Source organism: Bidens hawaiensis, unplaced genomic scaffold (genome assembly GCF_021521415.1).
Source record: "Bidens hawaiensis isolate Kalapana, Puna unplaced genomic scaffold, B.hawaiensis_p1.1 tig00046105_1, whole genome shotgun sequence".
Taxonomy (NCBI): Eukaryota; Viridiplantae; Streptophyta; class Magnoliopsida; order Asterales; family Asteraceae; genus Bidens; species Bidens hawaiensis.
This window is the reverse complement of record NW_027498209.1, coordinates 79,373-148,109: the sequence shown is the minus strand read 5'-3', so window position 1 is coordinate 148,109 and position 68,737 is coordinate 79,373. Positions and strand designations below refer to the sequence as shown.

Genomic DNA, 68,737 nt, shown 5'->3' with positions numbered 1-68,737 from the left:
GGTAACTTGGTGATAAAGTCTATTGCTATACTTTCCCATTTCCACGTAGGAATTTCAGGTGTTCGAGCAAACCAGATGGGCGTTGATGTTCAGCTTTTACCTTAGAACAAGTTAGGCATTTAGCTACGAACACAGCAATATCCTTTTTCATACCAGGCCACCAATAAGAAAGGCGCAAATCTTTGTACATTTTGTCAGCACCAGGATGAACGGAATACCGAGTTTTGTGTGCTTCACTCAGTATGACAGAGCGAAGATTCTCATCATTGGGGATCCAGATGCGATTGAGATAACAGAGAATTCCATTCAGGTTAGGGACTAGATGCGCTTCTGCACCACACGCTAACTCGGCGCGTAGGTTGCCTTTGCTGATCGATGCGCGCTGCGCGTCGCGAATGCGCGATTCAAGATCGTTTTGGATCGGCGCGAAGTGAAGCTGCGTGCGCGGCAAGATACAGTTAAGTTGACTGGGTTTTCGGCTGAGCGCATCGGCTACCACATTAGCCTTTCCAGGGTGATATCGGATCTCACAATCGTAATCGCTGATGAGTTCGTTCCATCGGCGTTGTCTCATGTTAAGTTCCTTTTGATCAAAAATGTGCTGAGGCTTTTATGGTCTGTGTAAATGATGCACTTAGTACCATAGAGGTAGTGTATCCAGATTTTTAAGGCAAATACAACTGCACCAAGTTCGAGGTCGTGAGTCGTATAATTCTTTTCATGAATTTTGAGTTGCCTAGACGCGTAAGCGATAACCTTGCCTCGTTGCATAAGTACACAACCGAGACCTTGGTTGGAGGCATCGCAATAAACGACAAAGTCGTTAGTACCCTCAGGTAACGTTAGAACAGGAGCTTCGCACAACTTTCGCTTGAGCGTTTGAAAAGCTTCTTCTTGCTTAGAGCCCCAAATATACGGTTTGCCTTTGTGCGTTAATGCTGTTAAAGGCAAGGCGATTTTTGAGAAGTTCGAAATGAATCGCCGGGTAGTAACCAGCTAAGCCCAAAAAGGAACGGATTTCGGTAGGAGTGGACGGTGCAATCCAGTTCTTGATCGCTTCAATTTTGGATGGGTCGACATGAATACCCATCTTGTTTACAACATGACCAAGAAACTGTACTTCATCCGACCAAAACTCACACTTGGAGAGTTTGGCATAGAGTTGTTCGGTTCGAAGCTTTTGCAACACCAACAGAAGATGTTGCTCATGCTCGGCCTTGGTTTTGGAATACACCAGAACGTCATCGATAAACACGATCACGAATCGGTCCAAGAAAGATCTACACACCCGGTTCATTAGATCCATGAAAACAGCGGGTGCGTTGGTTAAACCGAAGGGCATGACCAAGAATTCAAAATGACCGTAGCGGGTTCGAAAAGCAGTCTTGGGAATATCTTCTTCGCGGATACGCAACTGGTGATAGCCAGAACGGAGATCGATTTTGGAGAAACAAGAGGCACCTTGGAGTTGGTCAAAGAGGTCGTCAATACGCGGTAAGGGGTACCGGTTCTTAATGGTGAGCTTGTTCAGCTCGCGGTAATCGATACACATGCGAAACGAACCGTCTTTCTTTTTAACGAACAACACTGGAGCACCCCATGGCGAAGAGCTAGGGCGAATGAATCCTTTATCGGTCAACTCTTGAAGTTGACTTGCTAATTCTTGCATTTCAGCGGGTGCAAGTCGATAAGGAGATTTGGCTACGGGGGATGCACCAGGGACAAGATCAACACGAAACTCGACTTTCCGAGCGGGAGGTAAACCAGAAAGATCATCGGGAAAGACTTCAGGAAAGTCACGCACGATGGGGATTTCAGAAAGTTTCTTCCTTCCTTCACCGGGTTTGACCACATGAGCTAAGAACGCGACACAATTCTTCCGCAAAAGTCTTCGGGCTTCAGAGCATGACATAAGTTTAAGACCGTTAGATGGTTTCTCGCCGTAGATATAAAGATCTTGACCATTTTTCCGAGGAATGCGAATCAACTTCTTGGCGCAGATTACTTCGGCGCGATTTTGCGAGAGCCAGTCCATACCGATAATCACATCAAAACTTCCAAGAGGCATGGGAATGAGGTCGATTAGAAAATCATGTTCATTAAGGTTAAGCATGCAATCTTTGATCACGGAGTTTATTAAAATAGTTTCACCATTAGCCAATTCAACTGAAAAGTTTTCGTTTAAGTTTACTCGCGGTCGCGCAAGTTTTTGTTCAAATGCGTGAGAAATAAAACTTCTATCGGCGCCAGTATCAAAAAGTATAGATGCATATTGTCCGTTAAGTAAAAATGTACCATTAACCACGTCATTATTCGCTTGCGCTTGGTGCGCGGTTATATTAAAAGCTCGTCCGCGCGTCACTTGGTTTGAAATTTGGTTAACCGGATTAGCTTGCGTAATTTGTACTTGCAGTCTCGGGCACGCGTTCCGGAAATGACTGGGGTCACCGCAGTTATAGCACGACCTGGGTCGTGGATTAGGGTATGTTGGTTGTGGGTTTAGCGGGTAAGTTGGTGGTGTTTGCGCGATTGGGTTGGCGGGAAGGACTCCACGTATTGTTTCATTACTCGTGACACTATTTGGGTGTCAATATTTAATAAATACATTTTCATTGCGCACGCACAGAACATGAATCGTAAAGTAACATAAATCATATCATAACTTAAAATATTCAAATAACATAATTTGTCTTGTTACATTTTAATCTAGGTCCAAAGAAAAAGAAAACATCCTACGTGTCCTTGAGATTCCCAAAAGCAGCTACAGCAAACCTGAACATGTGTTAAAATAAAACGTCAACACTTGCGTGTCGGTGAGAAATCAAGTTTAATAGATATAAATAGATAACAACAAACACTGCGCGCAACATGTGCTTAACTGGGGTTTAACATAGGGTGTAATCAGATTGTGATCAAGCCTAAATAGATCATAGCTCATAGTTCAATCCGTGCTCCCAATCGAGCACAAAAACAATTAATCATACGTGCATGTGTAAACAAAACAAGGAAAACCGGTAAACGATTGGTCTCCCGTGTTCATCTAATGGATCCATGAAAACTTCGGAATAGGCCGAACAAAGCGGTTAATGATTCACACATACAAATAAACAGCCAAGTAAACGTCCATAACACATGGGGTTTTGCGCACATAAGTTTCATAAACAAGTTTAAGACTCAAGTTGTACGAACACATGAACATCCCAAAACGTTAAAAATAAAAGGGGATTAAGTACGAGATTACTCACCTGTAAAAAGGTGTGTTGAAAGATAATGCAAGAACCAACTTTTAAACAAGCACAAGTTAACCTATAAATAAGAGGTCATTGGTTTAAACAAATTAAAACAAAATATATATATTCATATTTACCGAGATTCTGGGCAGAACAGAAGAGAAGACGGAGGCAAAGAGAGGAGTGAGGATCTTCGGCAGAGAGCAAAGGGAGAGAGATTTGGGGAGTGTTTAAGTGTAGCGTGTGTAGTGTTAATAAACAAGAAATTAGCTTAATTTATAGGAAAACCCAAGGGAACACAATCCCTTGAAAGGGGAAAAGATCTTATCAAATCAAGCAAAAGATATTAAAAAGATATGCCGGCAGCTGCAGGGGATGGGGAAAAGCTGACAGGTTACAGATCAAAGCATGGGAGGTGTCAGATAAAGCACTGTTCAAGACATGCAAAAGAAGATTTCAAAAGATTATGTCAGTCACTTTTTCTGTCAACCAATAGGATTGGTGCGCATGCTGCGCCGAAAGTGGCTTTTCGGACAGATGTCGGAACTGACCTACAGTGCTCAAACAAAAGATAAGATATTTCAAAAGAATACAGGCTGACCTAAACTGGAGAAAAGACTTAAGGCCTAGCGCGAGAAGACTCGAGCGCGCGCGAGGGCGAAGGCAGACAGAGAACAATCCTTAGCGCGCCGCGGGAAGAACTATAATCCTTAGCGCGTCGCAGGAAGAACTACAATTCTTAGCGCGCCGCGGGAAGAACTATAATCCTTAGCGCGCCGCGGGAAGAACTATAATCCTTAGCGCGTCGTGGGAACAGTTCGCCTCGCGTATCGCAGGAACAACTGGTCTTCACGCAGGCTTCCTTGTAAGGAGTTTGGCGCGTGGAGCTGCTCAGACATCCTTAGGCGGGAAGAACCAAAGGACAAGCAAAGAGTTAAGAGAAAAAGGGGTTTCAGGCTTAAGGGTTAAGCAGAGGGGCGGGACGGCGACAAGAGAGAAAAAGGGAGGCGGGACGGCGGAGAGAAGGAAGAAAGGGACGGGTCGGCGGAAAAGAAATTATTATTATTAGTAATAAATATATAAAGATTATAATCAAATTTTAAATCATAAAAAGAATCGGATTCGAAAACGGGTACCTGGGTCGGGTCGGATTTGGGCAGTTGCTACAACATTCGCTTTCCCGGGGTGGGTAGCGAATTTCGCAATCATAATCGCTTAACAATTCGGCCCATCGTCTTTGTCTAATATTGAGGTCCTTTCGGTCGAAAATGTGTTGTAAACTTTTATGGTCGGTGAAGACCAAACATTTCATGCCGTTAAGGTAGTGTCTTCATATTTTCAAGGCAAACACGACCGCACTAAGTTCTAGGTCGTGCGTCGTGTAATTTTTCTCGTGTACCTTGAGTTGACGCGGAGCGTAATCATTGACCTTGTTACGTTGCATGAGAACACAACCAAGACCTTGAATAGAAGCGTCACAATAGACAACAAAATCGTCTTTGCCCTCGGGAAGAGCAAGGATTGGAGCATTGCAAAGCATGTCCTTAAGAGTTTGAAACGCTTTCTCTTGATCAGAACCCCATTCATAAACTTTCCCTTTGTGGGTTAGTGCGGGTAAGGGGTGAAGCAATCTTCGAAAAGTTGCGGATAAAACGACGGTAATACCCCGCTAAACCTAGAAATGAACGAACCTCCGTTGGAGAGGACGGAGTCGCCCAATTTTTAACGGCCTCAATTTTTGCGGGATCAACGTGAATACCCTTGTCGTTAACGATGTGGCCCAAGAATTGAACTTGCTTTAGCCAAAATTCGCATTTGGAGAACTTAGCATAAAGTTGTTACTTACGTAACAAGTCGAGAATGGAGCGCAAATGGTCTTTGTGCTCGGTCTCGGATTTAGAATATATCAAGATGTCGTCGATGAAAACAATCATGAACTTGTCGCGTTAGGGTTTACAAACACGATTCATAAGATCTATAAAATTGGCGGGATCATTTGTCAACCCAAAAGGCATAACTTGGAACTCAAAGTGGCCATAACGAGTACGGAAGGCGGTCTTGGGTATGTCATCTTCGTGGACACGGAGTTGGTGATAACCCGAACGGAGATCAATCTTAGAGAAACATACGGCTCCTTGGAGTTGATTGAAAAAATCGTCAATACGCGGAAGAGGATAACGGTTCTTGATAGAAAGCTTGTTGAGCTCACGATAATCGATTCACATACTAAGAGTACCGTCTTTCTTCTTAACAAACAAGATGGGTGCGCCCCATGAAGACGAACTCGGGCGAATAAAACCCTTTTCCGTGAGTTCTTGGATTTGGTTGGAGAGTTCTTGCATTTCGGAAGGTGCAAGTCGATAGGGTGCTTTGGCTACGGGGTTTGCTCCGGGTACAAGATTAATACGGAACTCCACTTAACGAATTGGAGGGAGTCCGGAAACGTCATCAGGAAAGACTTCGGGGAAGTCGCGGACAATCGGGATGTCGTAAAGCTTCTTTTCTTCATCGGATTTTGTGGGTGACATGGGCTAAAAAGGCGACATACTTCTTGCGTAAGTAGCGTTGGGCTTCAAGACACGACATGAGGTTTAGCTTTGAGAAGGGTCCTTCACCGCGGACGTTTAGAATCACGCCTCCATCGATAGGGATTCGAATGAGTTTCTCGAAACACAAAATTTCGGCACGGTGGAGAGAGAGCCTATCCATACCAATGATAACGACGAAGCTACCCATTTGCATAGGGATAAGGTCGATGGAGAAATTTTTCCCATTGAGAGTAATCGTGCAATTTCGAATGACGGAGTCAATAGTGATCGAACTACCGTTTGCTATCTCTACCGTGAAGGGCTTATATAATTTACTACGGGGCACATCAAGTATGTATTCAAAATCAAAGGAAATAAAGCTTCTATTGGCTCACGAATCAAATAATACCGAAGCATGGTGCTTATTAACTAGGAACGTTCCGTTCACCACATCATTCGAGTTTCGGGCTTGATGAGCATTGATGGTGAAAGCTTGGCCTTGAGTTCTTTGAGGTGCTTGGATTTGAGAAGTTGAAGCTTGAGAGGTTGGAGCTTGATAGGCTTGCATGACCATGGGTTGAGCTTGAAGAGTTGGAGGAGCCATGAGTTGGTGTGCTTGGGGTTGATAAGCTTGCACTTGATAGGCTTGGGAGGTGTAGTAAGGTTGTGGTACAACATAGGCTTGGTGAACTTGGGCGAGTCGAGGACATGCGTTGTGAAGGTGATTTGGGTCACCACAATTGTAGCAAGCCCTGGCGGTGTTAATGGTTAGAGCACGAGGGATGGCTCGGTTGGGTTGGTTTGATGATGCGAACCGCGGTGGAGCGGCTTGCACACGAGGTGCTTCTCGACAATATTGGGTAATGTGGTCGAATCGGTGGCAATTGGTGCTTACCCGACAAGTGGCTTGGGCTGGGTGGTGGCTTTGGCAAGTGTTGCAGTACGGGTGTGGGCCGGTGTAGGGTTTCTTGTTAGGAGGGGCTTGTGGGCTTGTGGTTGAGCTAAGACATAATTTTGGGAGTTGGGCTTTCTCTTGTTGTTGCGGTAGTGAGATTGTAAGGCCCCGTTACCGGTAGCCCTACTTTAGTGTTGGATTTACTCATAAACGCAGTTCTAAATATCAGAGTTAATTAAAACTTTCGCGGAATAATAAAACTTCAACCATAACATTTTACATAACCATCAAATCTTGTCTTATAAAACATTCATAGTCATTTAAAGCAAAACATAGTCTTTAAAACATCACAACATTTCTTCGAGATGCCAGTATCTTCGATTTCATGCCAAGTGCCTTTAATCACGCGAGCTGCCTCAACCTAGTTGCCTGCGTGCATACTAAAAGTCAGCTACGCTGAGTGAGTTCTAGTTAATCACATAACTTACTTTACATACACATATATGTGCCCGAAGGTACGCATTACATACTTAACCTGTCCATCATTCTTTCATATACATTCATAGCTATCCTTACGTTATAAAAAGCATTCGCCCTACATACCTCAGATATTATTAGGGTCCGGTCACCCTTCATCCTCGGATATTATTAGGGTCCGGTCACCCTTCATCCTCGGATATTATTAGGGTCCGATACCCCGCATCCTCGGATATTATTGGGGTCTGGTACCCTGCATCCTCGGATATTATTAGGGTCCGGTTACCCTCCATCCTCGGATATTATTAGGGTCCGGTCACCCTTTCTTCCATACCTTCATTCCATACCTTTCTATATACATAATTGTATGTTTTCATACATACATACATCATTCATTCTTCATATATAATAATTTATCATCAAACTTTTACCTGGCAGTACATGCAATATCCGAAGATCGTTCATGTACTATTTACATACCATACATATATAACTCATACATCATACATACTTCATTTAACATCAATAATACACCATATATAACATTCATATCTTTAGCTACCACCTGACGGTCCATGCCATATCCGAAGATCATTCATGCACCATCAAGCAATCATCTTACATAATTCATATAAGGCATACACTTACCACTTAAGGTAAGTGTATTAACTATCACATCGAGTATGCACATAGCCCCGAAAACATAACAAGGAAGTGGGGCTAGAAACTCACCTGAAGTCGATTACGTTCAACGTTAATTGTTATTCCTTTCTTCAGTTGGGCACGACTAACTGTATAATAATTACACGCATCAATTAACTATCACTACTCATCTCGCGTTTCTAGTCTAATTATAACCCTCAACGAACGGGGGTCCGGGGGCAGCGCCCCTGGAAGCGGGGGTCTAGAGGCGGCGGGCCCCTAGCAGGGTCCAAGGGGCAGAGCCCCTGGCTCGGGTATTTCCATTAACTGTCTTATCACATTTTCCATTATGTAACATCCCGAAATTTCCAAAATGATATTAATTCATCATCATCATCGTACTCAGTATATCCCACCAATAGCAATGCTATGGTAGGGTCTGAGGAGGGTAAGATGTAGACAACCTTACCTCTACCCCATAGGGATAGAGAGGCTGCTTCCGATGAGACCCCCGGCTCGATAGTAGTTTTGCATCAAGCCTTGGACATAAGGCACATAGCACTCAATCATCGGGACACCGGCTGATTGGTGCATGTGCCCTTGTCTTTCGGCTATCAACGCCACCACATGATGCCTGAATAACCTTCCCCCACTTTTAACGTTATTTTCACGAGATTAGTAAAATAACGTCAAAATTAGTGCAATTTTACTTTTGCCCACCCGAGAGTTCACATATATATACATTATATGCGTGCACCGCCAGCAGGGCATAAAATGATATTAATTATATTACTTAATAATAGAGGGAAAGTTTACTCAGGTTATCGGAAAATAAATAAATAGAGTAGGAGTTGGTATGGGTCGGGCTAGTGTTGGGTAATGGATATGGGTTATGGACTTGGGTTATGAAAGAAGGAAGGAGAGTCCATGGGCTTAAGCCCATGATCCCTAATATAAATACCCTTAACCACCATTTCTCACATATTCCATACACACACCCAAAACACACACGACCCGAACCAAGATCCGAAGGCGAAAACCCGAGCTCGTCGGTGCTGGAACGTCGTGACGGACCAAAACAACATCAAGGCTTAACCGTGTTCGTAGTTCGACTCGTTCAAGGTACGTTTATAGTTAGAAATCGTTCGTATAGGTTCGGTTTGATTTGAGAAATGATAGATCTGAGTTTGTATGGTAAAAAACGAATCCAACAAAGCTAATCTTACTGAAAATGGTTATGATTTGATGGGTTAATCGATTGATAAAAAGAACCCGTACCTTTATGTCTAAATCGCACCCTTTAAACATCGATGTTAGGTCGATTTGATGGTTGGGGTTTGTAGGCGCTGGTCAGACGATTCCGTGGGTACCTAAATCGAGTTATTTGGTTAAGAAACGAAGGAGATTAAGGGATTTAAGAACGAACAGTAGCTGCAGACGACAACTTCTCCTGCAAGCTAAGTTCGCCTGATGAACTTCGCCTGCAAGCTAAGTTCGCCTGATGACAACTTCGCCTAAAGCCAAGTTCGCCTGATGGCAACTTCGCTGTAAAGCTAAGTTCGCCTAGCTGGTAACTTCGCCTAAAGCTAAGTTCGTCTAGCTGGTAACTTCGCCTAAAGCTAAGTTCGCCTAAGGTTTAACTTCGCCTAAAGCTAAGTTCGCCTAAGGTTTAACTTCGCCTAAAGTCAAGTTCGATTAGAAAATAAGTTAAAAACGATAAGTAAAAGTAAGCTAATACTAGGCCACCAGATTAGATCAGGCGAGTATTGATACGTGTAACTTATACAGTCAGCCGAGCTCAGTTAAAGAAGGGATTTACAACTATCAGAGGAAGAAGCAGAGTTCAGGTGAGTTTCTAGCCCCATTCCTTGTTATGTTTTCGGGGCTGTGTGCATACTCGATGTGTTGTTAATACATTTATCCTAAGTGATAAGTGTATGTCATATGTGATATGTGTGATAGATATGAATGATTGCTTGTCGGTACGCGAACGATCTTCGGATATTGCGCGTACTGTCAGGTTAAAAATAAATGTACGAATATTATATATCGAAGATGTATGAATATTTCAAATGAATACTTGTCGGGGCGTGAACGATCTTCGGATATTGCACGTATCGACAAGTGGTATGGTTGTTAAATGAATGATGTGAAGAACGCCTAGAGTGTTCTTATGTTATAATGTAATTATTGTATATGTGAAGTATGTGTATATAGGTACACGAATGGCATGTGAGTTCTACGTTCGTCATAGTAAGTTAGGATGGCAAATCCCTCTAGCTTCTGTCGGACATAGATTTGGCTGGTGATGGCGTAGTTAAGGACTGCGAGCCTTATACGTGATGTAGATGATAGATGTAAGCGTAGATAAGGACTGGGACCTTATACGTAATGTAGATAGGCGTCAGCATAGGGAAGGACTGTGAACCTTATACGTGCTGTATTTGTAGCATAGGGGAGGACTGCGGACCTCGTACGTGCTATGAATTAGGTTGCAACATAGGGAAGGACTGTGGACCTTGTACGTGTTGTGGATGTATTTCAGCATAGGAAAGGACTATGAACCTTATACGTGCTGTAATTGTAGCATAGGGGAGGACTGCGGAACTCGTACGTGCTATGAATTAGGTTGCAACATAGGGAAGGACTGTGGACCTTGTACGTGTTATGGATGTATGATGGTATAGGGAAGGACCGCGGACCTTGTACGTACCATAAATGGTGAACATAGGTAAGGACTGCGGACCTTGTACGTGTTCACGACCCTGAGTACAGGTATAGACGGCGGACTATGAACGTACTCTCGGTAGACTGAGGTTAGTGATTGTAGATATGTATGTATGTATGGTAGCAAGTATGTACGTAGAACAGAAGGGTAACTAGTGAAGTATGGATATGTATCTACGGATATGTATGTATGTGTATGTATTGTATGGCGTTCGATTAACTAGAACTCACTCAGCGTAGCTGACTTTTAGTATGCACGCAGGTGAGTAGGATGAGGCAGCTCGCTTGAGGAGACACGTGGCACTGAATAAGAGGCTGGCATCGGAAGACTCAAGACGTTTAAGTTTAATGTTTCGTTAATTTTGAAAGACAAAATGATGTTTTAAGACAAGACGTGTTTTGTTATGAAATGTTTTATGAAAGTTTTTATATTCCGCAAAAGTTTTAATGAACTCTGATTTGTAAGAACTGTGTTTATGAGTAAATCCAACACGAAAGTAGGGCTACCGGTAACGGGGCCTTACACATTAGCATTTTAAATCATTAATTAATTTGCTACTTAAAAGTTCAAGGGCTTCTTTGTAATTAAATCATTATTTTTCTAAGTCTAGGGACCATTCTGTCATTTAAGTAAACTTCTAGTTCGCTACTGGGTTCTTTAACGAATTGGTTTGTCATAACGAATTGGACCTTATGACGAATTGGCCCCTTTTAACGAATTGGACCTCATAGCGAACTGAACCTTAATAACGAACTGAACCTTCTAGTTCGTTATCTCCTTTTAACGAATTACTTTTACGAACTGTGGTTAATTCGTTATCCTTTTTCCTTGACGAATCTGGTTGCGAACTAAGGCTGGTTCGTTATACTTCTTTAACGAATTACGTGACGAATTACCTCTAATTCGTTAACTATCGTTAACTATCCGTTAACGAATTAGGGTTAGGTCAGAGAATGTCATAAACATTCTCTGACATGTTAACCTCGTACCAGCCGCCTTTCCGGCGCCGCCATCGCCGGGAAAACCGCAAATCTCACTGGAAAAACGTATTTTCACCGTTTTACACCGTTTTTCATCGTTTTTCGTCCCGTTCGATCCAGATCTGAGCTAAGGTGATCCCTAACTCATCTTAGGTTCGGTTTATACCCAATTCTACCCGGATCTCGCGACTTAAACGGGTTAACGGTGTCGGGTCGTCGTTTCGTGACCATAAGTAACGGATTTAAGCTCATACAACAAAATACTATCATACCTTGGGTTGAGATCCGTTTCCTCTTCTATATTTCGGCTAGAGAGAGGATTAGAGAGAGAGAGAGCTTAAGTGTGTGTTTTTGTGGTGTATGGAGTATGTGTAAAATGAATTAAATGGGTGATTAATGGTTTATATAATTATTGATCATGGGCTTAAGTCCATGGTCTTTCCTTCTTTATTTCATAACCCAAATCCATAACCCATATCCATTTACCCAACACTAGCCCAACTCATAACAACTCATATTTCGTTTATTAACTGAAATCAGAAAACGGGATGTTACAGAGATGAGTTGTTGTGGTTGTTATTCTTGGAGGATTCGGGCTTATAGGATTTGGGCTTGGATTTCTTAGTGAGCTTATCACTGGGCTTCTTGGAATTCTTCCCCGTTAAGGTCCCGACCTTAACATGGTTCTCAGTGAGGGTACCGGCTAAGGTGATGGCATCATGGAGGGTTTGAGAGTCACGACTTAGAACGGAGTCTTGAATTTGCATAGGCAAACCCGAGATGTAGTTGTCGATTGCACGTTAAAGTGGAGTGACCATGTGGGGAATGAGAAGGCTTAGTTCATGGAAACGATCGTTGTAGACGGTGTCATTTCCACTTTCTTGTTTCAAGTTCCAAAACTCTTCTTCCAACCTCCGAAGCTCATATTTCGGGCAAAACTTCTTGAGCATGAGTTTCTTGAGGTCGTCCCATGGCAAGGTCATGGCAACCTTAGGTCCTTAGCGCCAAGCGTGCGCTTCTCACCGTTCCACCAATTGAGGGCATTCTTCTTAAGCATGCTCGAGGCGTAAGTGGTTTTCTTGTCCTCGGGACATTCACAATGGAGCAATTTGCATATATCAACTAATCGATGAGGATGAGGATACCAACCAACATAAGGTAAACACATAGTCACATTTGCACATATCAACTAATCTAGCAATTTCAATTACGCATATAGTGGAATCGTAGTGAAAACAGTAATTTAATTGTGAATGAATAACGCCCCCAAAACTATAAATGGTAAAAAGGGGGATGTGAATTTACTTACCTTTAATGAGGGATAAGCGAGGACAATATAATAATAGAAAAGGCTAGGATGGAAAATGATCAAGCTTCCCGAGATTTGCCGACAGTTAATCCTAGTTGTTACTGATAAAGAGAGTTAAATATAGACATAACGAAATATTAAGGATCTATGACGGGTTTTGAGAGTCGATGTGGTTGTGCGTAACATTAAAATATTGATTGTTACATCTTCGTTAATTGTAAGGGTTATTATTATATTTATTAATGTTGTTGTTATTATTATTATTATTATTTGATTCCTTTGTATTAATAGAAAGATAGATATTTTATAAAGTGGTATAAAAGTGGGAAAACTAAGACGAAAATGAATCTTTAAGACGAACACGATTTAGGTTGTCGGTTTTATAATATCTAAAGGTTTATTTGGGTAAAGGATGATATTTAAACAATTAAATTAAAAAAAAATACCAAAACCGGCTGGGTGGGGTTCGAACCCGCGACCCAGCCTTTGTTATGTGTTACCCCAACTAGTTGAGCCAACATCACAAGATGTTTAACTCGCAGACTCCAAAATATATCAATACGAATAAAAAGAGGTATAAACCCTAGATTATCCAATTGGATAATCTGCTCTATGATCGATTAAACTATGTTGGGGCTATTGTTTGTCGATCATTTGCGATTCTAATCTTACCTTTTAATTGGATTCAAACGTTGGTTAAGAGGGTGAAACTGATCCAATAAATTGCGGCCAAGGGAGGGGTAATTTGAGTGACGGGATGATAGTGTAAATAAAATTGGGTTTAGGGGAAAAGTTGGCGACGAGGAGAAGAGGGTTTCTGCGAGTTTAATTGGTCTAACACGAAGGGATTATATAGGATCCCAAATTAGGGTTTGTTTAGGCTTAAAAATGGTTAATTTACCAAATTGCAGACTAATTAGCACGCTCCTACTATAATTGAATGTCGGTTACTAGGAAGGAATATGCCAAATGCCAAAATTAATTGATCATAAACACGCGGGAATTGAAGATTTTGTATGGTTTGGGGTGCGCCGGGTCGGGTTATGGGTTTGGATCGGCTGGTCGAACTAGGGGTGGGTTAGGGTTTGGTTCTTAATAAAATTCTAATTAAATTTAATAAATAATAAAGCTATAACAAAATAAATAATAAATGCGATGTTTTTTATTAAACGAGTGACCCGAACCCTTAAACGGGTCGGGTAACGATTACAAGAATAACAAAGAAAAACCGAAATGTTACATATCGCACTCTTTAAATTTGGAGAGTCCATTGTCCCACTTATGCTAGACTATGTTGTTTAACCGGGTGCTGGTTTCTGAGTTTGGCTTGGACTTCCCCCCAGAAAACCATGTCGTGGACTTCCACTTTACAGTTTGTGCCACCATAAGAGCACAACTTTCTGGCGAAAAACACGGTGTGTCGAAAACCCGGGTAGAATTGAGATTAAAAATGACAACTTTGTACAAGGTCTATCTCAAAGCTTTTATTGTTATAATCCATCAAAAATAATAGAAGTGGAAATTAAACTTGGGCCTAATTAAAAATCTTAAGTCTTCTATCACTATAACACAAATGATGGATTAAGATAATTATGATTTTTAAGTGATCGTGAATGTTTTCTTGTTTTTTTAATAAATAAAAAGACATAAAAAGGTTTCTTGTGTGCATTTTGGCTTGTATGATAAAATTGAGATTGAATGACCTATTTTGCCTACAACGTGAGTCATTGTGTCATTTACTATTATATTAATAGCTGTCAATGTGTCACTGGACCCATTATTTATTTATTTTCAACTTTCAACCTATATAAACAGTGACCCTAATTGCCTAAATCCTCTTAATTGCTTCATTTTAATCACCTAATTTTAACTTAATACGACCACAATTTTTATAATTGGTGGATCCGCAATTCCTCGTTACATGACATGGAAAAAAATATTAGACACAAATTTTACATTGTTTCACTTTGTTTACATGAGATATATTAATATAGGAAACACGCCGCCTTAGATACTCAACACACATTTTGAGTGTGTAAGCTAAAGATGAGAAGAGAGCGTCCCAATAAAGTGTGTTTTTAGTGGGGGTGAGCAAGATAAAAGTCGGACCCTTAAAACCCGGTTAGCCGATTCTTAAAACCCTTAGTTAGACCCGAATAAATAATATGGATCGGGTAAAGGGTATTTAAATTTCACCTTAAAGGATATAAGAGTCCGACCTTTTTTCAAACCCTTGACCCGTTTACTAGATATATATACATCAGATTATTCGCGATTAATATGGAATTATTTATGAGAGGTTTGTATTTCATATACGATTCATCAGAAATTTCCAATTACTAATAAATAAAAATAAAGGGTCATACTACTAAATGGAAACATATATATGAAAATCACTGAATTATTCTTTACAAGTAATTTGTGAATGTGAAATGTTTGCTGTTTGCATCAGTTCAAATGATTAATAAACAAGTTAGACTTTACAATGTTATTAAATGAAAGTATAATTATTTTATGATTCATATATTAAAATCATTAATGAGATATGCAACTAGTAAATGCAGGAAAAAAAAGATGTGATTATTGTCTTAAAGGGTAAAGGGTTGGACCCTTAAAATCTTTATTTATACCCGACCCTTTTATTGGTTAGAGGGTAGGGTCTCGGGTCCACGTTTCTTCCTAAAAGGGTAAAGGGTCCGGATAGGGTATTAGGTCAAAGGATCGGGTCTTACCCTTTGATCAGTCCTAGTTTTTAGTGGATATAGTTCTAGAATATATGACCTTATGAGAAGCTCACCTTAAAGCATCTAAAAACAAAGTCACGGAGAGTAGGGCAAAACATACAGTATCGAGATAATAATGACAAGACTATATATGTACACATGAAGCATTCTTAATTTTTTTAATTTAACATTTAGGTAATAAGGACATGACTAGTACTTTTCTCTGTTACATAAGAAGTTTTACCTAGGACAATTAAAAATCATTGATTGCTTGAAAGATATAATAACAACCTGCTAGAGACTGTACGTACTATGTATTCATATTTGTATTTTATTTAAGAATACTTTTCAAGTAAAATAACAAATTTTGCATTTTGTTAAAATAAATTTTAATGTACAGATCCATCAAAAATAATAATATAATAAAAAATTTTGCATGCGTAGGAGATATTTATAATAAGAACCCGTATGTTTGAAACCATGGCATGCAGGGAGTTTACATGTTTTTTTATTATAAGATACTTATACTTATTCTATGGGTTAGATATTCATAAAAAAGTGCTACACTTTTTTTGGTTTACATAAATATTATTTGTAAAAGAATTAACTATAGACTATGGAGTTTAGACCCCTTAAGCCATTACACCTTACTCATATGCTTTTACACGTACGTACGGTACTAAGTATAAACAATATAGAAAAAAAATATAGTACTAACATGTGTTATTACACCCAATGCACCATGATAAACTCATGTATCATGGATATGGTACTAACATGTGTCATGTTCTATATATAGTTTTTTATGCTCCCACAAATTATTTTTTTCTATCATACGATAATCATTCTTTAACTTTTCTTTTCTAGAGAGTTCAGAGAACATTTGTTTGATGAGATTTTGCAATTATTGGATTTGTTTAAGGACCTCAAAAGCTTGAGAATAAAAACTTAAATATTTAGAAAAAGATATATATTAACCATTTTATAAGTGTTTTAATTAATTGTTTATCATATAAATATAGTAATCCTTGAACCTGAACACAACATGAATATTCACTTATCGATATAAAGAACGACTTGTAACATGTAGTTTTTTAAGTTTTATTTATTTAACATGTTAATGTTCCAAATTAGAAATTCAAAACAAAAAAATGCAAATGTATGCATTAATTTGAGTATGACAAATGCTCCAATAAGAAAATAATAATAACCGTAAACGGGTAATTTCAAACCTAATTTACCTTCATGATTTTAATGTGAACCCGTTTAAAACCCATAAATTTGGTAGTAGTTTCCTATTGCCATAGTTTCACGTAATTGTTTTCCCTCAACAGCTGTTCTTTGTCTTTCTGTAATCCAATTAGAGGCATAAAATTGCAAAACATAGGAAATATAACCAAAATGTCAATTTGGCGTCAACAAAAGTGTTTATTTGACTATCGATTTATAAAATATCCATTTTTATCAACCCGATTACTTTGTAATTATTGGCGACATTTCTTAACAAATCATATTCTGTCACACATGATAAAAAAATTCAGGTCGCTAGTTTTTTCTTTTATTTATTTTTTTTCTTTTTTCAAATTTTCAGTAGTCGAAGAGATTATTTAGGTGTCAATCAAAATTTATTTTGGCTTCTTTCGATATTTTTTAGACGAGGGGCATAATCTTATGGGTTAACTTTACCGTCGAGTGATGATTAAAAAGTTATAGGGTCGATGAGCTTGTTCTTGAGTTTTTTAACCAAGTAAAGAAAAATAAATGAGAGGGAAGGATAAGAAAGGAAAGAAATTTTTTTTTAATTAGGTGTTCTTGAGTTAGAAGAAAATTAGAGAAAATGAAAGGATAACTATGTTAAAAAATAGTTATTCTTATTAATCATTCCATTTTTTGGAGGATAACTTATTGGGAAAATACATTAATTTAATCTCTTCTAACTCCTCCTATTCCTTTCCTTTCCATCCTAACAAAAAACTCAAGAACACTCATTTTTTAACCATCCTTAGTTTTCCTTTCCTTTCCCCCCTTTAAAAAAACTCAAGAACATGGCAGGTCGTAGAGTGAACTTTTAAATATTAGTTAGCCAGATAATCTGACATTTTATCAACATTGACCGTCAGATGAACATTTTGATCATTTTGCCTGAAACTCAAAGACAATAAATAAATTAAAAAATATCATTTAATAATAATATAATAATAGTTCTTTTCAATGTGGTGTATTGATAGATAATATGGGTTTCTCATTGGAGAGCAATGTTTAAACCTCATTGATAACACTTTGAAGAGGAATAGGTGACTCAATTCTGAGGGCGTTCGGGTTTTATCATAATTGGGCCTTCGGGTGTGTGGGTTTTTCCCAAAATCTGAATATAACTTGGAGGCACTTAGGGGCTCCATACGGCTAGGGGTGTTCTTCGGGTTGGCATTTCGGGTCGGGTTCTTCAGGTTTTGAACTATTAAATCTAGACCCGAAAACCAACCCAAATGTCTCAAAGGTTCTTCGGGTTCGGGTTTTTACGGGTTGGATTATTGGGTTTCGGGTATTTGAAAAACAATATACATTTGTATATATAAACAAAACTACAATTTTAAAATTAAAACATGTCCTTCTTCACTCTCATAATATAAATAAGCGAATAAACCATCATAACTCAATAAGTATATTTTAGTGGCATAGAAGTTACCATGAATTAGGTAATATGTAGAATAATCTATTACCGTGAATTACAAATAACTTATATTGATCTCCTGCTAGCCGATGTTTAAACTTAAAAGTGGTTATGGTGCTTGCTTAAAGTTGTTGGCTATAATCTAAATAAAAAGGAAACAATTTATTCATATTTTATAATAGGTGTTTGACTCACTAGATACATAGACGCATAATAGATCAATATGAACATTCTAAGTTGCCCCGTAATAAAATCAATTTTTGCTGATACCCTCTTCTCGGCTCCTTCTTCTCCTTCTTCCATAACGTGAGCTCGGAAAAGAAAGAGATAGTAGGGTCCTATGGAGAATGTGGTCAGAAGTTCATAATAGAGTCTGACCACAACGACCGAATTGTTTATCTTCATGCATACGGATACTAGATTACCTCGTAGAAAAGATATCAAAATTATCACAAACATCTCTTTTTCTTTTCAATTGCAATTTCTGGATTATTATATGATGATTTTGAAACTTTCCATATATAGAAAAGAAATAGAAAGAGAGAGACTAGAAATGACATCAGTTATGTGAATGACACGAAAAGTATATTAAATGACCAAAAGTATATTAAATGAATGGAATTGGGATATGATGGAATATAATGAAATAAAGCCACTTTTAGGTTCCCTATGAAATCAGGCATGAATGGGAGCCACTACGAAGAAGTTCCGAATTTGGAGTGTCCTACTTTCACACAATTCACAGGGTTCAACAAGCAATTGATAGTTCACGATCAAGGGTGCCCATATCTAATTTGATAACCATAAATTTTATTAAAAGTTTACAAGCAAGGGGTCATATTAAATTATTCGCTAGAAGCAGATTATCCAAAATTATACTTATAACAAAGTCAGATAACGTTAATATTATTACACCTAGAAAGATATTCAGCTTTAAAACTAAAAGGTTATTCGGGTGTTTCGGTTAACCCGAAGTACAAATTTTAGACCCAAGAATCAACCGGAATTACTTCGGTTCGGGTTCGGGTTCAGGTTAGTTTTCTTTTTCGGGTTTAGGTTTTTTGGGTCGGGTTAGTTCTGGTTCGGGTTTTCTCTGGTTGGGTTTTGGGTAAAAGTGACAGCCCTACATACGGCTGGGTTAGGCGCTTAAGGAATTTACCACCAGTGGACCTTTTGCTATTGGGTTACCCTGTACGGAGTACCTAGACAGTTTTTTAATAAAAAAAATTCTGACATATATGAACATCTTAATCATTTTCTCTAAAACTTAAAAAGCAGTAAATAAATAAAAAGAAAAAACCATACAATCTATAATATATATAAACGAAACCATTAAAAGCTCTATGGTTGTTCTCTACATTCTCTCAAGTCATCAGATTGCATTATTTGTAAATGGAGGTTTCTCATGCATTTGACCCGAGTTCACGGGTATGAGTCTCACCAAAGCCAGATATCCTTTAAACAAGTTATAACATCTCATTATATTAAAAATTAACCTCACCAAATATTTGATATGTTAATCCTATAAAATAGAGATATATTAAAAATTAATATACGATTTCTTTAAAAAAATATATATATTATTTATAATTAAAAAATTATAGTAAAAAAAAATAAGCGGGTCATGAGTCTCAACAAACTCAAATAACTTTTAAACCGGATTATAACATTTCATTTATTTGTGAAACCATTTTATTATAAAAATACCTAAGTATATTATTAATTTTGTATAATAAATAAAATTAAAATTCAAAAAATATATAAATATTATGAACGAATAACGTAAAAAAATTCCCGTGATTAAGAGATAAAGTTTTAATATAATAATGAATAAAAACAATAATAATAAGTTAAGTTTAATAATAATAATAATAAGTAAGGTTGAACGTGACACACATAAATACTGAATCCGGGGTTGGAACAGCCCACTGGAAAACCAAAACCTTGCTTGCCCCTGGTATTCATTCCTTCCTCTTCCTCTTCCTCTTCCTCTTCTTCTTCTTCTTCTTCCAAATCAAAAACTTATTATTATTATTATTATTATTATTATTATTATATCTTTCGGACCAAATCAAAAACCACCTTTCTTTTCTTTTAATCTCTATCTCTTTCATCGTCAGCTTCATGGTTTCCATCGTACCCAAACACACATGTACTTCATTCCTTCACAACAAACTTTTAAACTCAAACTAACATGTTTTTCTACTTCTCATTTTAACCAACACACAGTTTGTTAACCTTTTTGTGGGTTATTTTTTAAATACACCCATTTCAGAATATCGTTAAATTGCCGGGTTTTTTTTTAAAAAATAAATAAATTTAATTTGGGGTGTTGGATTAGTGCATGTTTATGAATAATATACAAATGGGTATGGGGAACATGTCAAGTGAACGGAAGAAGAGGAGAACAAGGCATAAGAAAGTTGCAGCTGTTCAGAAGCTTTATGATGCATGCACAGATGTTTTTGCTGACTGTGGCCCTGGTGTTATTCCGTCTGCTGATGGTGTTCAACGCCTTAAAGACATTTTAAGTAAGTTTTTTTTTTTTTTTTTTTTTTTTATGAATCTTGGTTTATATGAATACCCATATGCATCTTTGCAGTTTTTGCTATGAAAGTTTAAATTTTTATTAATTTAAATGTGAGGGTTGCATAAAGTTTTGCTATCTTTTCATTGAGTTTATGTAGTTTTATGTCTAATATTGAATGTTAATATGCAACTTGACAGTTTTTGCATCTGGGACTATTAGGAGACTTTTGAAAGTTAATTTCTTGATTGATAATATAATGATATATTTATTTGAATTTTGTTAAGTACAATTAAAGGGTGTTGAATTTGAATCTCAGTGGGTGATTTCAGGGGTTAGATGTACTTTTGCTGTCTTTTCAATGAGTATGTTCAATTTGATGTCTGGTTGACTTTTTAGTTGACTTTTTTGTAATTAATCCAATTTTGACCAAGAATGCCCTGTTGTATGAAAGTGAAAATGATGAAACATATAGAATTTTTTAATTTTTTATGCTTTGTTTAATATGGTATTTTGCACACCTAATTAATATCTTAATCTAACAACCTGATGCTTGTAATGGTATCCATTTAATTTTCTTGAAAATTAGAATAAATCATTTGACAGAAACATGCATTTTTGACACTTGTCAATATGAGCGGGTTGCCGTGTATTACTTTAGCGGTGGATTAAATGAAGATTATGTGTCTTTCGGTGGTGAACCGCTTAAAGCTTTATCACTTTTCTTTTCTTTTTTTAAATGTATGATAAGACGGAATTTATAACGTGCCGACCGTATTTATAATGTGCCGACCATATTTATAGTGTGCCAACTGTATTTATGACGTGATAAATACGTTAATCAAATCAAAAGGTGTAAAACATAAGATTTAGCGGTTGGATTTTTTTTATTTTTTTATCTATCTTTTTTACCACGTCACGAGTTCGAGTTGTGGAAACACACTATTCTGCATTTCTGCTGGATTGTAGATTAAGGACACGCACATTAGGCCCAAGTTGGCCCGGAAATGCCGGACCCCACACATGCGGGAGCCTAGTGCATCGGGTTTGTCCTAATTAGTTATCTTTTTGCAGACGGAATGACTGAACATGATGTTGGTGTACAGCCCAATATGCCATTTTTCAAGGTTGAAGAAACCGAGGAATTTCCTAAAATCACATACCTACACCTTACCGACTGTGACAAATTTTCGGTACGTTTTCTGTGACAAATTTACCGGCTACACATTTTCAAGAAATGGTTCAGTCATCAGTGGTTCACTATGACTTAAAACTAAAACAAGTAGTATCATCTTTTCAGATTGGAATATTTCTACTGCCACCATCGGGTGTTATACCGCTCCACAACCACCCCCAGATGACGGTTTTCAGTAAGCTTCTGTTTGGAACTATGCACATCAAGGCATATGATTGGGTGGATGATGTTGCTTCAAGCTCTACCCCTGAAGCTGAGTCATCTGAGAGTGAGTACTTAACTAGACACATATTTTTTTAACTGTTGTTTACGTTTTCTGCCATATTGTGACTTTTATAGCAGTAACTTCGTTCATGTGAGAAGACTTAAGAGTCTTAGATAGCAGTAAAAATGGACAATATGTGGATAACATGTGTAAATTGTCACCCAACTTTAAATAATCTATCAAAAAAAAAACACCACTGTGGGATTTAAACCTATAAATATTTTAAGCAATGCTTTATGGGGATATAGTTTTTTTTTGTGTGTTGGTGGGCCGGGGGGGGGGGGGGGGTGGGGGTTCTAAGCCAAAACCGATTGGGTTGACTTGAATAAAATAGGCAAGTTTTGGTCAAAACGGATTGAGTGTGGGCTATAGTAGGTGTTGGTCAAACGGGTTGGGTTGACCTGAAACAAAAGGCAAGTTTTGGTCAAAACAGGTTGCTGCTGGCCACTTACGCTTTGGTCAAAACGAGCCATATAGGCTGGTGTTGGTTTAAACTTTTAAACGGGTTGGGTGTGAGACAAACAAGCATGTGTTGGTCAATACCGGGTTGGGTTGACCTGTAACACATTTTCGTCCAACTTTCTATTCACTTTGGAATCATGGCTTAAACCTCACAAAGCCCATGTTTGTATCAGGTGAAACGGGAACCAGTGTGATATCAGGTGAAGCGGGAACCGTAAGCGTACGTTTGGCGAAACTCATAGTCAACTCTGACTTCGCTGCCCCATGTGACACATCAATTCTTTATCCAACGGATGGTGGTAACATGCATTGCTTCAGAGCAATAACATCATGTGCTGTTCTTGATGTTCTGGGCCCGCCATACTGTGATCCCGAAGGCCGCCACTGCCAATACTATCGTACTCATCCGTTCACTAACTTTGCAGGTTTATTATTTTATCCCTCACTAATTAACCAATTCCCACTTCTCTAAAATTATAACACTCGTAAAAATATTAACTTTTCAATCATACGACAGCCGATGATAAGCAGGGAACCAATGGTAAACGGATTGCTGATGATGAGAAGACTAAGGGCTATGCATGGCTTGAAGAGATAGATAAGCCCGCTAGCTTATCCATGGTTGGAGCACTCTACAACGGGCCGAATATAGTCGAGAAAGAGTAGAAATCATCAAATGTTAAAATGCCAGTACAAAACAGAAACTTTGTGTGTTTTTTTTTTAATTTGTTTTGTTTTAGGATTTGTTGGTAAAGATTATGCTTTTGGTTTGCTTTTGACTCTTCTATGAAGATCTTGTATATATTTTGAGCATAATGATAACCTTATAATATTAGGATACATGTTTTGTTTTGTTGAGTTGGAACGACCAAATTAAAGTACAATACAAGTTGCATGAGGTACAAGTTTGGTCGTTCTGTGTCTTTCTAAAGTATTTAGCATAAAAACGTCCTTTTCTTGAATTGTTTTTAAAAGAAACATGCTTGTTTTGTGATTGGAGTGTTTAGTACCGTACGATAATGTTTGTTGATAATTTACTAGATTTGGTTTGGTTCTACTTTAGGGGAGACAATTTGAAATAGATGTTTTTCCTTTACGTGATTTGAATATAAATTAGTCTTCTATCTTATCATCATTTTAATTTTTATCTGTTGATGTTGTGTTGAAGTAGTTGGGCTATTGACGATGAACTAAGTCTAGTGTTGGTGGTTTTTGCTTCTACTATTTTTGTCTTTGTTATGGTGATCTAACGTTCATTCGGACTCTTATAACGTGTATTTGTGATTATATAGCGATATCGCTGATATTTCTTCCGGTCTATTTACTAGTTGTCTTACAACCCAAAAGTTTTCTCAATGCTAAGTGTGAACGGGGTGTCCATCCCACCCCCGATCATCTTGTTCCGCCCCTGAAAGAGGCATGGTGGTGTACTAGACCATCCCAAGCCATTCGGACCTGATTTACTCCGCCTCCCACTGTTTTTCTTCTTTGTCTCATTCCCGAATTGGTGTGGTGACCCCGGGCAGGGGTGTATTTGTCGGGCCCGGAGGATAGGTGATCGTGTTCATGGCGATCCTGAGCCTACTGACGTGAGGTCGAAGTCTCACTCGAGAATAAACCAAATACAACTAATTAGATAGCAGTAAGTGGGTGTTGAATACAGAGAGTTTGTGGAATGCGTGTTTACTAGTAGCTTTAACAGACAATGCCAAAATTTGACGTGAGGTCGAAGTCTCACTAAAAAATAAACCAAATACAACTAATTAGATAGCAGTAAGTGGATGTCGAACACAGAGAGTTTGTGGAATGCGTATTTACTAGTAGCTTTAACAAATAATTAAATTAAACTAAATTAAATATAAAGAAAATTCAGATTTTGATTGATTGGATTTGCTTAACTAAAAGAAATAAAATAAATTACAAACAATGATTAAGATTAATAAATCAATAGAAAGCGATCATCCTAGATTGCAGGTTTAAATCAACACTAATGTTCATGCTTACTAGAAAGAACTAAATAGACATGGTTCATGTTTGATTACTTGTTTGTGATAAAAGGGAACTAAGTATACTTGGATTAATATAATGCAAAGTTGTTACCCAATAATCAATTAACTAATATTCAACCTTAATTCCTCCCATGATATCTCGATTGCCAATGGGACCAAGAACGTATAATATAGATTATGATCAAACACAAGCAACAATTTGCAAACAATTATTCAATCACCATAACAACAAAACAAATATTGCAAAGTTATTATTCTAGAAATTCAAGCATAACATAATGTATCAATTAAACCTTACATCCAAGATGATCACCAATGAAATTAGCCACTCATGGTATGGTGAATCATTATTACTTTAATTGTATTGTTCATATGAATCAAATACACAAACCAATAGTTGCAATCACCCAAAATATTGTTTTGCACCTCAAAAAATCGCCCTAGCCCTGTTCCTAAGTGAAATATATCTCAACAAACACCAAAAAACGGACTAAAAAGAAGAACAAATTTGACAGTTACGACTCGGACCGTGGGCCACGGTCCCCAGAATGGCATGGTACGGTGAGTACTGCCAGTTTTGGTACAAGTTGACCGTAGCCCACGGTCTAGACCGTGGGCCACGGTGGTCTTCGTTGTCACCGTCTTCAATGTTAACCATTTGGTTCCTCTCGCCTTTCCGGTTCCTTCGGTTGTCTCCTTGCATGCCATAGTTGCTCCAAAACCTCCTTCTAACTTGCATTTTACCATACAACCGTAGTTGTCTAGTTCTAACAATATAACAACTAAAACATTGGTGTTTAACACATTTACGCTCAATTATGGGTCATACTCCGATGCACACATTAATACATCAGAAGGAAATAATCAAGCCTAATAATGGACCTAAATTAAAGCAACTCAATCAAGAATATTAAAAACAATATAAACCGAAAATCATTTATTTTCTATATTTCCTCTCAAGTTGGAGCATGAAGGTTACGAATGCCCATCAATAGGTGATAATCATGCATGCAATAGTTGCACTAAATTGTAATTTTTCTTTATATTTCTGATCAGAATTTAAAATTTAAACATTTGCTAAATTTCTTAGTCTAAACCCACTTCATATATATCAAAACTTAACTGTTAGATTCAAAGAATCAATGAATCACTTGCACAAGTTAAACCTAGTTACTATTACAAAGATCTTACTCTAATAATAATAAAATCTGAAGTGTCGTGGAAGATTCGTGATCTTTTAACTATAAACTTCATTAATCTAAATGCCTCTTGAATTAATATGAAGTATATATAAAATTACAACAAAAACCTTGTTATTTTCCTGATTTTCAGATCAGATAATCTAATAACATCTGCTGTTACACTAGATAATATTGTAGTTTTTTTTATAATAACTTTTTTAATTTGAGCGTTTGATGTTTTTCGTTAATGACTAATATGTTTTATATTGAGTTTCCAGCAATTACATTACGATTATCCAAATAATATGTTGCCTTGATATGATCTAATTAGATGTTATATTACAAATTACCCTGAAGCCACCGAAGAGGTATGGTATTTTATTTCATCGAGTGGGAGGAAGCACAACGCTGGTAAGCGTCCTAGACGAGACGCGAGCCCTTGTTTTTAGAGAGCCTGGGGTAAAGAAAAGGTTATCAAGGACAAGCACAATGGGAACAAAACTGTTGGTGTCAAAGACACATTTACTTATTTTGAAGGGCGCTCTTAAAACGCGACTAAAACTGTTTGGCTGATGCTTCATATTAAACCATTCAAATACTTCATGAAACATCTCACCCGATTGTTGTTGGAAAGTTCTCAAACTTCGTCTTGCATCATTGGTCTTTTAAGCCGTATAAAACTCTTCCAAAAACCTTTGTTGCATCTCGGTCCAAGTATAAATTGATGCGAAAGGCAATGTGTAAAACCATCTTTTCGCCTTATCTTCCAAAGAAAATTGAAATAAGACTAACTTAACCTCATCCGATGAAAAACCTTGACCCCCTATCGTGTTGCAAATGGAGTCATCCGCCTCCAAATGGAAATAAGGTTCTTCTGTTGCCAATCCCTTATACTTTGGTAGACTTTGGAGTGAATTGGTTCTAACCTCAAATGTCCTTCCTTGTTGATTTTAAGCAATAGCCACAGGATATGGATTATTAGTGATGACCGGTCGAAAATGAGCTTCAATCAATCCCCCTTACCATTTTTCTTGCATGTCTTTTTGGTACCCCCAATGGTGCTCTTGGTTGACCCATTTTCCTATACATGGGCCTTGGAGATGCATATTATTGAAATTGTGGTTGGGGCATTTGTTGTTGAAATTGTTGCTCTTGTTGCCTTTGTAGAGGAACTTGTTGTTGGACAACCGGTGGTGGTTGAACTTGTTGTTGTACAACTTGTGGTGGTTGTCTACCAAATACCTGAACCGGTTCCGTTTATTGCCTTTGAGCATAAGCAAAATTCCCTTTATTCACCCTTTGATTTCCATCACCTCCCGTGTAATAACCTTCCTCTTCATATCTCTCGAACTCCCTTTCAAACCCATCACCATAACCATCACCTTGTGTTCTTGAAGATTGCATAAAAGGAAGTGGTTGATATTGGTAACTTGATTGTGGTTGTTGAAAAATTGGAGTGGTATGCACTATAGGTGGTTCTTGTTGACATAGAGGTGGTTGGTATTGTTGGGATGATGATGGACCAAAATTAGGAAAGAGGTTGGAAATAGGTGGCAATGTGAATGATGTTGAGTAGGTGAATTAAGTATTGGTGGGCACAATTGTGTTGGTTGGTTAGTTTGTGGGTGTCGAGGAATGTGTGTTTACTAGTAGCTTTAACAGACAATTATATTAAACTAAATTGCATAAAAAGTAAATTCAGATTTTGATTGATTGGATTTGATTAACGAAAAAGAAATAAAATAATTTGCAAACAATGATTAAGATTAATAAACCGATTAAGAGAAAGCGATCATCCTAAATTTCAGGTTTAAATCAACACTAATGTTCATGCTTATTAGAAAGAACTACATAGACATAGTTCATGTTTGATTACTTGTTTATGATAAAAGGGAACTAAGTACTTGGATTAATATAATGCAAGGTTGTTATCCAATAATCAATTAACTAATATTCAACCCTAATTCCTCCCATGATATCTCGATTCCCAATGGCACTAAGAACGTACAGTTTATATTATGATCAAACACAAGCAACAATTTAAAAACAATTATTCAATCACCATAACAACCAAACAAATATTGCAAAGTTATTATTTAGAAATTCAAGCATAACATAGTGTATCAATTAAACCTTACATCTAAGATGATCGCAAGTGGAATTAGCCACTCATGGTATGGTGGATCATCATCACTTCAATTGTATTATTCATAGGAATCAAAGACACAAACCAATGATTACGATCACCAAAAATATTGTTTTGCACCTCAAAAAATCGCCCTAGCCCTATTCCAAGTGAAAGATATCTCAAAAGACACCCAAAAACGGACTAAAAGGAAAAAAAAATTCGGCAGTTACGACTCGGACCGTTGGCCACGGTCCAGGCCACGGTCCCCAGAATGGCACGGTACAGTGAGTACTGCCAGTTTTGGTACAAGTTGACCGTGACCCACGGTCTGGACCGTGGGCCACGGTGGTCTTCGTTTTCACCGTCTTCAATTTTAACCATTTGGTTGCTCTCGTTTTTCCGGTTCCTTCGGTTGCCTCCTTGCATGCCATAGTTGCTCCAAAACCTCCTTCTAACCTGCATTTGACCATATAACCGTAGTTATCTAGTTATAACAATATAACAATTAAAACATAGATGTTTAACACATTTACGCTCAATTACGGGTCATACTCCGATGCACCCGTCACCTACTCCCATGGGCACTCCGTTTATCCTAATAAAAATGTGTATTGGGTTTTAAATTGGTTAATGAGCTATGTTTGTTAGGTTTTAGTTGGTTAGTAGGCTAAATATAAGATACTAATATGCTTGCTGGGTTTTATAAAAATTTAGTTGGTTAAAACTATTTTGTTTTCTCAATTGTGTAAAGGTTATTGTTTTAAATAATTTATGTATATATATAAATACCAAATAATTGAAATTTTTGGGTCTCTAGTAGGAACAGGCCCGTCAAGGTCGTCCACCCCACACCGACACTTTACCACAACCGCCTTGAATGGATAAAGCAACACTAACACACTTAATTTCTTAAAAGAACAAACACAAACTAGAAAACCTCATTTTGCTTAACCGTTCACGTTCGATCATTTATTCGATCAAAGTTAGTTCGTCAAGGCCTAAAAAAATCCAAAGACTGGATTGCACTTTCCGTCCTTTACGATTACATTAAATACCTCATTTGTTTACTTCTTCACGTTCAATCACGTATTCAGTTAAAGTTAAATGAATACACACGAACATCTGGATCCCAAACCTAAAAATTACTAAAAAGAGCCCCCAACATGATTAACTTTCTATAATTAATTACTTAAGAAAAGATATTTTCCATTTATCATCATCATTATCATCAACATACATATAGATATAGATAGAGACAAAATAAAAAGAAAGAGACCCATCAGCTTACATATGACGCGTCATTGAATCTCCTTCATTTTCCTCCTGTGATCGAAGTCTTCAATTTTGGGGACGACCCACGTCACCACCACCACCAAGTAATCGCATCAATTAACAAAACCCTATTATGATTGTTTTATTATTTTATAGATCTAGGGTTTTTTAATTATTATTATTGTGGGTTTGATTAATTGTTTGTTGAATTGGGTAATAAACAACAGTTGACATAGAAGGAAAGATGTCAACGCCGTCACGGAAGAGATTGATGAGGGATTTCAAGAGGTTGCAGCAAGACCCTCCAGCTGGAATCAGTGGTGCTCCTTATGATAATAATATTATGCTTTGGAATGCTGTTATATTTGGGTATGCCTTTGGTTCATTGTTTGTTTGTTTGTTTGATGATAATATTATTGTTATACTTTAGGAGGAGCTAAAGATTTATTAGTGTTTACTGATGACTGTGTTTGCGTTTGCAGGCCGGATGATACCCCGTGGGACGGAGGTGAGTTAGATTAGAAGATGCTTTGCATGTTTTAGTTTGTATGGTTGTATAACTGCTTATATGTATGTAGAATAGAAATATGTATATTGTTATTGAATAGAACTAAAGAGAGGATTAAAGCTAGGTTACAGAGTATGAACCGGACCAACGGAGAAAATAAATGTCTGCATGATAGTTATTTATTTATTTTAATAATACATGACCGAAAAGTGTTTTTTAATAGTATCATCATAGAAGCAGGGGCTAAATATGTTACGGACGCTCTTTAATTAAGCATTCTACATGTAGGCTTCAAGTAAAAAAGATTCATATATTTAGTAGTTTACTCTTAATAGTCTTATTATTCTTTATTTTTGAAGTTCATGTATGCTAACTGGTATGTTATTTTAAATTTGCATATTTGTTCTGAATGTGATCGACATACTGTTAGTCTGATGATACGTGCCATTATATATTGGTGACTCATGTCCCACGTAGTCCGTCCTTTTGTTCCAATACCTGCATAGCCGTTTCCATGCATGTATTCTGTCTTTAAATCTTTTATTTCCTCCATTGCAGTAGGTTAATTGTTAATGTTTTAGTGGCAGTAGTTTATTTCACTTCTTTTTGGTTTTGCTATTAGCAATCGTAATAGTCTACTTTGGATTATTGATGAAGTATTAAAGAATTGTCTCTATATCTCTATTTTTATTACCTGGCATCTTTTTTCTTTGATAAATTGAGCAAGAACCACATCATCTGAACAGTGTTTTTAATTACCCATGAGATGTTTGCTGAAGTTTTGTAGGCATTCTTCTGTTATTTAACTGACCCTTTAGGTTTTAAGAATTTTTCTGTATAATTTGAGGTAGAGTTTTTCATAAATGCTAACTGTTTTTTCTTTTAATATGAATGTGTCCTAAGGTTTTTAGGAAAAGGTTTTAGGTTGGATCGGATTAGAAATGAGGTTTTTAGGGAATGGTTAGGGGTAACTAGTATATTGGATAAAATAAGGGTGTGGAGGTTGAGATGGCTTGGGCATGTGAAGAAGAGGCATGAGACAACATCGGTTACGGTGGTGGAAACCCTTATTGTAGAGGGGAGGAGTGGTGACAGATTCAAACTCACTTGGGATGATCGGATTAGGCAGGATTTGATAGAATTGCGCTTATCTGAGGACATGATCCTGGTTAGTGGTGTTCGTGGAGACGTAGGATTAAGGTTAAGGACTTTTAGGGGAAGGGTCATTTGTGGTTTTAGCCAGTGTTGCAAAAATCCCGACTAGGCAACGATTAATCCCCGATTAATCGCTAGTCCCCACTTCACTGATTAGTTTTGGGCTAGTCGGCCAATTAATCGGTTAACGGTCAAATCCGACCAAAATCGACGATTTCGACGAGATTCCGACCAAAATTAGTGGTTTCCGGCGAGATTCCGACCCAAATCAACTATTTCCGGCGAGATTGTAGCAAAAATTAGCGGTTTCCAGCGAGATTCCAGCTAATTTCCGGCCAAAATATGTTTTTGTATGTATAAAACTGAAAATTACTTATAAAAATGTGTGTGTGTGTATAAAACTGAAAAATATACATTAAAGTCCGATCCGATTAATCCCGATTAATCTCGACTAATCCCGATTAATCGCTAGTCCCCACCCCACCGCCCGACCACCGACTAGCGATTTTTGCAACACTGGTTTTAGCTTTGTCTAGGGGCTTAGATTTTTCTACAGCATAGGTTGCTGCACGTGGCCTGTTTGGTCTACTCTTTTTCAATTTCATCAGTCATTGGTAGCTTCGTATATGTATTTTACATTTTACTTTTGTTTAGTGGTCTGTTTGGCATGGCGCCGGGGTCTGTTTGGAAGCAGTGCAGTTTCTCTATCCACAGGGATAGAGGCAAGGTTTGCTTACATGTTACATCCTGCCCTTCCCAGACCCTACCAATAGCTTCGCTATGGGTGGGATTTAGATTTACTGGGTGTGGTTGTTGTATGCATTTTTGTCCTGGATGTGATCGATGATGATACGTGCCATTATCCATTGGTGACCCAGCAGTCAATCCTTTGGTTCCCATATCCACGTAGTCATTTCCATGCATGGATACTGTCTTTAATTCTTCTGTCTCCTCCATGTTGCGGTAGGTTAGTTGTTAGTGTTTTAGTGGCAGTGGTTTGTTTCTGTTGCTTCTTTTTTGTTTTGCTATCTTAGCAGCTGTAAGTGTTTACTCTGGATTATTTAAAGAATTGTCTCTATCATTCTATCTCTCTGTTTTTTATCTGGCATCTTTCTTTGATAAATTGATGAAGAATCACATCACCTGAACAGTGTTTTTAATTATCCGTGAGATGTTTGCTGACGTTTTTGTAGGCGTTCTGTTATTTAGCTGACATTTTAGGTTTTTTTTCTGTCTGTAATTCTGTATAGTTTATATCTTGTTGATATGTTGCATTATTGTATTTGTTGACAACAAATGTGTGTCAACTCAGGTACGTTTAAGTTGACGCTTCAGTTTTCAGAAGATTATCCGAATAAGCCTCCAACAGTGCGCTTCATTTCTCGGATGTTTCATCCAAACAGTAAGTGATTAACTAAAACTTAATTAGGTTCTTCAGAGTTCAGAGACTTGAATTTGTTTACGAAATTTATGATATATAATCATGAAGAACGATGTATGTTAAGTTATAATTCAATAGCTTTCATGAACCTTATATTCATGTACTGTTTGTTTTTTTGTTGTGTACCAGTTTATGCTGATGGAAGCATATGCTTGGACATCCTTCAAAATCAATGGAGTCCAATTTATGATGTTGCTGCTATTCTGACCTCAATTCAGGTTCTTCCATTTTTATGTTTTCTATAAATAGTTACTAAAAGTTGGTCAACAGTGTTTGACTTTGATTATATTTTAACAATTTGTTTTCAAATCCAATGATACCAGTCGTTGCTCTGTGACCCAAACCCGAACTCACCTGCGAACTCGGAAGCAGCACGGTTGTTTAGCGAGAATAAGCGCGAGTATAACAGAAAAGTGAGAGAAGTTGTGGAGCAGAGCTGGACTGCTGACTAAGTTAAGATGACGGTGGTTGGTTCATGTCTCCAAAGCTACTTGTGGTCTGTAATATTCGCAATCTGAAAACCGCAGTAATAACGAGTGTTGTGGAAACTATGTTGGTTTGAAAGTACTAAGCTTCTTTTACGTTTTAAGTAATGACATTTCTAAATGAACTTTAATATTTGTGAGGCTGTTCATAACTTCATATATAGTCTCTGATTCAAATATATATTAGTTTTTTCTACAATATTTTTTGAAACTTATATTTCTACAATATCTAATATATTATTTTTTTAATTTTATTTTTTGTAAATATACTATTTAAGTTATATTCTCTACGTAAAAATATGGATGTGCTTATTTTATTTGACATGGGAAAAGGTATGTAACGTCTTATTAAGAAGAATGAATGGGCAATGATGGTGACAAGCTAACCAACCCCTCAATGCTTCTTGCTGTCTTTGTTTCGGTCTTTAAATAATCATGTACCTCACTACTTAATATATATATTTTAAAGTAACTTTAATCATATGATCGACATTTTGCATTTAATTCTTTTCTTTTTTTTTCTCTCTTCATTATCTTGCTATTAGGATGCATCATACATGCAAGGATAATTATTTTAGAATAAATAACATCATCCATTTTTCTCTTTAAGTCCATTCGAAAAATATAAATCATATTTATAAACAGTATATGATTTTATATAATGTTTCTATGAAAAATAGGAAGAAATAGGAGACTACTACAAATATACTGATGTATTAAATAGTAAATACATTATCGATGTATTTAATCATGAAAATTGAGTCAAAATCAGCATAAAGTCATATAAACATTTTTTCTCATCACTTTGGTTCATATTCCTCACGATATTGGTACCGTTTACAGATACTTGTATGGCTTATGATACAAAATAACTATGTTTTAAATACAACTCTTTTCTTAACAAATTTAAACTAGAATATAGAAAAGAAAATAAACACAACTTCGTATAGTATCTAGTCAAATTTTGACAACACTTGCATACTTGCTACTTTGCTTAATTAAAGGACTCGAGTACGCTTTAGAAAATAGGTAAACATAACTTGAATTAATTAGTTTGTAATTATGATGTTTGTTGAAAATAATTGTAGTACTTGCTTAAATATAAATCATCATTTTGAATGCTACAGGAAGCATCCATAGCAACTCAGTTTATTATTAGGTTGGTTGTTTTGAATAAGGTTTAAACCCCAAGTTAAAACGTCATTGTCACTGTCTTGCAGGAAGTGAGACTTTAACAAACAATTCTCTTTAAAGCTCTATTGTGGTTGAAATCTATCATTTCCTTGTTAAAGCCCATGGCCTCGCCCTTTTCTCCATTTCCGCCAGTTAACCTGCTATCGACACCCCTTTTACCGCCCGGCACGATGTGTTCGGCTTTAAAGTTGGCCATGTCACTTTGCCGCTCACCAATATTACCCACAATGACCGATCTTACTAAAACTGAATTTATTCTAAAAGCTTTTATATTTACCGATCATTGTACTTAATTATAAATTTTACTTTTTTGTGTGTAACCTTATCCATAACCAACTTTTATGGTAAAGATATGTTAATATGACCGTTCATTAGTCATTGTTGGTCACTCATTTGGATTAACATGTAAGTGTTACCAAATTTAAAATATATATGCCTGTAAATTATAGAGAAAATATATTTAACCATATAAAATGAATATTGAAATATAGATATTTGGTGACAAATTGATGTCTGAGACATGTAGAGTTCACACTCATATTTAAATATTTCGTGATATACAAAATCAATAATTAGACAAAATAATAAAAGTTTATGTAATAACAAAATGTTTTTCTATGTTAAAAAACGAATATAAATATGTTGTTATAATCACACCACATGATTCCTTTGCATAGGAGTCAAAGTGTTAAACCTTTATAACGTTTAAGTGGACGTTACAGTTGATGCTTGTTTTACAGACATGTTATTTGGATTTCGAAAAGCCACTAAAAGACCTTGTTAGTGATTAGGTTGTCATTTATCACACACTTACCATTGACAACTATTCTACAACTGTTGAACTAAGTTGCTACCAACGACCAATTTCCACTAATCATCCGTTCTCACCGATTAGTCATTCATACATCAAGTTTGTTTATGAGTCATCACTAAGTTTCCACTAATCACCAGTCCACCATTTCTCCATGCAACTTGAAGTCAGCAAGACCCGCACCAGGAACGTTGCCCTTGACCTTGGGTGTTGCCTCACCAAGGGGGTGCAACCTCTTTGAACCCTCAGGTTCGTTGTTGCATGAAATAAGAATAGTATTGAACGAGAGTGTACCCTACACATCCTAACTCATATCAACTTATATTCTCATTCCCATTTGGTTTCCAATTAAATCTCGATTACCCAAATACTTAGATGATACAAACATCGTCAACAAGTATGCAAACCAAACAAACACTTGTATGTACTTTTTTATTGGAGCACATAAAGGTATAATCCAATACTTTAACCGCATTTACTATCCTCTTCCATTACATGTGAATATTTTTCGTGCATCACATTATTCACATATAATCGTGCATGTAATTATCACACTTCTCTATTTTAAATTGGTTATAATTTATAAACACAAGCTGTATGTATAACAGTATAAGGAAAAGCAAACCGGTTGAAAACGAGGAGTTAGGTAATACTTTAATTTATAATTGAGTGTTCTATCTTTATAAATAGATATTATGTGACATTGCAACAATAAAGCAGCATGTGTGTTTGAAAAATTCTAGTTTAACGAAGAATAATGATGGAGATTGGAGAGTTGTTAATAATATGTTAGCATGTAGGAATCATATAACTTTTTTAATACATGTTATAACATTGCAAATTTTAAATGCAACATTAAAAAGAACTGTAAAACTATTAGATCAAGTGTGGGATGGGGGGCGTTAATTCCTTCCATACATCACCCTAATCTCGTTAATCCATTTTGTAGAAGAAGGGGCGTCAAAGGTAAAAGAGTCTTCGTTTGGCACGACTGCTTTAACATACTCAGATAGGGGTGTTTAATGGTTCGGTTAACGATTTATTCGGTTTGATAAAACATCTAACCTGTTAAATAGTATTAAACACACAACCAGTCAACCATAGAAACCCATCCTAACCATAACGCATTGTTCTTGAGTTTTTTAACCAATGAAAGAAAATGAAAGGAGAGGGAAGGATAAGAAAGGGAAGGGAATGGAAGAAATTTTTTTTTAATTAGGTGTGTTATTGAGTTGGAAGGAAATTAGAGGAAATGAAAGGATAACTATGTTAAAAAATAGTTATCCTTAGTAATCATCCCATTTTTGAGATGATAACTTATTGGAAAAATACATTAATTTAATCCATCCTAACTCCTCATACTCCTCTCATTTCCATCACAAAAAAAAAACTCAAGAACACTCATTTTTTAACTTTGCTTAGTTTTCCTTTCCTTTCTCTCCTTTTATAAAACTCAAGAACAGGGTGTAAGAGTCTTAAACATAATAGATTATCCTAGATAATTAATAGTGTTTAACGCTTAAAGATAAAAAAGAATAGGTCATATACAAATAACTAATATAGTTCATATCTAATCAATTAATTCGGTTAACTGAATAAATCGAACTAATCGCTTAAGAAAAATAAACATATCCTTAATCGAACCGTAAATCACATTCGGAATTCGGTTATAACCAAATCGAATTATGAATTTAGATTCGTTTTTTTTATTACGGATACAATTCGTTTTTTTTTTGGTTTTCGGTTTTTCTGAACACCCCTATGCCCCGGGACAATATTATGAGGTCCATAACCAAATTCAACCAATCATATAGTAACTTAAATAATAATTGTCTTTTTAGTTAAATTATTAGACCGTGTGTAGTGGATGAAGCCTCTATAAAAACGTTTTACGGCACTTGGCGTCACGTATCAATAAATATGTCTCATATGGAACCGTTAAAATAATAAAACGGAATATAATATCAACAATCATGATATTCGAAGTAAAATCAAAAAGAAAAAAAAGATCCGAGCCGCTTTGTTCCAGTAAGCAAGCTTTAGTAAAAAGAGTGAGTGAAGCAGAATACATTATATAGTGAGAGAAAGTAGCTGGGTCCATGTTCCTCAACCGCATGACATCCAATTCAAGGTACCACATCTCTATCTTATTATTATTATTATTATTATTATTATTATTATTATTATTATTATTCAACTTACATTCCTGATCTCCTTCAATTTCAGTTCACCTGCACCATTCGCAACCTAGGGTTCCGATACCCCTTACCTTTTCAGGTACATTTTCAGATCTGAACCACCTTTATCTCACTCTAAACCTACCTCTAACGGCACTTATTTTTTTTCAAATTATGTTCCAATTTCGTACGGATCTCGCATTAGTTTTGTTACATTTCTTCAATCTCTCATTAATGTTGCATTGTTGTGCAAGGTCTTTGTATTTTAATTAGCTGTTGCTTGTGTGATTTTGTTAAGCCGTTAGATGCATTTTAGTTAGTACTGAGTGACAATTGATTATGCTAGGGTTTGTTAAATCTGTTTTTAGCAGATCTATTTGTAGCTGGAAGTGCTTAGATTCCTCTCCTCTTTTGTCGGCGGTGTGACCTGTTAACATTACTCAAGGAGATTCTTTGTCATTTGAATCTTATGTTTGGAATTTTAACTGGAATTGTGTTGGATTTGTAACGTGAGTGGAACTTAGCGTCGCTGATTGATTATGTTAGTTGTAAATGGTGGTGCAAATTGAAATTGAATTAAATAGTGACCGTTGGTGTTTATTAAATTTTTAGTCGGTGTATGTGTAGGAACTCGGAACAGGAATAATATGTTTAATTATACGCGCGTCTGGTTTGATTCCATGTAGCTTCGTTGAAAGTTTATTGTTTTTTGGATTATGCAGAGAATTTAAGGCGGATTGTTTCTAGCAGTGTCTTAACAGTTGACGATGGGGAAGTCTCCTGGAAAGTGGATCAAAACTGTGTTTTTTGGGAAGAAGTCGTCAAAATCTAATCTCTCAAAAGTAAGAGAAACTATTTATGCAATTATGCACATCCATTGTTTTAACATAGAAGTATATAAACTATTTTATTTTTTTTGTGATTGACAAAATAAGCAATGATTTCATACTGATGTCATGTTATTTCTTGAAGGATGTTACCTCAGAAATTAAGGCATCTGGTAAGGCAACAGCAAAGGATTATGATACTGATTCTATGGTTATCTCTAGCCCAGTGCGCCCTGTCATTATTTCAAGTGGAGAGCGTACAGAATTGGAAAAGAGCTCCAGCGCCAGCTTAATGCCTGATGCAGCTGAAGATGTGAGAAATCCCGTGGAGTTAAATGCTGTTAATGGTGAGGAGTTAATCAAGCTTGAGCAGGCTGCCAGAAAAGTGCAAGCAGTTTTCAGGGGTTACCTGGTAATATTATTTGCTTGATTAGTTTTGTTTTCAACAGAATATGCTGAATGTTTAGGGTTTAAATTGATGCTATTTAAGGATTAGTTCTTAGAACTTCATTTGATTGGAAAATGGCAATTCATGATACCATTATTACCACGAGTGATATTGCTGGTATCTCTTAGAATTAGTGGGGGAGCACTTAAGCTGCATTGTAGAGGATATCGTTCTCTCTAGCATCAATGCCATATCATACGAATCCCATATATTTCTATTCTTTATTTTGTAATTTGTAGTTTTGGTGCCTAGTTAGTAGTGGTGTCAATACAGTTTTCACATGTAGTGAGCACTGAGCAGCTACTTAATGATGCATTTACATAAAATAAGGATCTATAGTTTATATGAGGTTCTACATTTTCAGAATCGAGTTTACGCTTTTTTTGTCACTGAACTTTAGGACACTGTAAAAAGATATGCTTCCCACTTTGTTTGTTTAGTAATTTTAAAATTTGTTTTAAGGAAACATGATTTAGATATTTTATGTGAATTTTAGCTGTAATTCTCATTTCAGTTTTGTAACACAATAACTGAAAAGGTAGAAATGCAATCTCAATAACAGGCAAAAGCTTATGATGACAAGGGTATGTCGGGTTTTTTTTTTTTTTTTGGGGGGGGGGGGGGTCAAATTCATTTAGGAAATGGGCTAAGTTTAATTTACATTTCTCTACTTATTATTCCTATTAAAGATGTGAAAAAAGATTAATACATTTCAAACAGCAGTGCGGTTCTGCTGCAAGCCTGCAACACTTTTGCATCATGAAGATTGTGTGTTGTATGTTGTTGGGCATGTTAAGATTGGCATCAACATGTGCCTCTTGTTTTATATCTTACTGCTTATATTCCATATTTTTTTATAGTTATGCAATATCAACCCATGTCTTATTGTCTTTTGACATTATTTATGAAGGCCTGGAGAGCATTTTGGGCCCTCAAGGGCATCATAAGGCTTCAAGCCCTAGTTCATTTAGGAAATGGGCTAAGTTTAATTTACATTTCTCTACTTATTATTCTTATTAAAGATGTTAAAAAAGATTAGTACATTTCAAACAGCAGTGCGGTTCTGCTGCAACACTTTTGCATCATAAAGATTGTGTGTTGTATGCTGTTAGTCATGTTAAGATTGGCATCAACATGTGCCTCTTGTTTTATATCTTACTGCTTATATTTCATACTTTTTTTATAGTTATGCTATAGTAACCCATGTCTTATTGACTTTTGACATTATTTATGAAGGCCCGGAGAGCATTTTGGGCCCTCAAGGGCATCATAAGGCTTCAAGCCCTAGTTCGTGGCCACTTAGTTAGGAGACAAGCTATTGCTACTTTGAGCTGCATGCGTGCAATTGTTGAGTTCCAGGCTTTAGCTCGTGGCCGAAGGGTCAGGCTTTCTAATGGTCAACTGGTTATAAAACACACTCCAAAAGAATCTGTGGTAATATCTTTTTCTTTATTATTTTTCTTCTACTCAATAACTTAAAGAGTGTTTCGTATTTTTATCTTAATCAGATGATGTTGACTTTTGCATTCACAATCTTTGACCTTTCCTTATTCTTGTTTTATTAGGTTAAGAAACCAGCAGACTTACTTAAAACATCTCTCCGAGTAGAGAAGCTATCAACAAATGTGTTTGCTACTAAGGTAATATACTAATATATATGTTGCCTTAAATTCTTAATGTATATATATATTACTATCATTACTGATGATTTGTTTTTTATTGTAGCTTGTTGCTTCATCTCACACTACCATGCCATTAACCGTCCAGTACGAACCAGTGGATCCAAATTCAGTGAGAAGCTGGCTCACACGTTGGTCATCTTCAAACTTCTGGGTCCCACTGCCCCAACCAAAACAACCGCTTGATGTAAAACCTAAAAGAAAGCAGACTAAATCACAAACTGAAGAAACTGATACCGGAACTGGGAGACCAAAAAGAAGTGTCCGCAGAATTCCTGCAGCAAACAATGATAACAATCTCTCGAATTCCTCAGAAAACGAAAAATCCAAGCGCACCGTGAGAAAAGTCAACTACCAGGCAGACTCTGGTCAAGGTCAAGGTCAAGATCAATCTCTTACCGAACTTGAAAAAGTCAAACGCAGCTTAAGAAAAATATCTGTATCCACCTCCAAACCGCCTGAGAAAGCAGAATCAGACCCTGAAAAGACTTCACCCGGTTTGAATAAAGTTTTAATCTCCCCTACTTCAGAATTTCCAGCGAAAAACAATGGTTCGCTAAACGGCTCACATGTTGAGAGTGCTAAACAGCCTGAGCCTGTGCCTGAGCCTGAGCCTGAGCCTGAGCCTGAGCCTGAGCCCAAGGCCGAGCCAGTTGAATCCCCTGTTCAAGTTCAAGTTCAAGCTCCAGATGATAAACCACTTGATCAACCTCCAATCGAACCACCATCCCTAGAAACGAATGGGAAACATGAACCCGAACCACCTGCTGCAAATGTGGAGTCAAATGGGAAGGAAAATCAGAAAGCAAGGAGAAGAAAATCATTACCAGCAAAACAAGAGTATCATGAGAGTGTATCACATAACACACCCACCTTGCCAAGCTACATGGCGGCCACCGAGTCAGCAAAGGCCAAACTTAGAGCACAAGCAGCGGCAAGGGCGGCAGAAGAAGGCGGTGAAGATGGTTTAACCAGGCGGCAATCTCTACCATCCTCCACTGGTAAGGTGATGCTGCATTCCCCACGTGTTCAGAAGCCGCTACATGCCAATGGCAAAGGAGGGACTAAACCTAACAAGTCCCAGGTTACACCTAGAGATGGTAAGCGAAGCTAGTATTGAAATTATCTTTACGTAAATCTGATTAAAAATTAATGGTATTATACGTGGTTTGTTTTAGAAAAAGTGGTCCAGGCAGGTTGGAGGAGGTGATTGCAGGATCCGGTTGGAAAGACCTATCAGTTGCAGCAACTTGGGTGTGGTGGTTATTATGTTATGCTAGGCATTAAGAAATAACTGATGTTTGTTTGTTGTGATCATTTTCTTTGTGTTTAAGGAGGGAGGGTGTTATAGTCAGGCAGTGTTTTAAATGTATAGTTATGAACCTAAACTTTGTGTTGTTTTGATGTGTTTTTGTGTGATTGTGATACATAACTTTCTTTTACATGATCAGCCAATTGGTTGTCCTTTGTCATTGCACCGTCTGTGCAGACGGTAGCAAAACATGACTTGCATATTTTACACATTAAGCTTATATTTATGGTTCCAGAGTCTGTAGACGAACATCCCACAATGACTGGCACCAATGTTGCCACAAAAACCCAATGAAGGTTGATGAATCAGTCACACTACTTGTCCTTCGACATATAATGAGGTTGCAAACACCTTGAAAAATTTTCTAGAACACTCAAGTTAGACCATATTTCATCAGATGAAGCATGTATTAAAACATCCAAAATGTATATTAGAGTATAGTGATAATGAGTATGTTGGATAAAGTCACCTAAACCGGCTATAGTCTATTGAGTCGGAAGGGAGCCACCTCGTCAAAATGGTGATTAACCCGGGTGGGCTAGAATCCTTTAGTCATATAGGAGCAAAAGTGTTGGGAGTTAAGAGGTTGGTGTAGAGAAAAGGAGGTCGTGAAATTTTTTGAGACAAGTCTAGGTGTAACTCTAGACTTGTTACCTCATCCGGGTCTTTTCGTTTTAAAGAATTTGTCCGGTTTAATAACTTTGATTTTTCTATCTAAGGTTGGTAAATCTCATATCACCTAATAGGACATGGATAGAACATCCTAAGCCCCAAAAGTCTAAAGAGTAACTTTTGACTAATTTATCAAAAGAAAGGTCAATTTGGGTTTATTAAACTTGTTGAATTGGTAACGCGTATACGAACTACTTACAAAATGCTAGAAGACGAAAAGGAGGTGGCGTGAGATCAACCTAACCCATTTTAACCCTTTTGTCAAAAGAAAACATAATTTTAAAAAATTAAATAACCCATCTAAGTTGATTTTTTTAGGTATATGAGTAGGGGAACAAAATTCACACTATTCGTGAAAGACATTACGGTATGTGACTGAGTATGACATTAGTCTTAAAATTTTTTTACATGTACGGGTCGCTATCGTAATTAGTATTATGCGATACTTGATGAACCCCTTTTACCTACATCAAATCAATATATATTAATATATTATATGATCTTAAAAACAAGTACTTTTGATTTGTTAGAATTGAAATTATTAATTTGTGAAATTGTTGCAAATGCAATTTAAAGTTTTTCACTTCAAGCCGCTTTCTAAGGTGAGTTGAAGATCAAATCTCAGGTAACGCGCATCTTAATGGATATACATGAGAACCCGATAGGTAATGTGTGACTAGTACTCGCCGAGTATGCAACATAAAAAATTTGAAGTTAGGATTAGCGAAACATCCCATACCCGCTCATTGCAACCCCTGAAACCGAGCCAAGTAAACTACACAATCAAAACATCCAAATCTAATAACTTAACCAACCATAGAAAATCCAAACCCGAAAATCATCATTCATTTATAACTTTAACTTCCTTACAAAAGGAGTAACACAGGAACAGATCACATACACAACGAAATAAGGTTCAGAAAAAAGCGTAACAGAAAGAAAACCAAATGAAAGCCTAAAAAAGTTAGCAACAGCAACAGCAAAAGGACAACCAACCAGTGAATGATATATTATTATATAGTGGCTGTGGATGTTTTCTTGAAATCAATCTTGTCCACTTTCACTTCTCCATCAATGAGTTCATAAACATAGACCACAACCCGTAAGCCATCAATGTCCATCAGAACGAAACTAGGGTTCACATCATATGTGATGCTGCTGTATGCACCAGTGGCTGAACCAGGGTTTATGACGACACCAGCCTCGTGTTTGTAAGCCTTGAACTGATGCGTATGACCACTAACCAAGATGTCAACATCTAACTGTCTTTGAAGCATGGCTAACGAATCCAAATCCCCCCATGGAACAACCTAAACAGAGTATAATAAATACATTAAACACATCAGCCACCAAGTTACATAAATGTTCAAGGTACTAACCTGATGGCCATGACACAATCCAAGCTTAAATTGGCCTATAGTAATTGTTTTGGTCTCTGGATAGCGAGAATCTTCATCATATTCACCTCGAGTTATATGCAAACTAGGACACAGGCTCTTCAGATAATCATGAACTTCCTGCTCACGGAGACATATAAAGTATAAACCGTACATATTAAGGTTTGGTACAGCTCACAGCTGCTAACGCATGCACAATAGTAGCTTAGTACAATACATAAACGGTTTATTTTCAATGATCTTCCATAAGGCACGATAAAGTAAACAAAAAAGAATGCGACAGATTTGCAGTCTGACAATCACATATTAACTTGCAGTGTAAGCACTACTAGGTAAATATAATCGTAGCATCACGCAAATCAAAGAAAGGATTATGATACGATATGCAGATAAAAAAGTAGGTGAACATGATAACTGAAGTGCCAACTTCAGAACCAAGAATAAATGCGAAATACACATTACCAGTTTACAAATATAAACATCAACTAGTTCAGTGTTAAGCAGTGTTGGATATTTTATTGTAATTGGATTGACTTGTCGACCAATGTAAATCATAATATACATTAAACAAGTCAGAAGGTGCGAGGGTGCACGCTTGTTTTAGTTTATTGTGATGTTAGGGGTAACGAACGGGGGTTCTCTTCTGGTTTTCTAAATTCACCCAATTCACATACCAAGTTCTTGTCAAATTTTCAGATGAACCACCGAAACAATTTAATCTAAAAGGGTCTTACACGACTCTAAGTAGGGGTGTGCAAGAAACTGAAAACACCAATCCGGAACCAAAAAAAACAAAAACCGAAAAAACCGAACCGAAAACCGACGGTTCGGTTTTGATTTTGCATATAGTAAAAACCGAAAAAACCGAACCGAATTCCTAAATATTTGTTATTTTATATTTTATATTAAGTAATGATAAGAATTTAATAAACATGTAACTCAATATTTTGGTAAAATCTTTAATAGTCTATTATTTTATAATTAACAAAATTATTTATACCTAAATTAATTATTTTTTGAAAACTATCTTTTGACCTAATATTTTCAAGATCATATGGCAAAAACCGAAAAAAACCGAAACTGAACCGAAACCAAAATGAAAACCGAAAAACCGAAACCGAACGGTTTCAAATACTCCAAAAACCGAAGTTTTGGTTTTCGGTTTGGTCTTAACCAAAAACCACACCGAATCGCACCACGCACACCCCTAACTCCAAGATTATCCAGGCGTTCATCACTAACTTCCCCAACAAACAGCCTAATAATCATCTTACAAGCAAATAAGAAAATCACTTAAAAGGTAAACTAACTCATATACTCACTATGCTCAAAGAGCCAGTCACATTCGAATAAATTATAAATCATCAATCAGGGTTTAGAAACAAAGTTTCAAGCACATGGTTTCAAAATCCGAAAATGCTAATCACATTTAATCTAAAACTAATAATCAATCAAACAAAGATCCTCCCAATACCCTCAAAGAGCAGATCACATTAGCCGAAATAAAAAATACGGTAAAGAGTAAGTTATAACTCACCTTGATACAGAGGTTACCGGTGCAAATAATATGTTGAATCTTGCCAGGAACAAGCATAGATTTAAACTTTGCAGGTAGATCAGGTGCCCTATGTGGGATATGCATATCCCCAATTGCCAATACCAATACCATCTTACCAATTCCCACAAACACACCGTAAACCCTAATACACAATAATTATACAAACAAAGTTGAATCAGTTATGATCAAATCACAGATTGTTACAGATGATCGCAGGGTTTAGTAAACCCTAATAATAAATAAACAAACAAACAAACAAACTGTATTCGATTATTACCTGAAGGATTTTGGGGGTTTGAGTCAACTCATCAACAAATTTACAGTTTTTTATTATTATTATTATTATTATTATTATTTAAATAATTTTGAAAATTAAAATCGATCGAAGATGAACATCGTTTTAACTACGAAATGATTCTTTCAAATTTGCAACAAAGTACAAAAATGACTTTTATTTTTTGGATTTGACGTTTTACTCCCCTATAAAATGCCGTCACTTCAAAATAAATGTTTAAACTCGTTTTTTTAACGGTTAATATTTTACTCATAAAACCACCCGATCTTCATAGTGTGAGATTTTAAGTTTTGAACCATTGATCTTATAATGCCAGATTTGTACTCTTAACCTCCAAAGTTTAAATAAAGGGAGCTTATATTGATCTATTACACCATCAGATATCATTGGACCAAATACTCTTTTATTATCTACTTCGTTTTTTATAACCTTTGAAGTTGATTATAGAGATGTGAAAATATATATACATGTTTTTAAGCATAAAGAAGCTCTTTATCTAAGATGTGGAAACATTTCATTTCATGTTTGAATTATGAATGTTAGTGTAAAATATAATTAAGTACTTGTGTGACTTTGTGCTAAATCCACTTTTTAATACCATTTAAATTAATTTTTTTATCAACAAATAATATTTTTTATTTATTTTATAAACAGAGTATACAATTTATACACCATTTGTTAAGAATTGATCTCATGAACAATGTATAGTGTTCGAAAACGCAATGTATGATAATGAAATTGATGATTACTTCAACATTGAAGCATAAAAGAGAATTGGAAGATTTTCAAATGGCAAATGCTACAATGTCGATAGTTCAAGATTGTTTTTAATTTTTTTATGTTAGTTTAATTATTACAAGTTTTAATGAACCCGAGAGGGAGGGGGGGGGGGGGGGTCATTCTTAGTTAAACCACCACACACATTCTCATAACATTAAAAAGTTTGGGTATGCATATGAAAGGTTGTCTCACCACTGATTACCTAATTCCTAACTAAGGGATTCTTCATCCATGTACGTGATCAATTTAGGCTATCTCTATCACCAGTTTTATCTTTTATATGCAATGCATATTACAGTTTTCGATTAAACTTACATATCTTTGAATGAGAGCCTTGAAATTTTAACTTACTTTGAAAAGATAAATCTATACAAATCGCAATTGAGAAACATAGTGGAAAAAAAGTATCAACTTTGATTAAGTACTTTGTTTATTCTTTCTACATGATTTTTGAAACGTGTATCACTTTTCCGTGGTCATGATCACTTCAAAAGCCTCATTTATGTGACTAGAGCCGACTAGAATTGAATATTTGTACGTCAAGTTACGAGACATCCGAGAAACGAAAAACTCGACATGGGTTGGAAGAAAATCATGGGTTCATCACTCTCCACCAGGGGCGAAGCTAACTAGACCACAATCTATTTTCGGTTTCATATATATACGCATAGTACTGTATTAACTAACGAACTCATTCTTTTTCGACGAGCAAACACGTTATCATTTCAAATTTCTTTTGAACCCACTAATTGTGAAAAGTTAGTTAAATGTCTTTTAGTAAATAACCTTTTATTTCAAAAGAATGTTTAAAGAAACCATATAGATTACTAAATACTAAACCCAGTTAAATTGAGTAAATGGAAAAAAAAATGTATTAAAGAGAAGCCCAAAATTTCGTATAAAAAGCAGGTTAATAACCCAATTAACATATAAAATCTAAATAATAATGAAAAAAAAAAAACAATGTACGGTCATTTGCCCCTTCAGCCTTCTAAGCTCCGCCCCTTCTCTCCTTCAACAACAGTCGAGTGTCGAATCCAACACCATCAGACCAGACGGCAACGACCCTCCAATTTGTTTGATTTTCGGTTTTTCATCCTTCTCGACGACCCTCCTATATAATCATTAATTATCAATCTTTGATCTAAGTTTTCAATCCACTGTGAGTAAAAACATAATGTTAGTTTTTGTTTGATTGTTTGTGGTTATATGGTTTATGTGTAACTGCAATATATTTAAGCTTGATTAGGATTATATGTTTATGTTTGAAATTATATGTTGATTGTGTTGAAAGAAAGTCAAACCCGAGCCCGACTCGAAAACATTGATGCCTGATAGTAATAAATCCAACCATCGAAAAATATCAACCAATAGGAAAAGATACATGGCTCCGCTAATGCTCTCTATAGTGATCTTTCCAAACCTAAATGTCATACAGGATTGACCCGGTTTATTGATTCAATACATACATGTGTGTATATTATATAATTTGAAATTTTTTGATGCAATTTATGGAACATGAAATGTTAGCTCATTCATTACACAAGGCTATTTATTTTTTTCTCCATGTTATTTATGAGCATCCATGATGCAAGTGGTCACTCACACTACATTTGTAAATCATTAAAGAGTGCGTACGTGGGAATAATGATACAACTCATTCTTTACACGAGCCATGGTCCTTCATGATTCACATATTACTTTTCTAGTTCTTTAATTCATCATGAAAGAAATATAAAATAAAAAAATGCCTTATGTTATATATCGAATTTGCTTGTACAAACTTAACCTTATAAATATAAAATTGATTATCTGTTAAACATTCTTAATTGTATATTATTAATATTAATGAGTATAAAATAATTTCTGAAAGGTAGTCAAATTGATAGTATATTTGTGAATAAAAATATTGTATGGCTGTATGCTACCTTGATGATTATGTTATGAACCCAATTCATAATCTCACTTTTACGACACTCGAAGTGGATTATTAGATTAATTGAATACTGGCTGATCATAAGTGCTTGTAATAATATATATAATGTAAATAACATTGATTGTTTTCTAAAAATAATGATAAACTTGTCCACTTCCATGTTAGCATGTTAGGTAACTAGTCGTACGTTTTTGTATTTATTGTTTGGCCATTAATCTTATAATTATAATATGCAATTTTTTTTATAAAAACGGCAAATACTTACACACATAACTTGTACTTAGAATACATCTTAAATAAGATTTGAACTCCTAACTACTTGATTGTTATGGTACCAATTACTAAGATACCATTGAACAAATATATATTTTGTACATTTTGATTAAAATTTGTCTAGTCTTAGAATAAATGAAATGCAACATGACTTAACCTATTTTAGGGTTTAAAGTGATAATATATAACTTAAGTAATTACTTTTATTCAAATGAAAACTAGCTTTATTCAGTAAAGATAATTTCTGTTAAACAATCTTTTTGCTATTTTATACACATACGAATAGTGCTTAACAATTAGCAATAGTGTATTGATTTAACTAAAGCATTATACATATAAATATATGTACGTATGTGTATGCGTGTGTAATTGATTGGTTGCAAGTGACCACACCTCCTTAAACAAAGGCAGCCATGGCACTAGGCAGTGGCTTTTGTGTCCCCTTGGGCTGAGTTGGCATACTTGACACCCCAAATTCTCTCGAGAGAAAATTACTGTTTGTGTCCCTGTGGTTTCAGAGAGGAGGCATAATTGGTCTCCAAAAGAAAATTTGGACTGGTTGGGTCCTTGTGGTTTCAAAAATGAACCATTTGAGTCCCTGTCGAATGTGGAATTACTAGTTTACCCTTTTTATGATCCATATGAGTCCTTGTAGTTAAGTAATTGCTCAGTTTTAGTCCCTCTTTAAAAATTACCTCTAAATTACATAATTTTTTTTAACAAAAATAAGAAAACAAAACTTTTTTTTAACAAAAATAAACGAATCAAACTATTTTTTTATCAAAAATAAACGAATCAAACTTATTTTTTTAACAAAAATAAACAAACCACGCTTATCTTTTAACCAAACTTCTTTTTAATAAAAATAAACAAACCAAACTTATCTTTTAATGAAAATATCGTCGTAGCTTGTGCTAAGGTGGAGTGCGATTTGATTGCGTATTTTATAAGTAGTTACGTTCGTTTAGTTTAGTAAAAGAATAGTTCATTTATTTTCGCTAAAAAGGTAGTTCGATCGTTTATTTTTGTTAAAAAAGTAGTATGGTTCGTTTATTTGTATTAAAAAGTAGTTCGATTCGCTTATTTTTGTAAAAAAATAGTTCAGTTCGTATTTTTGTTAAAAAAGTATGGTTCGTCAATTTTTTTTAAAAAAATTAGTTCAGTCCGTTTATTTTCGTTAAAAAAAGTTTCGTTTTCTTATTTTTGCTAAAAATTTATGTAATTTAGAGGTAATTTTTAAAGAGGGACTAAAACTGAGCAATCACTTAACCACAGGGACCCATATGGATCATAAAAAAGAGTAAACTAGTAATTCCACATTTAACAGAGACTCAAATGGTTCATTTTTTAAACCATAGGGACCCAACTAGTTCAAATTCTCTTTTAAAGACTCATTGTGTCTCCTCCCTGAAACCACAGGTACACAAACAGTAATTTTCTCTTCTCTCAACTACACACAATTTAAACTTTTTACAGTCTTAATTCATTAAACAAAAGGATGGAAGGTTAAATGAAATTTGAATATTACTATTTTATATTAAAAGATTTAAAAGGAAACACACCCACTTTTCCATGTTTCCTGTACCATTCACATCTTTTACAAAAGAAAATACGAATGACGTCTATTGGCTTTTAGTTATTTTCCATTTGGATTTTAATGACTCGTATAAATGTGATAAAAACGATGCTAGGTTTTTTGTAATCATTCAATGATTTTCAATCATTGTTAAGAATTTGTATACAAATCAAACCTCAAATGTATCATCACTGAATATGCATATATCTGAATATTGGCCAAAATTTAATAGTATATTCATTCATGACATGAGTGTCATTCGTGTTTAATGATTGATGAATGACGGTTGAATTGTTCAATTTGAACACTATATGTATATATACTTGAGATAAAAAGACATTAAAACCTAACTCATATTCTTAAAAACGTGTAACCTGAACAATACTTATTTAACTCATTAGAAAAAAATTGTCATTTCAAATAAAAGGATCCAATACAATAAAGAGGCAGGTAAGCGGGCAACAAGCTGCGCCGCCACCCCCTTTTGAATGGCAAAACCGATCCTACTGAAAATAAAATTATCGTTCTTTGGCGTCGTTGAGTTACCACGCACGACCCGCTGAACTCTTTTTAGAAACGTAGCAGCATCGGGAGCAAGAGACGCAAATGTATCAAAAGCAAAAGGAATGAAGGCGTGTTGATTCTCCACACACGCATTCTCGTGCTTAGCAATTTTTCCTGCTTCTGCCTTTAACACGGCCTGCCTAGCAACAAACCCGGTGTCCCTAAGCCCGACAAGAGGGGACACCCCAGTAAGGTCCACACAAGCATGCTTCCCCCCGGCCCATCCAAACACAAGAATGTCCGCTGGTCGGAGAGTAAACCTTCCTTCACGCGGATCCAACAAGAAATTCACAGGAGCCTCTTTTCTTGCCGAGATTCCCGCTCGTTTTAACACGTCAAAAAGGACATCCCTAACCAAATCATGTCTATATTTAAATCCCGGGAGTTCTTTGCAATGAACCGCATGTTCACCAAAATTGTCTAAACACGCCTTACGACAAACCGGGCAGGGCTCATCAACTGGGAACAGGGGGGATCATTAACTGATATTTAAGAATGGCTCGGTACTCCACTGCTGACATGTGCTGGCCTAACCCTTCGATGGGGTTGACAGTCAAAAAGTCTTGAGCATGAGGAGCCTGAAGACATTCTAATACCGCTCTCTGACGAGAGGACATGCCAAACTTTTCTCCCAAACTTTGGACGGTTTTACTATAAAGGGCACTCGCCAAAGCATTTTGGGCTTTAGGGGGGGGGGGGGGGCGGTGTCCTTATTAGCGAACCCGCCAAGATCAAAATCGAGAATAGAGTTATGCAAATAATCCATTGCACACCCAAAATCGGAATCTAACCCATCAACACCTTAATCACGCAAAATGTGGTCCTATAACTTCCAAGATTGTGCTCTCGAGGTACGAAAGCATAGTGGAAACATCCTCAGCTGAATATAACCCTAAACCACCAAAATGGATAGGGAGAGAGGCCAGTCACCATTGAAAATCCCCAAAAAACGGACCCCCACATACCTCAATATCCTCAATCGCCGCTCGAAGCCCTTTGTCAAAACAGAGACAACTTCCTTAACAAACATAGGCTGACATGTTCGGAGTCCGAACAACAACTTAGCCACCCCCATACATGAGCGAAGCAAGAGAAGCTCACATTGAGGGTCACGCAGGCGAGTAAGACATCTCATTAGTTCCACAGCTCTTGAAGCTCTGGTACTGGCCAAACTACTGATAAACCCCGCGTCTCGGCTAACCGCACCTCCAAGGAGTTTTACCCCTAACTCCGGTCTCCCAATCCCGATAGGAAATAAACCTACTTTTGCCTTTATCCCATTGCATGACGGCCAATATACTTCGGTCTTTTTAATATTAAGCTCAAGCCCCATACTTGGCCCCTTGGATCTAATAATATCCAGGGCTTTAGCCACTTCAATGGCGTCTCCTATAATCGTACCATCATCTAAGTACCATGTATGGAAAGGTAACTTGCAACCATCTCGCACTTGATGAATGAGGGGGGTGTAAAGCTAATGCAAAGAGAAGGGGTCCTAACGGATCGCCTTATTGAACCACAGTCGTTAACTGGATACAATCATTCCCTACATATAGCCTAGCCGGTTGCCCGTAAAGAAAATTAACCCATAGGGAAATAGATGGGCATCTGACACGAACTTCATGCAGGACTGTGGTTCTATCCATCAGGTTGAAGGCATTAGAAAAATCTACTGTAAGCAAAGCCAACGACCCATCCGAGTGGAACCTATTAAGAAATCTATAAGCGCTATGAGGCACCGCCTCCGCTCCACTCGGGATCCCCACCCCGAATTGAAAATCACCAAGGTATTTTGCCATCTCTTTCCCAACACTCTTCATAGCCACTTTGGATACAAGCCTTCTCCAAATCGCCCCAACGGCAATAGGCCTAACCCCATTGTCGGGCTTAAGAAGTGGCGTTAGAGGGGGCCGAAGCCACAAACTCCGCTAAAACAACAGGGCATCTCCCCCCTAACCACAAGTTAACCACTTCAGTGATAGCCTTAAGCAACCCCACGGCAATCGCGAATCCTTCCCCACATAGGACATCCAAAATATGTTGGGCCCTAAGCTCATCTCTACCACAAGAAGTCCCTTTAGGAAATGATTTAATACACCCAAGAACACTTTCAACGTCCACAACCAAAGGGGCCACCGAGAGTAAGGCCTCAGGCAAGGCGGGAGGGGGCAAGATGGGATGCTTATCAAGCAACGCTTGTAGCGTCACCAAGAGGAGCAACACCCGAAGAGGACAAAACTTTAACTGCGGCCGTGAAGTGCCCATCAGCAACTTTTCGAATACATTGCTTAGCATTGAGGCCCTCCCTCGAATGATCATCCCCGAATGAGGCCTCATCGGCTCTTGAGCCCATATCCATCGGTTGGTTAAAGAGTGATTGGATAATATCAACACATCCGCTTCCATCACCCCAACTTGCCAGGGCCTGCCGAATAGAATAGCATTGTAAGGATTTCCTATTCCCCGACCTACGCTCCTGTTGGTTGGAAGGCTTGACAACTTGTAATGTGCAACGGGGTAAAATCAAAAGTTTAACCCACACTTCAATGGACTCAGGCCTAGACACCACCTTGGATAGTGAACCAGTTAAGGCATGGGCAAATGCCATGCGACAGCTAGGAGGGATGCTTTTAACTGTCTTTAACGGACGTGCTAAAATACGGTCAAGTAGGGTCGCGTCCAAAGCGACTCCGCCCAAGGCAACTACATCTATTGCAAGTTGTGGCTTAGGGATCCCCACAAGGAAGTCTTCCACCCCTCCCGTATCACCTTTGAACTTGATAACCTTGTCTTCATGGTGACAGTGCCGATTGAGAGCCTGCAAAGACATGCACTCACCGCATAACCATTGTTTGGCAACCTTTAGAGCATCTGCCAACGCAACAAAAAGATCACAATCCCCGCATCCCGCATCGCGCATTTTTTCTCATCCGTCCATAAGTGTAACTGCTCTATATGTGGCACTAACCTTTGGATCCCCTTGGACCCAACCAATCAATCCGGGCAGCAATGAAATCCTCTAAAAGGGCACGGCCAAGAACCTTTTAAATAGCCCGTGCCCACCTCCCCCGATGGGGCTTCGCTGACAATCCGAGGCCTAGTCATAACCCGAGGCGAAAGGCCTACAAACAAACTCGAGCTGAGTTTTGGGAGTAAAAACCGAAACTAAGAGGAGAAAGGAGAGCAACCGCCAATTGCCCTCCCCTCCGTACACCCAAAAAATCCGATTAACTTATTGAGACATTTTATCGAACACCTGGCGGGCAGAGCCAAAACCGAGGACCTAATGCAGATTAGAGAGGAGATTGGTTAATTTCGAGATCACTTAAGATGTTCTTCAACTTGTAAATTAATTAGCCTGACAGCAAGAGTAGAAATCGGTGCAGTTGTTGACCACAAAAGAATATGATTTGAACAAAAATCGGAACAAGAGAATATGATTTAACTCATTTATTTAAACATATCGAAGAATTGTTTAAACAAGGCCAATATTTATTCATATTGAAATCTTTATCCAAATCTTTATAATTTAGTTAAAAACACATTTCTTCCTAACATAATTATTAACCTTTTAAGAATCCAGACATCTTTTCCCCTTTTTTCTGCACACTACCACAGATCAAAAAAATCACTATACATTTTTTTTTATATTTATTATTTATTTTAGATAATCAAAGTGAAAATTATAATGAAAAAACTAAAAGTTTTTCTTAAATAATATGTGAGATAAAGTTGATATAGGAATTCCGATGCAAATGCTCTAAAATACATCAACCTAAAACAACTCGTTTAACTCATTTATCAAAACATGTCAAATGAGTTGATAAGTAATAATCATTAATCAAGTGTAAACGTATTAAACGGGTTAGTAGATTATAAATAAGAATTAGACTGACCAATTTAACTAAACAAGCTAATCTGATATGACCCCATTTTTAAAAAGTTTTTTATTTTTTGTCTCATAAATTAAAATCCATTAATTACTCACTCACGGGATGTAACTCAACTTTTTTTTTGGGAAAAAGTGACGATATAATAAAAAGAAGAACTTTAAAGATGTTCTAGTAATTGTTTTAACATTTTTGTGGACTGGAATTGGAACTTTCTTTCTGGAAAGGAAGTCGAATTACACAGCGCCACGTACACACGTGGAACGTCATCACCAGACACCGTCTTGCAGTTATTAATGGCGTCTCTTTTTCCCTTATTTCCTGTACATAAAAAAAGCTTATTATTTTACAAACTTAATAATTTAATTATATTAAATATTAATATAATCATAATCGTGGTGATTTGAGAATAGAATAAGGAACAAATATGCTAGGAAAAGTAAAGTGACAAATAATATAGGAAAAATAATCAATGGCATACTTTATTATTCTAGAGACCGCGTTAGCGTTATATAACAAAAACAACGACTAACAAGAAATTAGAAATAAAAAGTTACAAAATAAAGGAAACAAGGGAGAAACCACACTAAACAATCCAGAGTCCAAACTAAACTATCCAACTTGGCATAATATTTTAACCAATTGAAAGCGTCAATTTTAATATCCTTCATCGTTTTCGTCAACGAGCACCTGTTATGACTAAACGCCAAAGTATTTCTCACTTTCAAAATCCCCAACATACTAGTAAGATCAAAGTAATCGAGGGTGAGAATAGGGCACTAAGCCTAGAAACAAATCAGTCTTGAAACTACCAAGAACTCGTACGCAAAAAACGAGTGACCTACCTCCTCTTCCTCTTTGTCGCAAAATGGTCAACCGTATAAGCCACCCCATCCACACTCTAATTTAGAATATAAAAGAGTGAAAATTTGTGTTGAAACACACGACACACAAAATAGTTCACTTTTGTCAGAACCTAACTTACCTACTTAAAATTTAACATGTTGATCTATTTGGTTACAACCCAAAATGAGGTTTCTTAAAAAGCTTACCGAAAACCGCTCCAATGGTTCACTGATCCACGCCCATATGTCACCTTGCTTTGAATTGATTATGCCTTCGTAAACAACAATAAAACCTTACAACTCACTGCCTTCTCGGCCCCTTCTCCGACTTCTTTTATGCCTATTGTTGAATTGGAAGTGAGGGTTAGGACCAACAAATCCTATTATGATACACATATTTGTCTTACGTACTTCTTACACATGATTAAACTAGTTAGTATACAACACATAAATTCTACGTTTGGAATTATTTCCAATATTTGAGTAATTCTTCATGGTACGGGATGTTAATTCGTTCATGTTGATTTTTACGCTCCAAGTCTGATTCGTCCAGGAACACCATGCCATCACGGAGGAAACTCCACTTATAATTACTACTAATAAATGATTCTTTAAATGGTTAAGCATTAATAATAATATTTTTCAAAAATCAAATAAATTCAATCTTATAGATTACTCCTACGCTAAGAAGGTTAACTAAAAAGAGAGAAGAAAATGCATAATATGTTTTAAAAATAAACAGGATTATGATACTTTTTAATTACTTTATACTTCTAAGATATAAGCACATAATTAAAGAAATTTTTGAAACAAAAATATGACGTATCCTTTTCTTAGAACAGTCGGAGGACTTTTAGCAACAAATAATCACAACCGCTCCTGGTCTCGGCTACCCTTCAACTACTTGTGGCACCCACCACGACATTACAAACAAAACAAGCCTATCATATCATTTGCAAATCTACGCCTTTCAATCACAAATCATGGTCTTTTAAATATCCCTCATTTCGGGTGAGTTTCTTTATCGTTAAATTGAATATATAATAAAATTGATACAAGAGGAGAGGACAAAACATTTTAAAAATAATTATAAACTTAAAAATGTCATTTTAGTCGGTTAAAACATGCACCAGATGAAAACGGAAGGTAACAGGTGAATCAAGGTTTATTGATGAAGTGGTTTTACAATAAATGAAATGTTATAACCCTTTAAAATTATTTGAGTTTGGTGACACCTATGACGCGTTTATTTTCTTATTATAAAATTGTTTTTCTAATTAGAATTAATATTTAAAAAAATCGGATATTAAAATTTAGTATATCCGTATTTTATAGGATTTTAATATCAAATATTTGGTAAAACTAATTTTTAATTTAATAAGATGTTATAACGCGTTTAAGGGTTACCTGGGTTAGGTGAGACACATACCCGTGAATTCCGGTCAGATGCATGAGAAACGTTCATTTACAAATAAAGCAATCTGGTGGAGTGGTGGCTTGAGAGGAGGTTGAGAGCAACCAAAGAGCCTTTAAAAGTTTCGTTTATATATATTTAAGATTAAAGTAGTATTTAGTATGCATAATTGACACTTGAAATATAATTAAATATTGAGATAGAATGAGAAAAGAAAGGTGTTTTGTTTATCAATTGAATGAAATCCGCGATAACATAAGGAATCTTATTTTATCAAAGTTATTCCTTCTCGTTTTTTTTCTTATTCTTCATTCCATTAATCTTTCACAATACTCTTTCGACAACTCCACCCGACAACCAGCGCGACCACCTAACGACCATCACCATCGCCACCAACACTTGACTGCCATTGCCACCACAAACTTCCACCATTGTTGCCGCCGCCAACACCACCACGTCGTCGTCGACGCCATCACAATTGTCACCCCCACTGCCGCCACCGCCACCATCTTCGCCGTAACCACCGTCGCCATTGTCAATTTTTTGTGTAACACCCCCATCTTGGGCCTAGGAGTGCGACTCGATAGTTGGTACCACATTTGTAATTAAATCAGAGTTACGGTTAATTAACGGAAGTCTTTATAAAATATAAGGATCAAAGTTATAAAATATTTACATTACAAAAGATGGAAACCAGTTCCATTTGTGTTTACTTGTTTTAAGTTTACAAAACCACCATTTAGTTATATTAACATTTAACAAAAATTATCCGAGCCATCGGATTCTTGAGCCTTCGTCCTTTATGCTCTAATCTTGATTACCTGCAAAGTGTTATAAAAATACGTCAGCAAAGATTTGCTGGTGAATATGCTGACGCGAAAACATTTTCTTTTACTTTGTTACCCCTCGAGGGTTACGCGTGCCTCGGCCCATCTTGGCTTAGGAATAACAAAGTTAAAACAATATCGTTATAAACTCGAGCCTCTACCTAGGTCACCCCAGCAAGACACCGCAACGTCCTGACGTACTTAGGTACCATAAATATACACAAGGTCATTCTCACTCGAACATACGTTGGTTCGGCCCATCGTGGCTGGAGGTCGTGACCAGGCGTGGTGCGATGTGCCCACCGCATTTAACCACATATGTAAGGATCTAGACAAACGTATACTACAGCCTGAGGGCTAGGCTTTTACTCTTATTAATAATGTTTTTAGAGACACTTAGTCTCATGTAAAGTTTTACACATAACACGTTTGTTTATTTGAAAACAAGTTTGTAAAAGTGGGGCGTATTCACCTTTGATCGGGATCGGTTTCCAACACCGTCCTTGCGTATTCTTTCTTCCTATCTCGCACCTATAGTACGAGTATAACTTTTATTAGTCGGATATACAATACGGCTTAAGACCTTTAGTCTTATTACCTCGATGAACCTTTAGTTCATTTCTTTTACTTTAAAACCTTTAGTTTTAAAAGCAATATTTATAAACCTTTAGTTTATTACAAAAACCCGACGTTTCTTCTTTTCTAAGAAACGTCTCTTTTTTTTCTTTTAATATTTAAGAATACCCTTATTACTTAAATAATATTCACAACAAAGAATTATATATATATAACGACACACACACATATATATATATACCTACACTTTTATATTTCTTTCTTTTCTTTTCTTTGTTGTATAATTTCTTTTCATAAACATCGAGTATAATTCCGACTTAGGGCATTAAGCCTTTATAATATTTTATTATTATTTTAGCGGGGTAGTAAGCCTTACCTTTCCTCGGCTTAATATTTCCTAGATACTCGAGTAGCACTTCTATGCCGCTTAGCGTTTTCAACACTCGCCTTGATCGCCACTTCACTTCGGCACGCTTCTCGAGGCACCAACTTTTCACGGCACGCACTTCGAGATGATCGTCGGGACGTCGGTACGGGATCACCTTCTTGATTGGAACGTCGTCGGGGAGTGGTACGAATATCGAGGTATGGCACGTTTATCGAGGAATCGAGGCACTATTTTCGAGGTGGATCGTTGGCACGAATTTCGAGGCTTAGAGAGATGTTAGAGAGAGGATTGTAAGCTGATTTTGGGTGTGGTTTATGAATACCCCGGACCTGCTATTTATAGGCAAAATTTTGGATCCTATCGCGATACGCGATAGGCTCCTAGTCACCCATCGCGTAGCGCGATGTAGCTACGCACAGTCACAACGTAGGTCTGCCACGTGTTGCTACGTGGCAGACGGTGTGCCACGTGTTAACACGTGGCGAGAGGTGTGCCACGTGTGGACACGTGGCAGTCTTGTGCCAGAGGTGTCAGGACACGTCATCGCGACACGCGATGACGTAGGTTCAACCAGCTATCGCGTATCGCTGTTGACCCTTCCAGAAGGTTTGACCAAGCCCCATCGCGATACGCGATGGCTTGTCCCTTGTCCCCATCGCGTAGAGCGATAGGACAAGAAAACAGATTTTTCATTTTTAACTTTGGAGTTTGAATTTGACAGAATTAGTCCCTTAACTTTGGAAAGTTGACATTTTTGGCCCGAAGTTTCAGTGATGTTACATCCTCCCCACCTTGGAATAAATTTCGTCCTCTAGATTGTTTCACGAGAATAAGTGGGGGTATTTCTTTCTCATTTTAAACTGTAGTTCCCAAGTATACTCGGGTCCTCGTCGAGAATCCCATTTTACTTTCACTATTTTCAAAGTTCGACTTTTGAGCTTCTTAAGTTTTGAATCTTCGATTTGAATTGGGTGCTCAACAAATTTCAAGTTCTCATTAATTCCAACATCTTTTAACGGCATCGAGAGAGATTCATCGGCTAAACATTTATGCAGATTCGAGATATGGAATACATCGTGTATCCCTTGCATTTTTCCTCGGGTAGTCGCAGTCGATATGCGACGGTACCAACTCGTTCAAGTATCTCGAAGGGTCCAACGAATCGAGGACTTAACTTTCCTTTCTTGCCGAAGCGGACTACGCCTTTCCATGGCGAGACTTTCAAAAGAACTTTATCACCGACATTGAATTTTAACGGCTTACGACAGACATCGGCGTAACTCTTTTGGCGATCACGTGCCGTCGTCGGTGGTTTCTTTGACTATCTCGGGTCCAGATAATTGATTATCTCCAGTTTCAGACCAACACACGGGCGTTCTATATTTTCGACCATACAACGCCTCAAACGGCGCGGCTTGAATACTTGCATGATAACTATTGTTATACGAAAATTCCATTAGAGGTAAGTGGTCGTCCCAACTTCCACCTAAGTCTATCACACAAGCTCGGAGCATATCTTCCAACGTTTAGATTGTCCTTTCGCTTTGCCCATCGGTTTGCGGGTGATAGGCAGTGCTAAGGTTTAACTTTGTACCAAGCGCTTGTTGGAAGCTATTCCAAAAATGAGACGTGAAACGACTATCTCGATCAGAAATAATGGACAGCGGTACCCCATGTAGGGCCACAATATTGTTAACATAGATACGAGCTAATTTGTCCATTGAGTACGACTCATTGATAGGTATGAAGTGTGCAGACTTTGTTAATAGATCCACAATTACCCATATTGCATTATGTTGTCGAGTCGTCTTAGGGAGTTTGGTAATGAAGTCCATAGTAATCAACTCCCACTTCCATACGGGAAGTTCGGGTTGCTGAAGCAATCCCAAAGGCTTTTGATGTTCAGCCTTGACTTTCAAACACGTCAAACATTTCGCTACATGCGAAGCAACATCTTTCTTCATTCCATTCCACCAGTAGTTCGCTTTAAGGTTATGGTACATTTTGTCGCTCCCGGGATGCATCGTATATTTAGACTTATGGGCTTCGTTTAAGATCTTCTCACGCAATCCTCCAACAATTGGTACCCAAATTCGGTTTCCCATTCTAAGAATACCATCATCACCTTTGACTAACGAGTCAATGGTGCCATTACGTCTTTCATCCGAGATTTGGTTCTCGTTGATCGCTTGAGTTTGAGCGGATTTGATTTGGTAAACAAGATCGATTTGAAGTTCTAGCCTTAACGCTCAGACTCTTTTTGGGTTTTCATGCTCTTTACGACTTAAGGCATCAGCCACAACGTTGGCCTTACCTTCATGATAAACTATTTCGCAGTCATAGTCGTTGAGAGTCTCCATCCAACGTCGTTGGCGCATGTTGAGCTCCTTTTGATCAAAGATGTGCTTTAAGCTCTTATGATCAGTGTACACGGTAAATCTTACTCCATAGAGATAGTGCCTCCATATCTTTAGTGCGAAGATTATGGTGCCTAACTCTAGATCGTGAGTCGTATAGTTCTTCTCGTGTACTTTCAATTGATGAAAGGCGTAAGCGATTACTTTCTTTCGTTGCATCAATACACATCCCAAGCCGGAATGAGATGCATCGCAAAAGACAACGAAATCTTCAATACCTTCTGGCAAGGCCAGTATAGGAGCTTGGGTAAGCTTTTGTTTAAGTATATCGAACGCCTTTTGTTGCTTTGTTCCCCATTCGTATTTGATGTTCTTTCGAGTCAAGGAGGTTAGGGGGACAGCGATTCGAGAAAAGTTTTCAATGAACCTTCGATAATAGCCGGCCAATCCCAAGAAGCTTCGAATATCGGTTGGCGACTTTAGGACCTCCCACTTAAAGATGGCTTCAATCTTAGCGCGGTCTACTTGAATTCCGTTAACGTTGATGATGTGACCAAGAAATTGCACCTCGTGCAACCAGAACTCGCATTTAGAGAATTTGGCGTACAATTTCTCGGTTCTAAGAATTTCAAGTAACGTTCGAAGGTGATTTTCATGATCGTCCTTAGTCTTAGAATAAATTAATATTTCTTCGATGAATACGATCACAAACTTATCTAAGTAAGGCTTACAGATACGATTCATCATATCCATGAACGCAGCCGGTGCATTAGTAAGTCCAAATGGCATAACGGTGAACTCATAATGGTCGTACCTTGTTCGAAACGCGGTCTTTGGAATGTCTTCGGATTGAACCTTGAGTTGGTTATAGCCGGAACGGAGATCGATCTTGGAAAAGAAGCTAGCACCTTGAAGTTGTCAAAGAGATCGTCGATTAGAGGGAGTGGGTATCGGTTCTTGATCGTAACTTTGTTGAGGGCTCGGTAGTCTATGCACATTCGCATGGATCCATCCTTCTTCTTGACAAAAAGTATCGGTGCTCCCCATGGCGAAGAACTTGGTCGTATAAATCCTTTCTCGAGAAGCTCATCAAGTTGTTTCTTCAGTTCTTTCATCTCGGTTGGTGCAAGGCGATATGGAGCTTTGGCGATCGGAGTAGTGCCGAGAATGAGATCGATTCTAAATTCCACCCCGCGGTCGGGAGGAATGCCGGGGAGTTCGTCGGGAAAGACATCGGCATAATCGGAAACAACGGTAACGTCTTTGATTTCTTTGGGTTTAGATTCTTCAGTGACGTAGGCCATGAATACTAAGCGTCCTTGATTTAAACATTTGTTAGCCCTTATCATGGAGATTAGGCTAACTTGACCCGCGTCCTTATCCATTTCGATTCGTATCGTACGTTTGTCAGGGGCTCGAAGTTCAACAGTCTTGCTATTGCAAAGGATACGGGCATGGTTGTCGGATAACCAATCCATACCCAACACAACATCAAAACCAGCAAGAGTCATGGGCAACAATTGAATAGGTAAAACGTAACCGGCTAATAAGATTTTTCCGTTTTCTAAAGCTTCGAAGATTTTAACAATTTCACCACTAGCGGTCTCGACGCTTAGAGTTTTATTAAGTTTGATTAAGGGTTCGTTTAATAGACTACAAAACTTATAATCTATAAAACTTAAATTGGCTCCTGAATCAAACAAGACTCTAGCATAGGTATTGTAACAAGAAACGTACCGGTAATGGTTTCCGGTGTATCGGCCGCTTTCTTCGCATCAAGGACGAACACTCTTGCATTGCCCTTCTTGGGCTCACTCTTTTGACCGCTACCACCCGCACCACCAGCTGCGGTTTTATTCTTGGGGCATTCAAAGCTAATATGTCCCATCTCCTTGCAATTGTAGCAAGTCATCTTCTTTTTCTAGCAATCGGCCGTGGCGTGACCGAATTTGTGACATGACTCACAAGGACGGGGAGTTAGATGGCATCGACCCCTATGGTATTTCTTGCAAGTTTTGCATTGTGGGATGCCAGAACCGAAGCCAGACCTTCGTTGGTCGACTCCCTTACCCTTGAAACGGGCATTTCCCTCCTTCTTCGTATATTGCGTCGACACGACCCTCTTATCTTCTTCTTTGTTGCGGATCATTCCGCCCATTAAGTATCCTGCTAATTCCATCGCGGAGTCGGCGGTTTGAGGCAAGTGCGACCTCACCATGTCACGAATTTCCCGTGGTAGCCCCCATATATAGCGTGTAACTTTGTTGGATTCTGGGGTAACCAGCTGGGGCACCAAGCGGTAGTACTCGTGAAATTTGGTATTATACTCATGGAGGTTTGTTCCGACAACCTTGTGAGATAGGAACTTGGTTTGGATTTGGTCCGTCTCATGCATCGGACAGAACTTCGACATTATCAATTCCTTAAACTCGCTCCATGACAGCCCATACATTACCTTCCTTCCTCTACTCATGATTAGTGTGTTCCACCACTCTAACACTTCGCCTTTGAACATCAGGGAGGAGTATTGAATCTTCTCCTATTCCGAACACTTGCTCGTAATTACAATCGTCTCCATCTCTTCAATCCACCTAACAGTCGCGATGGCTCCCTTATCGCCGTGGAATTCTTTCGGCCCATAGTACTTGAAGTCTTTGAACGTACACCCCCCAATCTTAAGCCTTTTAAATTCCTGAGGAACGCCTCCATCAGCGTTTGACTCGTGTACACTCTCATCCATACGAGAAGGTCTAGAGCGGGGTTTGGAAACAGATTTTCGGGACGGATTAACCGAGTGAGAATGTTTCGTTTGACGAGATTGGGACCTAGCCAAGGATCCTTCCCTAACAGCGTCTTTAATCATCTTTTGGATTCGATCCATAAATTTTTCGGGAATTGGATCTTCTTGTTCTTTTTCAGGTCCTTTTCCTTTTTCTTTTTGTTTATCGGATTCCTTTCGGGAAACCTCAACGTTATTATTTTGTTGAGACATTTATCTTTTTCTTTCTATTCTTTTATATCTGAAATTTATCGAATTTCTTTATTAAACACACATTTATTTCAACATTTGTATATACCATACGCGGTATATACAAGGATTATTACAACACACACTTATATATATACATTCATATCCGATGTATATATATTTTCTTATCCATACAACACATTACAAACAAACTACATTACACACATATACTTGAGCACACACACGCTTCTTCTCTTGAAACACACCATTACCACTATCATCTTAGTCCTTCAGAAACTTCTTAACAACCCTTGTCAGTTTGTTGCATTTGTGAAGAAGCTTCTCTCCTATCTTCTTCTTCTTTTCCCCTTGTTCAGCCACCTTCTTCCTCCAATCATTCGTCTCGTGTAACGCGCGATCCAGGTGTTCTTCATATGATTGCGAAATAACGTCGGGGTATCCATATTGTGGCGGTGGTCACGGTAACCCAGCGTCACCATCTCGAAGTGGTTTCTCGGTTCAGGATACGGGACGTAAGTCTGATCAGCTGCAAGGTAGAGGTATGTCTTGGCGGCTTGATTTTGCTCGCGAATCTCATCAACTTGTTCTTGAATTGAAGGAATCCTTCATTGAAATGGCGGGAAGCTTGATGAAGCTTGGTTCCTTAACTGCTCAAGATACTGCACATATGGATCGACAGAACCGTAACTTGGGTTGTTGGAAGTGAGTGATCCATCAATGGATGTTGATATCTCATTAGGGTTGTCGGGATGTTCTTCTTCCGGTTCGGTTTCTTCCATAGGATCCTCCTCTTCGGGATCCTCCTCTTCTTCCTCCATAGGATCTTCCTCCTCTTCCATATACGGAGTGGCTTCGTTGATTATCGCAAGCATCTTGAAACTCTCGTAAGGCATCGTCACCTTCATTCTTGGTTTACGGGATGATCCTTCGCCATTGTTGGGTTGTGAGTTGACTTCATGAACGGTAGAGCTTCCAGTACGCCACCTTCGCTGGTCGGAGTGGCACTGCATCCAGTCGGAGGATGGGGATTTTGGCTCTTCCTTTATGGGTCGGTTTGAAAGGAAGGTATAAGATGGGTGTGCATTTGGAAAATATCCGGTTGGGTAGTATTGTGGTACTTGTGGTGGTTGGTAGGTGGGAATTTCCGAGGGATGGTATGCTGGTATTTTCGTGGGTTGATACATAGGCATTGTCGGTGGATGATAGCTCGAGTGTCTTGATGGTTCGATTCTTGGTGGTGGCGGACTATCAGGTAATTTAATTGGGCATTGCTCAGTCCCGGGGAAATATATCGGTTTGGGTCGTTCAATGTATTGGTCGCGGCTAAAGAAGGCCTCAAAGTAATCTTCATCCATGACTTCCTTTGGGAATTTGTAGTATTTCCTTGCTCTTCTTGTTTCATTATCATAATACTCCATTAATTTCTCATAAGACATCTTTGGGTGGTTTAGAATGTAGAGAGGGAAAGAAAAGGTTACCAGCCAATCTTTTCCCTATTCAAATAAGCAAGTAAGATAATTTTCCTTTGCCTGGATCGAAGCTTGGGTATTGTTTTATGATACCCAATTTGCTAAGATCGATGGCTATGATACCAAGCTGTAACACCCCCATCTTGGGCCTAGGAGTGCGACTCGATAGTTGATACCACATTTGTAATTAAATCAAATTTACGGTTAATTAGCGGAAGTCTTTATAAAATATAAGGATCAAAGTTATAAAATATTTACATTACAAAAGATGGAAACAAGTTCCATTTGTGTTTACTTGCTTTAAGTTTACAAAACCACCATTTAGTTATATTAACATTTAACAAAAAATATCCGAGCCATCGGATTCTTGAGCCTTCGTCCTTTATGCTCTAATCTTGATTACCTGCAAAGTGTTATAAAAATACGTCAGCAAAGATTTGCTGGTGAATATGCTGACGCGAAAACATTTTTTTTACTTTGTTACCCCTCAAGGGTTACGCGTGCCTCGGCCCATCTTGGCTTAGGAATAACAAAGTTAAAACAATATCATTATAAACTCGAGCCTCTACCTAGGTCACCCCAGCAAGACACCGCAGCGTCCCGACGTACTTAGGTACCATAAATATACACAAGGTCATTCTCACTCGAACATACTTTGGTTCGGCCCATCGTGGCTGGAGGTCGTGACCAGGCGTGATGCGATGTGCCCACCGCATTTAACCACATATGTAAGGATCTAGACAAACGTATACTACAGCTTGAGGGCTAGGCTTTTACTCTTATTGATAATGTTTTTAGAGACACTTAGTCTCATGTAAAGTTTTCCACATAACACGTTTGTTTATTTGAAAACAAGTTTGTAAAAGTGGGGCGTATTCACCTTTGATCGGGATCGGTTTCCAACACCGTCCTTGCGTATTCTTTCTTGCTATCTTGTACCTATAGTACGAGTATAACTTTTATTAGTCGGATATACAATACGGCTTAAGACCTTTAGTCTTATTACCTCGATGAACCTTTAGTTCATTTCTTTTACTTTAAAACCTTTAGTTTTAAAAGCAATATTTATAAACCTTTAGTTTATTATAAAAACCCGACGTTTCTTCTTTTCTAAGAAACGTATCTTTTTTTTTCTTTTATTATTTAAGAATACCCTTATTACTTAAATAATATTCACAGCAAAGAATTATATATATATATATAATCACACACACATATATATATATATATACCTACACTTTTATATTTCTTTCTTTTCTTTTCTTTGTTGTATAATTTCTTTTCATAAACATCGAGTATAATTCCGACTTAGGGCATTAAGCCTTTATAATATTTTATTATTATTTTAGCCGGGTAGTAAGCCTTACCTTTTCTCGGCTTAATATTTCCTAGATACTCGAGCAGCACTTCTACGCCGCTTAGTCTTTTCAACACTCACCATGATCGCCACTTCACTTCGGCACGCTTCTCGAGGCACCAACTTTTCACGACACGCACTTCGATATGATCGTCAGGACGTCGGTACGGGATTACCTTCTTGATCGGAACGTTGTCGGGGAGTGGTACGAATATCGAGGTATGGCACGTTTATCGAGGAATCGAGGCACTATTTTCGTGGTAGATCGTTGGCACGAATTTCGAGGCTTAGAGAGATGTTAGAGAGAGGATTGTAAGCTGATTTTGGGTGTGGTTTATGAAGACTCCGAACCTGCTATTTATAGGCAAAATTTTGGATCTTACCGCGATAGGCTCCTAGTCACCCATCGCGTAGCGCGATGTAGCTACGCACAGTCACAACGTAGGTCTGCCACGTGTTGCTACGTGGCAGACGGTGTGCCACGTGTTAACATGTGGCAGACGATGTGCCACGTGTTGCCACGTGTCGGGACACGTGGCGAGAGGTGTGCCATGTGTGGACACGTGGCAGTCTTGTGCCAGAGGTGTCAGGACACGTTATCGCGATACGCGATGACGTAGGTTCAACCAGCTATCGCGTATCGCTGTTGACCCTTCCAGAAGGTTTGACCAAGCCCCATCGCGATACGCGATGGCTTGTCCCTTGTCCCCATCGAGTAGCGCGATAGGACAAGAAAACAGATTTTTCATTTTTAACTTTGGAGTTTGAATTTGGCAGAATTAGTCCCTTAACTTTGGAAAGTTGACATTTTTGGCCCGAAGTTTCCGTGATGTTACATTTTTGTTTTGGTAGATTTTCTTCATTTTGAAAAAAATGGTAGTTTTGTCATTTTAATTTTATTCATGCGGTTATCTTTTTACTAAATAGTGTAAAGTAATAATTCATTTCATTCTTTTATGTTAACAAACAAGACAAATAAATTGTAATTATCTATTTCATTTCCCTTAGTATTTAGTCTCTCAAAAGTAAAATAAAAAAAAAAGAAGCACCCGAAGGATTTGAACTTTAACTTTTGTCTTCACATACCAACACTCTTTCCATTGCATCAAATGACCATTTTATAAGTTATTATTTTATAACAAATTTACATATATAGAAAATATATAATTTTTTAATAGTTATGGCCTTCAAGAAGAGCGGGACCTAGGAAGAGCTACAAATTTATGAAAAAAAGAAAAACGATGCTACTCGTTACTAAATTAGGTATTGGGGCGACTCTTTGGCCATAATTATGGTGTAAAGATGGACTAAGATATTAAAATTAAAATTTGAGTTAGTTTTAACTAATTGAGTCAAGCCAAACCAATTCAGCTCAAACTTGTTCGTTTTCAAACTGAGTCAAGCGTAGTCAGCTAATTAACAACCGAGTCGATTTTTTGACTAAGCTGTTTGAGGTTTTTTTCAAGCATAATTTAGAGCTATTTGAAAAGCCTTAACGAGTAGGCAAAACAAAGGATAGAAATCAAATGGCTATTTCACAATCCTAGTCTTCCTAATCAATGAATAAACAAACATATAACTTGTCTTGGTTGTGATGACATCATTTCTTCTTCTAAGCTTCTGAAAGACGAAGTCAATGCGTGGGGTGTTAGATGGTCAAACTTTAAACGTGTAGATGGCAACTTGTGAAATTAAATTTACTTAAAAAAAAATATAACACATTCTCCAACGGCCACAACCACCGTCCACTCTTAAACAACCACCGTGGATAACCATATGTATGACCATTATCCAACTCTACGACATCATGCACAACCCTCTCTTCCTTAAAATTGTGCATCACTAACAACAATGTTCCACCATGTGCCATTGCTATCTTTCCTTAAGTTTCATTTGCAAACGTCTATTTTTTGTTTGTTTTCTAACAACTAAAGTTTAGTTTCTAACGTCTTAATTACCAAATCAATTTTAAATAACTATTCTCATTTTTATGTAAATTACAACAATAATCTAGAAAAAATATGCACAACTATTTTATATATTGTGGTGCTGTCGATTTGATGAGTATCATGGTCCGTTTTCGCGTTGGTGCTTTTAAGAAGACATATTCTTCAATATATATTACCATTCCATCTTTTTTTTTAATCTTGAATAAATTTAAATAAAAAGATATATTTTATACACAATCAAAAGTTTTATATGTACAACATAATGTATAAAATATTAAAAATCAATCTTTTAGAATTTAGACTATCCACAATACAAGAGCAATCGATCAGCTCAACGTCAACAATGCCGTCTGACAAACCAATTCT

The 68,737-nt window shown here is 37.3% G+C and overlaps 4 protein-coding genes across 5 annotated transcripts; 3 read left to right on the top strand and 1 right to left on the bottom strand.

Moving 5' to 3' along the window:
• The first annotated feature begins 20,412 nt into the window (after positions 1–20,412).
• On the top strand, positions 20,413–23,845 carry LOC143596141 (plant cysteine oxidase 2-like). Its single transcript, XM_077074988.1, has 5 exons — positions 20,413–20,714; positions 21,785–21,903; positions 22,011–22,173; positions 22,806–23,057; positions 23,150–23,845. Exons 1-5 carry the CDS (start codon positions 20,528–20,530, stop codon positions 23,296–23,298), a joined length of 870 nt encoding a protein of 289 aa, XP_076931103.1. The 5' UTR covers positions 20,413–20,527; the 3' UTR covers positions 23,299–23,845.
• A 5,403-nt stretch (positions 23,846–29,248) lies between these two features.
• On the top strand, positions 29,249–32,915 carry LOC143596145 (ubiquitin-conjugating enzyme E2 2-like). Its single transcript, XM_077074991.1, has 6 exons — positions 29,249–29,326; positions 29,450–29,591; positions 29,705–29,730; positions 32,198–32,287; positions 32,456–32,544; positions 32,650–32,915. The coding sequence occupies exons 2-6, from the start codon at positions 29,467–29,469 to the stop codon at positions 32,776–32,778; spliced, it is 459 nt and encodes a 152-aa protein (XP_076931106.1). The 5' UTR covers positions 29,249–29,326; positions 29,450–29,466; the 3' UTR covers positions 32,779–32,915.
• Positions 32,916–36,899: 3,984 nt separating this feature from the next.
• LOC143596143 (protein IQ-DOMAIN 30-like) lies at positions 36,900–41,453 on the top strand. Of its 2 annotated transcripts, XM_077074989.1 has the most exons (8): positions 36,900–36,947; positions 37,043–37,093; positions 37,726–37,835; positions 37,966–38,232; positions 39,505–39,702; positions 39,834–39,908; positions 39,994–41,047; positions 41,126–41,453. In XM_077074989.1, the coding sequence occupies exons 3-8, from the start codon at positions 37,761–37,763 to the stop codon at positions 41,155–41,157; spliced, it is 1,701 nt and encodes a 566-aa protein (XP_076931104.1). In that variant the 5' UTR covers positions 36,900–36,947; positions 37,043–37,093; positions 37,726–37,760; the 3' UTR covers positions 41,158–41,453. The 2 variants fall into 2 exon arrangements, with proteins under 2 accessions (XP_076931104.1, XP_076931105.1); XM_077074990.1 differs by lacking the exon at positions 36,900–36,947 and having other exon boundaries at positions 36,996–37,093; positions 37,716–37,835.
• Positions 41,454–42,750: 1,297 nt separating this feature from the next.
• On the bottom strand, positions 42,751–45,036 carry LOC143596140 (vacuolar protein sorting-associated protein 29-like). The gene is made up of 3 exons (XM_077074987.1): positions 44,866–45,036; positions 43,311–43,448; positions 42,751–43,241 (listed from the first exon to the last, which is right to left on the bottom strand). The coding sequence occupies exons 1-3, from the start codon at positions 44,995–44,997 to the stop codon at positions 42,945–42,947; spliced, it is 567 nt and encodes a 188-aa protein (XP_076931102.1). The 5' UTR covers positions 44,998–45,036; the 3' UTR covers positions 42,751–42,944.
• Positions 45,037–68,737: the final 23,701 nt, after the last annotated feature.

Bases quoted from the DNA above. Each gene is read 5' to 3' on its own strand.
- LOC143596141 (XM_077074988.1), top strand. From the start codon at position 20,528: ATGTTTATGAATAATATACAAATGGGTATGGGGAACATGTCAAGTGAA. The intron at 20,715-21,784 runs GTAAGTTTTTTT...ATCTTTTTGCAG, and splicing joins ACGCCTTAAAGACATTTTAA to ACGGAATGACTGAACATGAT. The intron at 22,174-22,805 runs GTGAGTACTTAA...TGTTTGTATCAG, and splicing joins TGAAGCTGAGTCATCTGAGA to GTGAAACGGGAACCAGTGTG.
- LOC143596145 (XM_077074991.1), top strand. From the start codon at position 29,467: ATGTCAACGCCGTCACGGAAGAGATTGATGAGGGATTTCAAGAGGTTG. The intron at 29,592-29,704 runs GTATGCCTTTGG...TTGCGTTTGCAG, and splicing joins TGGAATGCTGTTATATTTGG to GCCGGATGATACCCCGTGGG. The intron at 32,288-32,455 runs GTAAGTGATTAA...GTTGTGTACCAG, and splicing joins TCGGATGTTTCATCCAAACA to TTTATGCTGATGGAAGCATA.
- LOC143596143 (XM_077074989.1), top strand. From the start codon at position 37,761: ATGGGGAAGTCTCCTGGAAAGTGGATCAAAACTGTGTTTTTTGGGAAG. The intron at 37,836-37,965 runs GTAAGAGAAACT...TATTTCTTGAAG, and splicing joins CAAAATCTAATCTCTCAAAA to GATGTTACCTCAGAAATTAA. The intron at 39,703-39,833 runs GTAATATCTTTT...TTGTTTTATTAG, and splicing joins ACACTCCAAAAGAATCTGTG to GTTAAGAAACCAGCAGACTT.
- LOC143596140 (XM_077074987.1), bottom strand. From the start codon at position 44,997: ATGGTATTGGTATTGGCAATTGGGGATATGCATATCCCACATAGGGCA. The intron at 43,449-44,865 runs GTGAGTTATAAC...CTCCGTGAGCAG, and splicing joins CCGGTAACCTCTGTATCAAG to GAAGTTCATGATTATCTGAA. The intron at 43,242-43,310 runs GTTAGTACCTTG...TACTCTGTTTAG, and splicing joins GATTGTGTCATGGCCATCAG to GTTGTTCCATGGGGGGATTT.